We start from the raw sequence: 65,695 nt of genomic DNA on the forward strand, positions 1-65,695 counted from the left end.
GGTACAATTAAAATGATAATGTGCGGTAAGTATGTGGTCGCAGCCTTGCTGTCGCTTAGTCATTGATCATAGGTGATTGGAACTCAAGTTTAGTATAGTAGTTAATGTGAAATAAATTGGATATTTTTGTATTGAGAAAAACAGAGAGTGGGAAAGCGACATTTGGAATATAAATCAATGGGTTTTTCAATTAGATGTTACATGTGTACTTTGATTTTGATTTAGCTATCTTTGGTCTATACTCTATACGGCCCCACGCAGGACTATCTAATGTATCTATTGTCCTTGCATTTTGTCGGGGCATCTTTTTTTTTTTAAAGAAAAATATTGATATCTTTTTTAATTTGAAATTAACATTTTATTTTTAAACTTGAGTTTTCTTCGTAATTTTAAATATATGAGTCATTAATGTTTTCGCTAGTCCAGACTGAAAAGTAGAGTGGAAAAATGGCACGGCGGAGCCGGCTCCATCACGGAACTGTACGGTTACGTGCTGTGATTCGCGTGTCCTGTGCCGTGACTATCTTTAGAAAATTTGACATGACACGACATGACACGCAAAAAAATTAGTTACGGCACGACACGTCACGTAGTCACACAAGTCCGTGTAATTAGAACCATTATATCTTGACCAAATGGTGAATTTTGAATAAACTAATCTAAATTATGATTAAGTGGTCACGCGAGTCACGTTTGGTCACGGCACGTTTAGGCACGGCGTGACCATTCGCGTGCTGTGACTATCCCTTGACATTTTAGTCACGGCACGGCACGTGAAAAATTAACTTGATCACGGCACGGCATAACACGAGACTAAAGTCACGGTGTGTTAGTCACGGCACAACACGTTTTTTTCATTCTACTGAAAAGTACAGTGCGTATGAATCTCGATGTGTATCTGATGGCTCATCGGGCAGCCACTGATTTTCTGCGTATATAAAAGGAAACAAACAATTGTTACACATAAAAACAAATCCCATGCCAATCTTAGTAATTTAAACATAAAAAAATAACGTACTACATCCAATTAAAGTGCAAACATAAAGAAATATTTCAAATAAACCCCATTAAGAATATCTTTAATTTATCTCATCTTGAAGGTGAATAACAACGATAATTAAGTAGCAACTGCATCGCTAATGACTTAGCTAAGGAAAACAACAACCATATTTTAACCAATTAAAAAAACAAGTTGGAATCTAATAATAATTTTATTTTTCTAATCAATTACACGTAATTTTAAAAATAAAAATGATTAATATATTGTTGACTTTACAAATTGATTATGTATCAAATTTGAGTGTCATTGATTTTTCATCAAATGATCATTCTATATAGCCCTGTACTTTTTATTATTATTTAAATGTTAGTAGCGGCTGCCAATTTTGACAAAAAAGTAAATTGAAAAAAATGCTTGATTATATGCAAATCAAATTGAAAAAAAAAAAAATCCTAGATTTAACATCAATAATACTTTAGAAATAAAACAAAATAAATAAGGCATTTATTTATTTTTAGATATAATTTTTATCAAATTATCAATAAACAAAGAAGTCATGATCATAACAGACACAAACACAGAGCAAAACTAGCGTGTGCTGTGCTCACCATGAGGATTTGGTGAGCACAACTCCAGAAATTTATCGGATTGATTTCAAATGACAAATCCAACTACTTCACGATTGATGCATGCACATGCAAAATTTTGAAATTTCAAATTCATTTAATACAACGTCAAGCAGTCAAAATAATAAAGTTTTATAAATTATTTTATAATTTATTTTAATGCATTTATTTTGCATAAAAAAATTTTACCACTTGACATTGTACTAAATAAATTCGATAATTTTAAAAAATTGTAAGTACATACATCACTTGTGAAGTAGTTGAATTTGAACGGTTTGAATTCATAGTTAAATATCAATTCAATAAATATTTAAAATTGTGTTCACCAATTTTTTTTTAGTAAACACAATACACACCAGCTTTGCTCCAAAACATATAAACACCGGTATATATCCTCATGTATTATATTTTTCTACCCACGTAAGCTTATATGCTATTGGACAAAATCATTCACTATCGCCACCTAAAGTCGATGGAGAAAATAAAAATAAAAAAATTATTAAGTGGGTCACCAGAAGCACTATTTGATACAAGTATGTGATAGACGATGCATTTGCTATAAAATATCTGAGAAAAAGATTAAAAAAAAAAAAAAAAAAAGCTATGTTTTGACAACAACAGGTCACATGTTGAAACTAAACAAGAAATTATATGGGATCACACAATTGTGGGCTTGTGATTGAATGCAATCAAACATCTCAAATGATCTTTTAAATATATTTTTTAATCATATATTTGGGGGAAAATATCAGATATAGCCAGGTTATAAAATTACCCCTTTTCTTTTGGTACCCTTAGTTTTAACTGGAGAGGCAAATAACTTTGAAGCCTTATATTATTAAAAGAATAATAATAAAAAATCTTCAAGGCTAGAAAGAGACCTGGTATGATATTAGGAGCGGAGTTAGATTTTCCAGCTGTCAGGATCAAACATAAATAGAGATTAATCATATAAATTTTTCATGTTGCGAATAAAAGTCAATTTTACAGTGTCCATAGTATTTTACTCTAAACTATATATGAAATCGTATACAAGTACATAACATCTGAAAATAACTAAGGGCACTCTTTGAAGGTACCTTAAGATAGTTTCAAACAAAAAATTCCCACATGTTATACTTGTTTTCCATTTTAATTTACATAAAAAAAAAAAAAAACCAATTCATCATATAAAGTGTACATGTGCATTTTTTGAGGTATTGCCTTTTCTCTTAACAAAGCTAGTATCAAGTGAATTTGTTAGTTTGTTACACTTACAAAAATAAAAATAAAAATAAAATCAAGAAAAAGAAAACTAGAGCATATTAATTGTGGGCCTACCAATAAGGCCCACTATGCTCTATAATAATGGCAAGGTTACATTTATTTCTAGGGCTTGTTGACTAGTTTAGTCTCAAAGTGGATACTGAAAGGGATATGTCTTTGGCATTGCCTTAAGGGATCGAATCTCCTGTCTCCCTGGGGGTAGGAATTTCCTGCCCCCAGAGTTACTGTTAGTGGGCTCCACCCACCCTAAACCCTAAACTCGGCCCCACCCACTCTAAACCCGACCCCACTCCACAGTGACTGAAAGGGCAGGAAAATCCTGCACCCCGGGGGCAGGTGATCTGCTCCCTTGCCTTAACAAATCTCATATAAATTTTTGGTAGTAGCTAAAGCAGCTGCCATGCGCAAAGAAATATCACATTTCTGTCGCTATATCAAACTTGGCCTTATTAGGTCACATCGGCAACTTAAGTGCACCAAACCATTTTTTGCTAATTTAATACATAAATTTAGAACTATTTTGGTCAAGTGGGTGTCCATCAATTAAAAATATCTTCATTTTTTTTGTCCTTTCTACATCTAACATGAAATGGGATTTTCTAGCACCGCATCTTGTGCATTGGTTTCTTTACGGTGCATGCATCTATAGATAATTTTTTTTGGGTTAATTTTCATTAAATTTTACTTGTATCCAACGCTTCTACATTTTACTTATTAAATAACGAACAATATAATATATTCAGATGATTTTAAGTTCAACCTCGAAAACAGGAAACGGTATATTATTTTGTTTAGAGTAATTCTAATGTGCATTTAAATGTTACATCCATCCTACTTTAGAAAAGTTTTTTTTTTCATAATAATATGAAAATATTGAATATCTTAAGTTTTAAGTTTCAACTCTTTGATGCATGTGAAGAAATTTAAATGTGTTAGAAATATCCCTGTCTTTTACATTTTAGACTACATAATACATATTCTGTATATTGAGTAGAATTGAGATGTTCTTAAGCTTACTAAGAGTTTGGTGAGTTTAACTCAAAAATCCATTAAATTGACTTCAAACGGTAAATTTAATTTGTTGAAACCGATATACTACACAAGTAATTAATTTACATGTAAAATTTATAATTTTTCAAATTAAATGAATAGGAAGTCAAGTTGTCGAAATATAATGAAAATAAATACATTAAAATTAACTTATTAGCCTTTTACCGCTTGATTTTATACTAAATTAATTTGACATGTAAATGCATAACTTATGAAGTAGATCGGTTTTAACGGTTTGAATTTGCCATTAGAATTCAATCTGATAGGTTTTGGAGTTAATCTCACCAAGAGACTTGTTGAGCTCAAGGACCAGCTCTAGAAGGGAGGTGGAAGGAAACAGGCCCTTGATGGACCTGATCAAAGACATTTACTCTAGAATAAAAAAATTAGAGGGAATAGAGAGGAACAAAGGGGAGATGGGGGTAAACTGTGTATAAAAATTTAGTAATTTTATTCACTATCGATTTAAAGTGTCAAGAAGGTAACCTTGCTTCCTTTTTTTTCCTTCCATTTTCATTACACACCCAATCTGTTATTTGCTATTTGAGCCAATTCAAATGCACTTCAAAGAAAGAACTATCCTAATATTTAGTGGCAAAAAAAACCAATTTTCTGGTGAGAGGTCACAGCTCACAGGATAAAGAATACTTTACAAGTTTACAAACATTGAAATTTGGAAGGTTTAGACCTCCAAAAAGATGCATCCAATATGTTATCAAATTAGTGTATCTTGTTAAATTGGAGACTTTTACGGTGTGCAACAATTCTGCTAGGCCCAACACAAGGACTATTTTTTGTTAAAACCCAAGAATATGTATATAGAGATAGAGTCCAACCGAAAATAAGTGCGTCATAGTCTGTCCAAATAACGGGCTAAATTGGAAGCAAATAACTAAATATGCATGGGTCATGACTCATGAATGATGTTTCTTGATGGTTGGTTCTATAGGCCGGAACAAAGAAATACGAGGTGCATTGGGACTGTTCGGCAAGGCTTCCTTAAGCTTCCTTTAGCTTCTTTAGTCGCTTAATTCTGTCGAACACCGGTTCCTTAGCACGGATTAAGATTATCTCCTTTAGCTTCCTTTTGTCCGGATCTTAATCTTATGTCCGAGTCTTAAGGCACCTCTACCCCTTCCTTTAGCCTCCTTAGCTATCACTCATGGATTAAGACAACCGAACATCAGTTCTTTAATTTTCCTTAAGACTTAATCCTAACTAAGATTAAGAGGTGTTGCCGAACAGCCCATTGGGTTTTAAGCTTTCACGAAGAGGTTCTCTATTCTTTTGTGGTGTGTATCCGATGTTACCCGATATCGGATACGGATATGTACCGATACGTCAATTAGTGTATTGGCTTACTCTTCGATACAGCTTTGACTGTATTTGATATGACAGCGATACGTTTCATTATTTCTCTTGTCAAAATACTTAAACACTGTACTAAACTACTTTATACATTTTATATACTAGTAACTATTATACTTAATTTATATTTGAACTAAGCCTTTAGATTTTTTTTACAAGTTTGATTTAAATTATGATAATAATTAATCTAAATATCATAACTAAATATTAAAAAATTAATATATATACAATAGACGTGGTATTTTAGATTTTTGTAAATTGTTTTATTGACGTATTTGTATCTATATTGTATCCGATACGATATCCATACCCGTATCGTATATTGCCAACATAGTGTATATCTAAATCACATTTAGATGTTACTTAAATTTAAGAAGGATTAAATTATATAATTTATCTTACTTTATTGTTTTATATCTAATTTGACGATTCGAAGTTGCGATTTAAAGTAGTCCATCATAAGGAATAAGATATTTTTCCTATTGAGTAAAGATTGAAGTTCCAATCACTAAATTAATTAATATCTGATGAAAAATAAAATTTATTTATCAAAATTTTAAATTTACAACTTTTCACATGAAACTATTATCTGTACCATTAAATCAAAGATGGCTCTAAAAAGAATAAGATGTGACAAATGAATTTCTGTCTATTACGTTACTCATCGGACGGAGATAATTGTTTATGACATTTTATTTCTCATATTTATTCGATGTTTGACAATTTAAGTGTAAAATAAGAGCTTTATTTCACTCATTTCATTTGAAAAATAGAAACATTCTCGATATTTACTCATATGTGTTATATTAGAGATCTAAATACGTGTCGTAATGTGATTAAGTCAAAATTTTACTTGACGTATTGTATTGTGACTAAATTTAATCATATTGTGACTACACGTGATGTGTTCAAATATAATTGGTTACATTTGATCACATTTAATTTTTTTATTTTTAATAATTTAAGATTCACTATTTGATTACAATCTAATGATTATAATTACACAAGTGTGATCAAATTTTTCATGTGACGTGATGTGTTGTGTCAAATTTTCAAAAAATAAACGGAACACGTGAGCCATAATATGTGACCGGTTACACTGATGTACATGCCGTGTCATATTGTGACGAAATCGTGCCATTCGTGACGTATCCAGTCTTGTCGTGATTTTTTTAAATCTCTACGCTCTATTTTCTATAATTATAATAAGAGGAAAGTAAAAGGAGAAAAAACATTTTTTGTTGTTGTTATTCTAGATTGATAGTTTGGTTGGATCTAGTAGTTGACTTTGTAGCTCTGCGCATCATTGGATGCCTTTCAACTCATTATATCTCTTTCTTTTAAACAAGGAAATGGATGTCGTTCATTATCTGAGACTCAAAAGAAAATGCACGCCATCCGAATTCCGAGGTGTTTCACAAGAGGGCACGATGACACGCTTCTTTCCCATGTGAACATTTGTTGCTCATCTCCATTTCAATGAAAAACGGCTGTTCTTCGTGTTTTATATAAATCTTCATTAGATTCAATTACAATTTACAAACAAATTATAAGATAAAATCATCAATTTGAAATTTGAAATTTGTGTAAAATGTTTGATTTTGGGAATTTTGTGGATGATATTATAAAAATACAAGTAACAGTACTTATAACCGAAAAAGTTACAATTTAAAAATATAAAGACACTAATTATCACATTATTTTTTATAATATAATTAAGAGAAGGGATTCACTTACAAAATTCAAATGTAACACATATTGTCATTGTATCAAGATCGCACATCTGATTTTAATCAATGGCCAAATCTCATCGCGAGATGAAATAATTTTTGCGTTGAATCTCTCTCTGTTAAATCACGCCACCCAATCTCTCTCTCATGATTTCCTGCCCTCGAGCCTTTCTGTGATCCTCTTTTTGCTGATAAAACACTCTCTTCTCTTGTCAAAAAGTCATATAATCATTGACTCTCTCTTCTCCACTTCTTCTATTAACTGCTCATGTTCTATTCAGAGATGGAGCCAAAGTTTCAAACTATGAGTGTCAAACATGAATGGAGTCAACCGTATAAAATTTTTATGCTAAGAATAGAGATCAATTTGCCGTATTTATCACATTTTAATCAAAATTATATATAAAATCTTACATAAATATAAAAAATTAAAAAAAAGAGATTAATTGACCCCATTCACAAAGAATACCTCCGTTCCTGGTCCTATCTCTTCCTCACGTCCTCTCAGCTCCAATTATTAATATTTTTAGTATTAAAATTATTTGTTTCATGTTTTTTTTTTTCAATCAATTTTTTTTTTATGCAATGACAGGTGAGGAGGACATCTCCATTCTATTGTTAAATGGAGAGAAGACAATTACCCTCTTCTTATGCAAATCTCAAAGTACACTTGGCACCTCCTCCAGAGCGTTGACTTGTTAGATCATTGGAATTGGAACCGACCTGAGACCTCAACTTCTAGTAACAGCAACACTCTCTCATTTCAAAATGGACTTTTATTATTTCCCAATAAAATTATAACAAGATATTTAATTAATTAAAAAAAACACTATCCAACAACGAACTTAATGAACCAAGCAACTTCCAGCCAACCAAGAGCTGTAGAATATCTATTGACATCTAGAAACATCAACAAGAAGCAAATATATAACGAGTTAGTATATGTAGTATACTGTATTATTTAAAAAAAAAATGTTGAGACATCATTACAGCCATGGTAACAAGATTGGCGTTATTCGCGAATTATTCCAAATTAAATCGATGGTGAACACATATTATTCGGTATATCCGAATTATTTCCAAATTTTATGAATTATACTTAAATTATTCTCGAATTATACTCGAATTAGTTCCGGTACCAAAAAAATTTCTCTCTCTCTCTCTCTATATATATATATTTATTTTTTTTGCTCTCTTGTGGAACTAGGATTTTCGGTCCGGACTCAATGTATAATTCCGAATTATTTCTGAATTATATCCAAATTAATTATTCACGAATCACAAATTTTTGATCACCCAAACTTTTCCTGAATCATTAAGTTAGGCACTATGCTATTTGTAGCTAACTAGCTACTCACAACATGAAAAGGCTATAAGAAAGGGGTAACAGAGGAACCCAAGCAATTTCCATTGACCTTACCATTACTCATCACCTATATAACACAGAAATACTACTTCAACAACAAAAACAACAATTAAACTAGTTATATCTTATAACCTCAAATAAACCAACTTAGCAACTAGAACTCTGAACTCAACCGAAAATTAATGGCTTTTGTAGAATCGGCAAGTCACAATGACAACAGAAACATGAAGCTTCTGTCAAGATGTCCCCGACTCGAGATGAATCCGATGACTATTGAAGCAGTCGGACAGGCAGTTGAAGAGAGGGTCATAGTTCGGCTTGACAATGTCATCTTGGTCGACAAGCAACGCATGAACAAGATGATGGAGTTGGTCGGATCGGATACAAAAGATGGATTGGCACGTCTTCTATGGCATGCAGTGACTAGGCAACAACCGAAGAAAACGGGAATGGCAATGCGACACGGGAAACGGTGGAAGCCGGCTCTTCAGAGTATACCTGAGAAGATCTAAGAGTTTTTCTTATGCCCTCGATGCGCGCCTTTTATGCGTACGAGTGCATCTTTTTTTTTTTCCCTGTTTGTATATAGAGTATGTTTGGTGATCCTTTTTTATGGTTATATTATCATGCCAGAGAAGAAAGGAAGGCTAGCTACATATATTGAGATCTCGTACTCTTAGAAGCATCATTTCTTGCTTTAATTTGTTGTTGTTTGTGAATGTTTGAAAGATGATAGATTACTAATTAGTTGTTTTAGGTTTGGAAGGGATTATTGTTTTTAATGATAATGAGATTACTCAGATTAATGATATTGTTTATGTATTATGCCAATAAAAATATTAATTATTTAAATTTTTAATAGTTTCAAATTAATTATCTTTATTGCATCTAGAGAAACAATATTTAAAGTATATGAAATGTTATTAATGAACTATATCTATATTGTATAAGTCAATATATTTATAAATTTATTTTTAAATTTTCAAGCTTATCTGAATTAATTCCAAAATAGTTAAATTATAATTATAAAAGGACGAATTTCGAACTTGAAACTATGTAAGAAGCAAAGAATCGAATTTCGAGCGCATAATAGAAATTTAATTGTCTCAAGTTATTCAACAATTCATATTGATTTAATTTGGAGATTGTTATTGATTATCAAGTTTGTTGATTAATTTGGATAGTAATGCAAATTTATATTAATGTCCATTGAATATGTGTGTGTGTGTGTGTGTGTGTGTGTGTGTGTGAACCTTTAATGCCAATCAGACCTATCTTGAATTGATTAAAATTATTAATTGGAAATGAAATTCAATTGAAAAAAAAATAAGTATCCTCAATTATCACAGTTAAATCCATAAATTTGTTACTAATAAAAGATAAAAATATGTGTCTAGACTCTAGACGTCATTTTACTATTATATTAATTATTTATTGGTTCGTAGTTAGTACTTTAATTATTCTCAACCTCGCATTTCAACATAAGATGAGGGTCTTTTGGCTTTGGAATATAGTGTTGATAATAATATCAAATTCTACAATTTTAACATATTTTATTAAATTTAAAAAATTAAAATTCGATTTTTTTTTTTAATCTAATTGTCATGCATACGGAAATGAGATCTTATTGCATGAGCAAATAAATAGAATTATTATTTTTACTCGGTGTTATTGAATATATTAGTGGATACTAAGAGTCTAAGAGAGTATCTCCATCTCTAGGATCGATGGAGGAAGAAATAAGTATAAATGACCAATGTAGATTGTTCAGAATAAAATTTAAATTCTCCCTTCACCGAATTACCATCTTCTAAAAATAAATAAACATAATTGGCAGAATTTTGTTACTCCAAATGGTGGGACGTAAATTAAATTTGCTCTCTCTATGAAGCACCGTTCAATGATATTGAATCGTTCCAAAAATCTTATCGTTTATTATTATTTTTCTACGGACTTGTAATAAAACAAAATTTCAGTTTGAATTCCTTTAGCTGAAAATATTTTAGTTACCACCGTGAAATTTCAAAATTCTGACATTATTATTGTTTTTTAAAAAAAAAGTTGTCACAAATGCAAACTTACCAAACTTTTTTTATTGTTAAAATAAATTTAAAAATGTTAAATAAAGATATTTGAAGGACCATTCTTGTAATGTACTGGACCTAAGAATTCACAAAAGAAACTAGAAATCTAGTCGCTGAGATTGATACCTGTTTGTAAATAAAGAATTCACCAAATCAATTTATGAAATATCAACCTTTAAAGCAATTACTTAGAAGCAGAATTTATTATTCTGACCACTGTGTAACAAATTATCCTGATTTCATGCCATCTAGTTTATTTTCATAAACCTAGTCTGAGCACTATAACAATAAAATAAAAATTTAAATCAATTAAAAATAAATAAATTTTGGTGTGCGGTCTGAGCACCATCTGAAATTTGAGAAAACGGTAATAATGTCAGAATTTTGAATTTTAGAGTGGTAACTAAAGAATTTTCAGTTCCTTTGGAAATATTGCTTTTAATCTGAGTCGTCAGATATGGATCAACGGCCCAGATATATTAAAAACAAACCATGATCCGTGGACTTCGATCTGGGCCGATCATATATACCGACACGGCCCTCATCATTTTATTGTTTTGTGGCAAAGAAGCCCGTACGCAATCATTTATTGTTTTCAAATCAAATCAAAATAAAGAAAAGGTGAATCTCTGGCCAAGTGGCCAGCGATCTTATATCACCTGGATGTCGCAGGTAACAGAATATTTCTTATTAGACCTTAACCGTTCGATCAGAAAACGCGAATATTAATGGCCACGTGTATTAACTGGAAAGGCCATGATTTTGATCGAACGATCTATATATAAAATGAAATATTCTGTTACCTAAGAGAATATGGACTCGTGCCTTGTAAGGTAACGAAAAGCTGAGCCTATAGCCGTAGTCTTTGCATCTGTGGAATAAGCTTTTGTCAACACCTGGCTCACAGCCTCGTTTTAATTTGGAGGAGTTCATCATATTGAGTAGGTCAGTAGGTGCCTTATGTGCTGTACTCTTGGAGCATCCAGTATTTTTCTTCACTCCGGTCCCTATGCAGATTTGACTAAGAGAGTTTTTATTTGAATTCTTGGAACCCACTACCGAGTATTGATTAGCTGTTCTCTGTTTAGAGCTTTCATCTGTACTATTCATTCAAGTTTCACCGACTCTATTTCTGTCAATTCATTCAAAGTGTTTCAAGGCCATGTATTATTGTGGAAGGATTTAGCATTGTTGGAAAGAATATTAAACAAGGTAAATAAGAATGATACCAGTTTTATCTCAACAAGGTAAATTGATTTACTTAATCATGTATCTTTTAGCATAATTATTATGCATTTTAGTTGTTGTCCGTTCCTTTTTCCAAGCTACAAATTGTGTTGATCTCGGTAGATGGTTTCAATATCGATCATCACTGCTCAATATATATCATCCTTAATTGAGATGTGGTTGTCCTATTTCTTGTTACAAATAAATTTCTAATTCATGGCTTTGTGCAATATGTATTGTAATGCAGGAGTTATTGAAAGTTGAAATATGGAGAAGCCCAAAAGTGATGGTGGCACAGAGAATGTAGAACATGACCGTATTAGTAGCCTGCCTGATGAGGTTTTGACCCATATCCTCTCTTTTCTGAGCACAAAAGAAGCCGTAAGCACGTGTGTTTTATCAAAGAGATGGATACATACATGGGCTACCGTGCCAGTTCTCGACTTCAATCTCTATGAATTCTTAAGTGATAATCTGGATGGTCACCCTCTTGGAGAAAGAGAAAAGAGAAAATGTGTGGCTAGGTTTGAGCAATTTGTGCATGGTGTTTTGAATAATCATGAATCAGCAAACTTGGATGTAGTTCGTTACATGCGTGAAATGCAGAGGAGCGAAACTTTTATCCCCATGGAATGGCTTGACCTTGTGGCTCTTCTAATGCCACGGGTGATCAATATCTACATTAGTAGAGCTGACTTTAAGAGGGGTAATTATATAGATTTGCCTGATTCAGTTTTCTCTAGTGCAAAATTGCAACATCTTAAGATGAATATCAACATCGATAAGAGTCCCATTGTTAGACCCGCATCAATAATTTTACCTTTGTTGAAAGTTTTACAGCTAAGTGGTGTAGAGCTCCATAACGATTTTACACAAAAACTTGTCAAGGGCTGCCCCGCCCTTGAAATGCTGGATCTGTGTTGCTGTGAGTTATATTTCTCTAGCATTTCCTCTAATGCATTGAAGAAACTGACTATTCTTCAGTGTCGTCTATTTGAGAATATGCAAATTTCGTGCCCTGGGCTTGTCTCTTTGAACATTCGTTCACATTTTCAATGGGGAGGTGTTGGCATTTCATTGAAGAAGGCGATAAATCTAGTAAATGCAACAATCAGATTATTTTATTGGCATCGGTTTAATGGTGGTGGTGATGATGATGTGCCAGTTCTAGATCTTCTCAGCAGTCTCTCTAGTGCTACAGAATTAGCGCTTTATTTTGACACTGATTTGAAGGTATACTATTTACTCAGTTCTTTAAAATCAAAACTACAATTCTTTTCCCTTATTTGCAGTTGTAGGTTCACTGAAATGTTCAATGTTCTTTGTCATAATTTTTTTTTTTTGTGCATAATAAGCACATTCCTTGTTGCCTGACCTTTTGGTATCAATACATTTGTACCCATCAATTGTAAGTATGATGTTAGCATGTACATATGATATGGTTTCTGGAGTACCTTCTATCAAAGTTTGCTAAGAAAAGTTTCCAGTTGCTTGTAATTTTTTCTACGTATTTATGTACAGACCTAACCTTCTCAGTCTTTTTCGTACTAGATCTGGAATTTTTAATAATGTATCAACACCAAAATATACCCAAAAATGGTAGTAATTTCACAATGTAGTTGTGTGGATTTGTATTTGTGAAAGTTTCTTTTGTTAGTTATTAGCCAGATTAATCTACCTTTTCACGATGTTGCTTGTTTATGAATTACAATGTTGGTATTTGCCTCTAAAGTTTATATTTCATTTTTTTTAAATGAAGGAACCAGTGGAAGAGGATGTTTCTAACTGCAGACATTTCAAAAACTTGAAGAAACTGTATATTGGGATGTGGGATACGAGCTATGACTTTTACTTGATAGCTTGTTTGCTCCAGTGTTCTCCTAATTTAAATGAGCTCAATTTGTTACTCAATGTGGTACTCTCTCTATCTCTAGCTACTTGTTAAGTCTCTTATGTTTACCATTTGTAAAGTTAATGTAGCGATAGTACTATATATATAGTCTTAAAAACATATGAATAATTATTGGTTTTATTTTATATAATTAATAACGAGTAGTACTTCGGTACTTCCTGATTTCAGTACCACATTTGTAAGTATGGTTCCATTTTTTTATGTAAATTTTTTAAACTGGCAGTCTGGATCTAAACTGATTTTCTTAACTACATATATCATTTTGTGCTTATTTGGGGCTTATGAATGAATTGAGGCCTAAACAAGTTTAATTCCTTGTGGTATTTGACCACTCAGGTTCTGCACCATCCTAGACAAGTCTAGTGATAGTTCGAGTGATCGATGCTACCAAAACATGATGATAAATTTTTTAGGCAACTAGTGATTTTTCTTTGTTTTTTTTACCATCATAACAGAGACGAGATAAAATACAGGAGCTCAGACAAGAGGTTTCGGGAGATGCTTTATTCTGCCATGAGTATCTGGAGACCGTAAACATCCGCGTTAGGAACATGTTTGAATTGCCTAGTGAATGCGTCGAAAATTTGATGAAGACTTTGGGTAAATATATAAAGAAAATAGGGAAAATTATCATAACTTATGATTCATAAGTTAGTATGTTCAAAGAGGAGGGATCAAGTTACAACAAGTTACAACAAGCATTTTCTACATTTTCAAAGTTTAAATCGTCGATTCAAACCATTAGATGTGATCTCTACAATAAAATGTTTTTGAAGACCAAATTTTATATTTTTTGGAATTTTTTAACTATTTATTAAGATGAGTACAAAATTCAATGGTCTGAATTTGACTAGTTTTTTTACCCATCTTAATAAATAGTAAAAAAATTCTAAAAAATGTAAAATTTGGTCTCCAAGCACATTTTATTGTAGATATTACATCTAACAGTTTGGATCGACGATTTGGATTTTGAAAATGTAGAAAATGCTTGTTGTAACTTGATCTCTTCTCATGTTCAAAATTAGTCCCTTGACCATCTTTCTTAAAATTAGACAGGTTTGGCCTTATGCATGGTAATTTTTAGAGGCTTGATGATTATGTAGTCTTTTGTGTGTTTAATTTAGACTGGTTAACTTAAAAGTGGTCTTCTGGATGTGTTTTGTGTTATGTATCAAATGGTAAGATATCAAAATGCCATATTAAGTTTTTCAATGCAATCTTGTTTGTGTTTCCAAAATATGACAACCCAATTAAGGTTGCTGACGGTTGGAATGCCCAATCAAGTCTTGGCCAAGAGCTTTCAACCCCCATATATATTCTCAGCTGCTTTTGGTGAGAATGCCTAAACATTGTTTTACAACTGCTCTCCTGTAAATGCAGTTGCCTAAGCATTGTTTTACATCTCTTCTGTCAAATACAAAACGGACAATGCAACTTGTGGATGATAAAACTTTTAGTTCATCTTATTGTGAGTTTACCATACTTGACCGCTTCTAATTGAACATGTTTGTTAAATAAATCTAACATAGGCTCACTACCTAAAATTGCTGATTTGGTGTGTGGTGGCCAGAACTATACAATTTGGCATGACGATGCTTAGTGAACTCGCAATTGAGCCAATTGCATGGCTAGGACAAATTTCACGAATTGAGCTCAGAACAATAACAATGGCGAACAAAAAACGATAGAAAGAACACACAGAATCTTTATTCAATTCGATAATCCGAATGGTTAACAATAAAATAATCAATAATAAAAAAAACAAATGGATCTCACTAATCTGTGTGATTAATTCGCTAAAACAGACAATCTCTTACGCCTCCAGTTCCTCCGCGAATGTCTTCTCCAGTGTTGGGCATCTCAGACCCACCCGTCAGCGAGTACTACTTTCAACAGCTCTGGATCAACACAATTTGAGAATCTCAAAATTACGTATTTTCCCCTCTAAAATTCATAAACTCACAAATTTACTCAATTTATTGACTTTTTCCTATCAAAACTCATTTTATATTTATAAAATAACAAATTTACCCTTTATTAAGAAAATACAAAATATGTAACATGTTAAGAGAGATATTTAGTCTTCTAATTGATCAATTTTGAGAGCAAATGATTCATTTTCTTATTTGTGGTACACACACAAGTATATGCCTTAATGCTATTGGGTAAGACTGGCAAAAAAGCTCGTGGCTCGTGGCCCGCTTGGTATTCGCCCGTGACTCGATCAGTAACAGCTTGTTCGTTAGTGGATCAAGTTAAAATAAGCTCGCTTGCAACATACTCGAGCCAGAATTAATGAGTTTGAGTTTGGCCTAGCCTGGCACGAGCTAGCTCGGTCGTTAACGAGCTATTTAATATACATAGTTTAATAGTTTAATCGGATCCATTCACTTCAGGTTTGGAATATTATGGTCTATGGATGTTATAGCTAATGTTATGACAATTGCACTTTGGATTGTATTTAACTTGATTGGTAATTTTGTATGCGATATGTGTGAATTAATTATAAGCAATTAAGTTAATTTGTATGAATTTGTTTGATTCGGTATGCATGAATTTATTTGTGAATATGTTTGTATAAATTTAGGATTTTGATATATTGTATGTATAAATTTAGTTGTAAAGTTAATTTATAGTAGTTGATTTGCTTAATTACAATTGAATTAAGAGTATTCCTCAGTAATTAGTCATATAAATATTATTTTATTTTAGCCATAATTGATAAGATGTGTTATAAAAATTTAAGATATAGCAGCAAAAAAATATACAAATTTATAAATCTGCCAAGCTAGTAACGAGCTAGCTCGACTCGCTCGGACAAGTCACGAGTCGGTCTTGAGCAATAGTTTTAGCTCGGGACCTAAAATCCAAACTCACTCGCTCAGCTTGATACACCAACAAGCCGAATACGAGTGTGATCTAGCTCGCTCTTTAACAGCTCGTTGCCACCCCTAGGTACGAATCACAAGTAGAAGAATGAACCATTTGTCCTCGAAAACCAATCAGTTAGAAGACAAAGCATTTTTCTCCCACATACTACATTTTTTTTAAACGTAAAATGGGTACTTTATAAATTTAAAACGTATTTTCATAGAAAATTCAATAATTGAGTAAATTTGTGAGTTTTTAAAATTTAGAAGGGTAAATATGATAATATGGATTTTAGAGAAGAAAGTATGTAATTTTAAGATTTTTGAGGAGTATATATGAAATTCTCCGAAATTGTAAAAATATTCAAATATTAATTCTTCCTTATGCTTGCTCTTCGTTTAGCACTTGTAAAATTATTGTCATTTGTTTCATTGAAAGCTGATTTTAGTTATTATAATATATAAAATATTCAAATAGGTATACTGACTTCATTTCACATGTAAAATTAAATACTCTTCATCTATTATAATCTTTAATACTATAAAGTATGAACTATTATTATTAAACAATGTTATCTTGTAGATCTTTTTTTTTCTCTTATTTGCATGATTAAAAAAAATATAGACTTATATTAGTTGTCATTTAGTTATTACTCCAATTTTTCAATATTGATTAGGTTGATAATTAGTAGAAATATAGAATATAAATTTTGAAAAGAAAAAAAAAAGCACTATGTACGATAGCTTCTACTATTGCTATGCTATTTATAATAGTTTTTTTTTCCTATCTGTTATGCTGCTATAATCGTTATTTACCATGATATATAAGATACTCATAAAACAATAGTAATGAACACAAATAGTTTATCATTTAGTATGTTGCACAATTGTTAATTCTCGAGAAAAGTGAGACTCTAGAGCATTCAATTTTGAGATAAAAAATTGTTTATAGCCACCGGATATTTTTTAAAGAAAAAAAAAGAGAGAGTAAAGCTCTCACTTTTAAATATTCACCAACAACAGTTTATCAATTCAAATATCCTTCAACACATAAAATATTATTTTTAATCAAAAAACCAAAAGCTGGTTGTTTAAAACCTATTTTGCATAATAGCTTTACTTGATAACAAATTTTCCTTCCATAGATCAAAATCGATCCTTTTTGGATGAAATTCAATTCCCTTCAAAACACAAGAGTTCTATTAAATGACATGATGAATTAAATTAATTTACTTGCATGCTTGGTTCAGTTGGTTGAAAATAAATCTGTTGTAATTCTTGGGGAATTTCATGACCCTGTAATCCCGATCCCAACCATTGATATTTTTCGAGATGTGTGCATGAAACTTACTTTTTTTATAAAGTTTTCGAGATCTGTGCACTAAAAAAATTGATATTTGATATTGGAATTTCAGGACTCTGTAATTCCTCCCGGAATTACAGCAGATTTGGACTCCAGTTGGTTTGAAACTGAGGGTACTGGCCCAATTTTTTTTTAGAAATTAAGAAATTATTTTTTGAGGAAATATATTTAATTTTTTTCTTCAAAAATGATAAAAATCGAACCATTAGTTCAGTTCAGGTGCAGGTTGATCGAATCAATAATTCGGATCACTCTTTGTCACATCTTTACACGAATGACTATGAATTTATCTGTAGAGAAAAAAAAAACATGAAAACACAAAAAATCGAACTATTGTTCCGATCACCTCCGAACCAAATTTTCACCTCTTCCTTTCCTTTGGAAATAAATCTGCTGTGATTATAAAGGGATCGCAGGACCCTGTTATTTCAAATCCATCTATTTATCTGTCTGGAGATTCGTACATAAAAAATAAGTGTTGTTTAGATTTGTGCATTCCAAAAAATGAAAGACTAGATTTGGAATCAAAGGATCATGTGATCACTTTAAAATCACAGCAGATTTATTTCCCCTTTCTTTGGCCATCTTTTTTTTTTTTTTTTTTTTCTTTTCCGATATGTGGTGCGCAAATGACTAGAGGTACCACCTTATTTGGTACCGAATCAATAATTCGATTCTTGCTTTTTTTTGAAAAAAAAAAAAAAAAAAAAAGTCAATTTTTTATGACAAAACGATTTTTTATTTTTATTTTTAAAACAATTGGTAGTAGGCTAGTAGGTCTTCAGAGATTTTGTGATTAAATACGCATTTCAAACCGGTAGCCGTAGGGCAAAGGATTGATTGATCATTGAAAAGCGACCTACTATAGAATATTATTTTTAATCAATAACCTTACAACGGCCATGTGCGAGCAAATGCCTACATCATTAACTGAGAGATTATAAAAGAAGAGAGGAGGCCCGATTTCTTGTGCCGCTTTCATGTGACATCTCTGTGCCAAGTCATTGAGCTTCCTTCCCCCAAACATAGTCACAAGATTCGCGAATTATATCCGAATAATTAGTTTTTTTAGTGATACCGAACCGAATGCCGAATTATTCGGTTGACCAAACTTTGACCGAATTGAACCTGAATAATTCGCGAATTTTACGATTAATTTACGAATTTTTCCTGAATTTTTTCCATAACATTTTTTTTTGTGCTATTTTGCAGGACTGAGATATCTGATTCGAATAATTCCGAATAATTCCCGAATTATACTCGAATTATTCCCGAATCACGAATTTTTGATCTTGCTGAACCGAACCCGAATAATTCATTTGTCTGAGCCCACTTATCAGCGATTTTGTTAGGATTGTTTTCAGAGAAACCGGTACAAAGAAGTACTAAGTTTGAATTAATAAAAAAAAAAAAAGCAAGAGAAAAGAGAAAATAAATTATGGCCATTAGATTCTTGGATTTTTGGGCGCGTATGTCGGCTCTTCCATGTGCATCAGTTTGCTGAGAAAGATTCTCGCTTGATTTTAATTTTTATTCTTGCAAATTGCAACCACCAAATTTGGAAACAACGCACAATTAACAGCGACTGGTCACTAGAATATATGCATCGTACATTATTACCTTAATGTCGGTTAAAAATATGACTAATATGTTATGTTATGTTAGATTATACCTTTTTTTACTGCAGTTTTCGGCCAGATAGTTTCCACCAGCTGAACATATAATATAGAGTGTAGCCCCATATGATTCCGGAAGCGTATCCTCTGCGGAGCTTTTAATCTGGTCCGTTCGTTTTGGATTGGGCGGATCAGATCAGATGTTGTCCGAATTGAAAAAATATATATATATATATATATATTCTCAAAATTTGCAAAATCTGATATGATCCGTCCAATCCGAAACGAACGGACCAGATTAAAAGCTCCGCAGAGGATGCGACAAATCTTTAACCTTTCATCTAGCTGATATTATTATTATTATTTATTTTTTTAAAGGTAAGATGGCTAATCCCTAATAAACCTTAAATAAATTGATGCACAATACTAGGTTTATGATCGAAATTATGGAATCGATATTGCAGCAATTTTTTCTTATTAACTTTGTATTGAAAAGTTTAATTTGTGATTGTATGAATTATCAATTGAGAGAAAGATATGTTAGTTTTATTTTATTATGCATCCTATGTTATTATCGTGCATCAATTTTATTTAAATAATTAATGAAAAGGCATATGAATTTTTGATATAAAAACTAATATAGTTATTTAATAAATATACTGGTTTCAAAGATTGCCTCAGAATTATAAAAAGACATCTTCTCTTATTTGGACGCATCCCATTTTGAAAACTCCGTCCACTTATTTTTCTGAAAGAGAGAAGTAAAAGAAAAACATCTAAGGTCTCCATCATCACGTCTGAAAAAACCCATTGAAGATCAGTATTTACGCTTCCGCCTAATGATGTCGTCACTTCATAACTATAAGATTTAAATCCATTTGTTATTTTATATTGGATTTACGGATTCTGAATTGCTTGTGTTGTAATTGCAAAACACGTTATGATATTATTATATCTATCAAGATAACCAATTTTAGCCTCATAAGAGGCATTTTAACAGCAATTGGCAACAACAATATTTTTTTATGCTTATATCTATAATAATTATGATCAGATGTTTTATGGTTTAATTCAATATCTCAATTTGATATCACATATTTTGAGTTGTTGATTTTCTCCCAATTAATTTGTACAAGTGATACAAACATGTTATTAATTTCATTTGTACTAGACCAAAAACTAAAATATCAATCCACCTATATAAAATACGCATTAAGGAAATATGAAATACCATTGAATATGTTTGTTATTAATTTGTTTCCTGATATAATGCAGATATACATATGTAGTAGAATATGAGAATAATGCATGCAGATGTATATTCTGAAACTTATTAATAGTATTCTTTAAAAAATTATGGCCTAAAATAATAAAATGCAATGTGACGCTAGTAGAATGTTAGAATAAAATGTAGTCATAAGTGGTATATATGCATTGTATTTTAATACACTACAGAAATGGTAATAATATGGACCTCTGATACTTAATTTTTCAAATAGTATAATCGGAAGAAGGTGACACGCCCTCAGCTCGGAGCTGCCCGCGACGTTCACTCGCTCTATAAACAAGGAAATCAGAGAGGAGAGTTAGGAAAACAGCACTGTATCAAGTGTAACACTCGCTCGTGTTCCTTCCTTCGCTTCCCATCCCCTTTCTCTACGCGAGTGGTTTCTGAAGCACAGTCTAAAATTATATTAAATAAATTTTCATTTTTTTTATATTTTAACAAAAAAGAGTTAAAATAATCATTCTGTAATCTCTTATTTGCAATTATATACAAGGCTGGTTCACCTAATGGATCCTTGATAGCCTGTCTTAAGACTCCCTCCATAATTCCATATGATTAATTGAAGGTAGCTCTGATTCGATCATATAATTGAAGTATCAAACCGTTAGATGTTTTATATAGACTATTCTAATTTAATTAGTTACTTGTTAATTAATTCCACTTACAAGTATAAAATAGCACCAACTGTTTCATATCAAAATTAACAACTTGTAATTAATCACACTGACTTGGGAGCACGTCAGGATGCTAATTAACCAAACCAAATATGTATTTCTTGTGACTCATCATGTAACTAAGCTAGCCACTTTCTGTTTCTTTTATTAGGCTTAACGACATGTATGTATATCAGTAAAATTAAGAAGAAATTCAAAATATCTTTCAAGTACTAAATAGATATTAAATTAATTAAAATAAAAATTACAATAGATCAGTAGACTAATTACAAGCGGATACTGATTCAGGAATCATGCAAAAAACTATTGTTGAAAATTATGTATATTTGGAGGGGTCTGATAAGAATAACGGACATGTGTTGCTTGGCAATGATAAGAATAACAGACATCATGTATAATTGTCAGCCCCAGTCGACTAATTAATTAATTAGAAGCGGATATACTTGGATTCAAGTGTCATGCAAAAAATATTTGTTGCAAAATTAATGGTGAAATTAGAAAATTTAGATTGAGAGCTAAAACATCAAATCAAATGCATAATGTGGTAACTGAAATTTGAACATAAGTCTTTATAATCACAAAATAAAATTTTAATCACTGAACTACAAGTACATATTTAGTTTCATTAAAAAAAAAAAGCAGTGTTGTAAATAATAGTATGCGGTTGTCGGACTGATATGGTACCGCCAAGTGATTAATCGGGAATAATCGTCAGATTAGTTGAAAAAATTTATGACGGTTTAGTCACCGCCAACAACTAATCGGCCGATTAATCAGTCTAAAACGGACGTTTTTTTCAACACTGAAAAAGTACACATTTAGTATTTTATTAGAAGGACAAAATTATATAAAACTAAATAAATGAAATTCGATTAAATTTCAATATACATTATTAAAAAAAATTAAATCATAGGAGTAACCAAGTATATCAGATTGGACTGTAGATCCTTGTGCAAAATTAAATATATTTGGAGGGGTCTGATTGGAATAACAGAGCATGTGTTGCACAAGAACAACCGCAACAGCTGGCATTGCAGGAAAGTACGCCAACTGGAAACTTTTATTATCATTTTGATAATCTCTATACAATGTACTTGGGAATTAATTAAGGAACCGCATATTTAACTAAATTGTATTGTTCTTTTTATAATTAATTGTGAGTTTACCTGACGATTTTTTTAAGAATATTTAAGACAAAAGAAATTATGCAATAAAAAAACCATTATCCGAGACATGCATGCACGTTACTTCCAATCAAGACACAATCAAGCATGTGAGAATAAGACAAGGCAATCATATTCCTCTGGAATTACACATAAAGAAGCATCAATAGAATTTATGCTCAGGTATTAATTACACAAAATATATGCACGCATAATTTCATTTATTACTGTGGGGAGCACTGCCAAACCTAGCTTGACATTAAGAAGAAATAAACGTCTAATCACAACTGAATGAGTAAAATAAGGAGATAATTATGGAGCAATGCATGTGATAATTTGGAACTTGGTCGGCTCAAGAGACGAGCATTGTATTTATCTACTTATAATAATTGATGAAAACTATATCGGCATAATATAAAACAAGAATGTTTTTATTTTTTATACATGGTTTGACAAATCCAACTTGGCCTTTGTTTATCTTTATCACAAGTTTATACCGACATCATCCTTAGTTCCTATATATGGAAGCAAATTAACACTTCATTTCATATCCTGCTCATCCAATCAAAGACAAGGAGAGATACACTTACAAGAGCAACAAGATAAAAGAAGAAGGCCATGGCCAAGTGCTTCTTCCCTTCGATCAACAAAAAGCGTACTCCGGTCGACAAACTTCAACAACAAGGGAGACTCATCTCTCATGAGGAAGAAGATGGAGTCATGACGGTTAAGATTGTGGTAACCAAGAAAGAATTGAAGCATTTAATTGCAGCAATGAACCAACAAGAGAACAATGCGAAGCGGCGTCAGACAATGGCCCCACAGTCGTTGGAGCAGCTGTACAATGTGCTCAGGAGGAGGCGTGAAAAGAAGCAAGAAGTGATGAACAGCCGGCGAGGTGGGTGGCAGCCTGCTTTGCAGAGTATCCCTGAAGAAATTTGAATTCAAAAGCAACTGAGAAAAATTGCATTGATCTTTTTTTTCTTCTTCTTCTTCTTCTCCTTCTGATCTTTCATGACAGTTTGGTAGGCAACCTAAGGTTCATTTGTCATGGATGCCTAGATGTTGAGGTTTGTAGAAGAGGTTTTTATTTTGGAAGTGCTGCTGTTCTGCACTCCAAATGGCCCAGTGCTAGGAAGAGGTGTTGCCTTTACTGTGTTTTTTTAGCAGTCACAGTTCTCCTAATGAATTTTCAAGGGAATTATTGTTATTTAAGTTTTACCCTGGTGCTATTTAAGTATTATAAAATGTTTTACCTTGGTAGGAGTAAGTAGTTGTTGTAACTTGTAAGAGACTTCCATGGTTTTCCAAGATGGTAGAATCACTGTTGTAATGCTGTCTATATATTAACAAGGAATATTTCAGAAATTTTATTACTTTGCAGTTTTGTAATGATCATTACGAAAATCTCTGCTTTCAAGTGCTGATAAGAATATAACGGAGAATCAATTTCAGAAAAACCTTGTATATGCTTAACCAAAATAAATGCAATTTAACAACACTAGAATCCAACTGCTGCTACATTATTAAGTTCTTCTAAAACGTTATCCCTTCAATTTTCTGATTTTAACTGATGCCCCTGGGCTCTGGTGAAAAGATAGTAGCCAAACATTTTCTTAAACCAAATTAAAAGAAAAACATTCCCCTACCCTAGGTCCTCTCCCCCCATAAGGTTGTGCTCCATAGAGGGGGAGGAAAGGAAAGGAAACGGCACTGTGCCAAAGGAAACTCGACATACAAAAGCTCTGAAATCGGTCCTCCGATTCGGGGTGTAGAGGGAGTAACACGCACTCGTGTTCCTTCCTTCGCCTCCCGTCCCCTTCCTCTGCGCGTGTAATTTCTGGAGCACAGCCTAAGAGATTATACCCCGTGATGGACCCCATGGATACAATGCCAGTATCTCACAGGCTAACTAGGAAGAAAGTGTTCCGGCATTGCAGATCATCCCAAGTGTTTGCCAACCCATGGTGTTTGCAGCACAAGAACGTACCAGTACTGTCCATGCTGGTTGGTCTTCATATAATTTTGTTTTGTGATGGATTTAGTCGATATATGCTAGTTAGTGTAAAAGTCCATTGTTGTTTTTAATGTTTGTGATGTTTTGTTGTAGTAGTTAGTATTAATATTTAGGGATGTTTGTATAGACCTCTACGGTAATCTGACCTAGTTTCTCAATAATTTCTCCTTTTTGTAAAACTGATACTGATACTGGTTTCCATTACAGTAAATAATAAATACCAACAAAATATCCATGCCAATCTTTTGATTCACTAATAACAAAGCTTCTCATGACATAACCAAGTCTTACTTATTCATATAATCGATATTCACAAACAAAACTTGCTAAATTGCAATCATCAAGCGAATCCCCATATTACAGAAATATACACAAGAACTTCAAAAATAGAGTAAACAAACAAAACCTTTCAGGAAGAATTAACATTAAGTTCCTTGATCTTGAACCGATATCTGGGCTGCCTAGGAATGACCTGGCTGGGTCCAAACCCAAACTGCCCATGGCCTTCCATGATCGGGGGGCCGTCATCATAGATATACCCGACAAGGCGGCCGCAACAGTCACACAGGATACGGGTTCGCTTGCGCTGGATGCCCCAGTAATTGACTGTCTCGAAATACGGTCTGATCTTATCCTCCTTGCTGAATTTAAACTTGGATTCGTCGATCCATGAAAAGGAGATTGTGTTCTTGTTGCCCGACTCAAAGTAGGTGTCCGGCGGGTACATATGTGCCGCGTTAAGATTCAGGTCAGTCCCACATGACCCACACCTAACATTCCAAAAGAGGCAAAAGCAACATGAGTAATTTGAGAATTTTCATGGGAGGAAATGAGAAATGAGAAATGAGCTTACCTGTATCCCGAAGCCATTGGGATTGGGATGGGAGGAAAGGAACGAAGAGGGTCAGAGACAGGGATTTGGTAAGGCGATTTTTATGAGGTTTTGCGTGTCGGCGGAGACAGAAACACGGCAGCGCCGGTCGTGGGAGAATTTGACTGAAATCTCTCTAGAAGACGAGAACTGGAGAAGTATCAATTGAGAAGGGTAAAGATTTTACAGAGCCATTTTGGTTTTATGCAGCGCAATAGTCATAAAACTTTTTCGTTTTGACTCTGTTTCTCTTGCACTGCATAAAATCAAAATAGCTCTGTCAATATATGTACGCAGTACGCGTCATTACTGAAGTCATTCATCTATTATGGGCCTAAAATTTCCTACGGGCTTGAAACACGCAAAAAAAAAAAACATGGGCCTACAATTTAATATGGGCTGGATCAATTACAGATCATTTCTTCATGAGAAATACATCGTTTGTATAGAAGAAAAGGAAAGAGAAAGCAACAATGGCGTCTTCCATCTGTCGTCGTGTCTCGCACCGCTCTCTCCGTCGAACCCTGTTCCTCTCGCGTCGCCTCCACGAAGGCCCCGACACGATCGACGAGCTTCTCGACCGCCACCTCGCCAAGAAGGACCCGAAAAGAGGCGCCAACGACGACGACGAATCCCTCAGGCGCAGCTTGACGAGCACGCGGAGAGAGGCGCTAAGCCTCTACCGCGACGTCTTGCGCGCGTCGCGGTATTTCATGTGGCCTGACACGCGTGGGGTGCCATGGCGCGAGGTGCTGAGAGCGAACGCAAGGAAGGAGTTTGAGGACGCGAGATTCGAGACCGATCCAGAGGTCGTGACGAGGCTTCTCATTGGAGGGAGAGAGGCAGTGCAAGATGCCGTGGACAAGCTCGCTGTGGCTGCCCAGAAGATGGCTGACCAGGCGGCTGAGGAGAGGAACAAAGGAAGGAGATGAATTATTGGGTTGTGGTGAGGTATTTCATGTTTTGCCATTTTGTTAACTTCTGCTCAAATTTGTGTCACTACTGTGTAGTTAAGTTCAATTGAAGCTTTGATTAAGCCATCTGTTGTGAATATTGTGGTATCAAGCAGCAAACCTCATTTCATCCTATGTATCACTCAGATTTATCCTAAGTTGCCTCAGCTGCCCTCTGGGGATGTAAACAGAAAAGTGGTCAATAGAAAACCAAAAAAAAAAAAGAGAGAAAAGAAAAAAAAAAAGTATGCAAAAAGATGGGTAAAGAGTATCTATATTAGACTTGATAATGTGATTCATATTTAATCAAAATATTACTGGTACAGCAGGGGGATATTTGTACTGCTGCAAAGTGTACTCGCATTTTGGCATGGATTTCTTACATATTCATTTTGTCGAGTACTGAAGTGTAAATTTGGTTGCTTGGTTGGCAGGCAGTGCTTCCCCTCTTCTCATGCAATGCAGAACTTTCATGCCAAAAATTGTTGGTTATTGCTGTTTAAGGACTTTTCTAAAAGAAGTAATAAATTGTTAGAAGCTGAAAATGATCATGTTTGCTTTGCAACGACATGCTGAAACCCAACTACAGTTGATTGTTTTTCATGATTAGATAGTAGTTTTTGTATGTACATAACTTTGTTCATTCATACAAATACTGGTATTCAATTCTCCAGCATACTCCTATAGAACTTTTGGGTTAAAAAATGTGCAATATGATCACAGTTTCAATCTTGAACTGAACATGTTCAATGCAATTTAATGTTCCACACATTTTTTTTTCTTCTTGAGGAAACAGAGACCAGTACCAGTGTATTATCAAATCTAGAATATGGCAAAGTGCTATACATCAAAGACATCATCTTCTCAGTTCATTGAACAGAAAATCAGATATCCTCGAGAGATGTCTTTTTAGACCTTAGGATTAGAAACTAAAACGAAAAGCGCAAGATCCCTTGTGCTTCGTATCATATTTAAACTAAGACCGTAAATATAATAGAAAAACGCAAACATCATCAATGAAGAGTCACTGTTAGAAATCTGCATGATTTCAAATGTGGTTGCCAAAGTTATGGAGTATTTATCTCTGTTAATCGTGTATTGCAATTCATACAATACTTGAATGTTCTAGCATAATATTAAATTTTTAGATAATCGTGTATAAGAAACACCCATTTCTAGTCCGTTTCTTTTGTACAACATGCTTGTTCTCTTGTAAAAACATTTTTTCTCATAAATCATTTTACAAGCGCAGTAAATGCTTCTGTATACTAGGTGCTAATATTTCAAGGAAAAAAAATCAAAATAAAAGAAGATAAGGCTCAGTTTTGAACTACAAGACTATCAATGTTTTACCAGTAATCACCACAACAACATGACCCGTCAGAAAAGTTGTGGGAAATTCTCGAGTCGCCGATCACAATCTTCCGACCTGTGAACTTAGAAATCTTCTTGAGAGCATCATGACAATGATTACACACTCTCACATTTTTCTTCACTAAGACTGGGTTTCCAATTCCAGTAGAAATCAGTCCGAATACAGCTGCTAACCTCACACTATGCCTATTAGCCATAACTGGTCTCTTTGCCACAATATCAATCGGGTCAAAAACATTATTCGGTTTTATAAAATTCTCCCCTATAATTGTTGATAGTACATCAGATGCTTCATTAATCGCTGAGCTTTCAGCATAGGACATGTCACCATTTACAAAGCTACATTGTTTGGTCGGCAACACAACCACGCTAACAGCATCTGTCTGTGTCAACCCCTTTTCTCTCATGAACTCTTTCACCCGAAACAGATCGTCCCACCACCCCGCATCTGCATACATATTACAAAGTGTTACATAGCAACCTGTGTTATCATGCTCTATTTCTGAAATTTTCTTTGCAGCCAGCTCGGCAATTTCTAGGTCATTGCTATATCTACTTGCAGTTAATAAAGATCCCCAAATCGTAGCTGAAGGGGCTATCGGCATGTTATCTATAAATCTTAATGCCTCATCAAGGTCGCCTGTACGGCCAATGAGATCAACCATGCATCCATAGTGTTCAGTTCGAGGCACAATGCCATAATCTTCTTTCATGGATTTAAACAGCATCCAACCCTCTTCAATTAAACCGGACACACTACAAGCAGTCAAGACTGAGATAAACGTAATCTCATTTGGTCTGAACCCTTCAATTTTCATATGAGAAAAAAGATCAAGTGCAGTTTTTCCATGACCATGAATCCCATATGCCATCAGAATTGTGTTCCATGTGATTAAATCCCTCTCAGGAGTTCTGTCAAACACCTCTCTTGAGCTCTTTAGATCACCACTTCTTGCATACATGTAGGATATTGAGTTCGAAACCGTGGCATTGTTAGAGAATCCCGTCTTGATCACATAGCCATGTATCTGCTTGCCATCCCTCAATGAGGCAAGCTCAGTATATGCTGGCACAATTATGGACAAGGTATATACGTCAGGTTCTACAAACTTGTTTAGTAGTTCAACAAACAGTTCAATTGCCCTTCGATACATCCCTTTCTTAATGTAAGCGGAGAGCATGGTGTTCCAAGAAAACATATTCTTCTCTATAATTTGATCGAACAATGACTGCGCCAATCTCACTTTGCCACATTTCCCATACATGTCATTTAATGCAGTCTCGAGGTACATATGAGGTAGAAGACCTTTTCTAATAGAATATGCATGAATTGCTTTTCCAACTGATACACTTTCTGTCTTAGAGCAAGAGGTCAGAAGGCTGACCATGGTAATAGCATTCGGTTCTGCATTCTCACGCAACATTTCACTAAGGCAAGAGATTGCCATGTCGTGTTGCTCATTCAAAGAATATCCACCAATTAGAGAGTTCCACGTGGCCACGGTTTTAATAGGGATTCTGTTGAACACTTTTTCAGCAGAATTCATGTCGTGGCATTTACAATACATGTCAAGAAGAGAAGTCTCCACCATAGTATCTATCTTTAGGCCATTTCTGATCATGTAACAGTGAACTTCTCTCCCACTTTTGGAAGAAGCTTCTAGAGAGCAAGCGGCCAGCGCACTCATTATACCATAATTGTCATGCTTTGTATTTACAGATCCTGGCAAATCCTTAAAGCATGACAAAGCCTTTCTTCCGTCGCTATTTAACACATAACCACCAATCATGGAATTCCAGGACACATGATCCCTAACAGGCATTTCATCAAACACCTTCTCTGCATCACCAATTAACCCAAATTTTGAGTACATGGCTATAAGAGAATTTCCCACAAATAAATCAGAATCCAATCCGCACTTCAACAATCTTGCGTGGGCTTTCAACCCTTCTTTACGGTCTAGCAAACATGTGCAAGATTTGATAACAAAAGGAAAAGTAAAATAATTGCCTATCAACCCAGCACTAAGCATGCCATAGTAGCACGCAATGGCTTCTTCGTACAACTCTGCACTAGTGTAACCCCTAATCATGAGGTTCCAAAGAAATAAATCGGGCTTCTTTGCAAGGTCGAATTGTTCCTGGGCCTTCTCCATGCGACCTGACTGGACATAAGAAAGAATAATTCGGGACAAGCGTTTGTTTTCTATCATTTGCATGGATAGTTTCTTGGATTTGGGATTGACAGGTGCGGCGGTTGCTTTGAGGCGGCGGTTGTATTTAGCTGGTGGTTCCTTGGGGGTGCACGAGAGGATTGTGGGTGAAGTATTAATGGCGGGAAAGAAGGAAATTGTCATGGCTGAGAAGTGAGCGGTAGTGCGGATAAAACAGTACTCCAATTGGGGTACTTATTTTATATCGTATCCTCTGCATTAACTCAAAAACGAATCTTTTGGGTTAATGAATCTCAACCGTCTGATTTTAAACGGAGCCAATCCAGCCTCTGCTTATGATATAGGGGGATCTTTAATATTAGTGCGGATCTAGTCTACACGAATCATAAAACAGATTGAATGGTCACGATTCATTAAGTCAAAAATATTCTCTTTTGAGTTAAATGCAGAGGATACGAACTTTACTTTTGTTCGCGCCGCCTCTTATTTCGAAAAGAAAATTACTTATTCTGGTAGTTTTATACCCGATGAGGGAAGAGAAACGACAAGGGAGTATTTTATGTATATTTTTTAAAAATTATAAAATTACTAATTATCTTCTCTAATATTATTTTTATCTTTCTAAATTTCAGAAACTCATAAAATTATTCAATTAATTAAGTTTTCTATTAAAACTCATTTTAAATTTATAAAAAAAAAATTTTAATTTTTTATCAACAAAAATATGTAGGCATGTTGAAGATAAATGTTATGTCTTCTAATTGACTGATTGTGATGATAAATTACTCATTTTCTTACTTATGATGCACACTGGTTACATATTTTTATTTTAATAAAAGATAAATTGGGTACTTTGTAAATTTAAAATGAATTCTAATAGAAAATGCAATAAATTGAATAGATTTTGGAGTTTTTAAATTTTAGTAGGTTAGAAATGATATTATAAATTTTAGAGAAAGAAAATACATATTTCTGAAGTTTCTGAAAGGTATATATGAAAATTCCCCATTAATTAATAAATTGGATACTTTTTTCGTTATTACTTTTTTTGTTGTGTTCCATTTTTCTTACTAAATATATTAAAAAACAGTCGAGAAGATAATTTTAGAAATTTTTTGTTGGTGTTAGAACATCTTTCTAAAAAGTGGACATTCTGTCGGAGTCATAGAAGTAGACATTTGCTCTCGGGTAAGGTACGGGTACCTCGGGTAGGGCGGGTACGGGTAGGTCGGGTAGATTTTTTAAAAAGTGTATCCTACCAGTTTCAAACCCGTGCCCGTCTCGGGTAACGGGTACCTCGGGTAGGGTACGGGTTTTTTTTTGTGTTTTTTTTTTTTTCTGGTTTTTTGTGTTTTTCTTACTGTTTTTTGTGTTTTTTTTTGTGTTTTTTTTTGTGTTTTTTTTTACTTTTTTTTTGTGTTTTTATTTTTTCTTATTTTTTGTGTTTTTTTTTTACAAACCGGCTGGAATTTTTTTTTTTAATTTGAATTTTAAAATTAAACGGGTTAATGGGTACGGGTTAAACGGGTAAAGGGTGCGGGTAGAACGGGTAAAGTATTCGGGTTCGGGTAAATGGGTGCGGGTACGGGTTTCGGGTACGGGTAAGGCGGGTACGGGTACAACGGGTTTCGGGTAAATGGGTGCAGGTACAGGTACAACGGGTTTCGGGTACGGGTAAGGCGGGTACGGATTGGGCGGTTTTTTTCTCAAATATTGGTACCCTACCCGTCTCAAACCCGTACCTGTGTACTCGTTTATCCGCCTATACCCGGGCACGGGTACGGGTACCTCGGATAACGGATACGGGCCGGGTAAAACGGGTATTAGCAAATGTCTACATAGAAGCATCCTTTTCTGGAACATCTGATTCTAATGGTTATTGTCCCACCACAAATGAGTTCACGCAGCACATCGAGGAATTCACATCCTCTCATGTCGGACTGAGTACAATTGAATCGGATGGTCCAAAATTGTTCTTTTTAACTTGGCACGAATCTCAAAGCACAAATAATACTGCCCCCTCAGCCATTCCGAGCAAGAATCGGGTGAAATTAAATCTGGGCCGTCCTTTTTAATTGTGTTGAGTCAGGTACCTGGGAGGATACGGTATGTGCAGGTCAACCCAGTATACAGTCATGTGGTTCGAAGTACTTCTTTCACAAAAACTACAATATTGAAGATGCACCAAAGCAAGCCCATGATTTGTGCTGAAAGAACTTAAGATCGAGATTCCAGGCAAACATGGACAAGACATGAAATGGGAGAATTCAGCTACTGAAATTGCTAACTACCTCTACATGTGAAAAGCCATGACAATTCTTTTTTTTTTTTTTTTAAATAAAAAAACTGATAGAAGCTATCAGTGAAAATTCTTCCAGGCTACCAAACAAGCATGAACGGTGAGTAGCTGATGCCAATTCGGATGTGATATTTATAGTATATCATTGTTTTCAATTGCTTTTCGTTAAAAAGAATTATAACAATTTTTAACAATTTTTCGCTATTTACTTGTAATATATAAAATTGCTGAACTGTATCTTTCGCAAAGATCAAACAAAAGATGCTAATGCCAGCATTTCTGCATCTGTACGACAAGTAAAACACAAAAGATGAGATAGCATGAAAAAAATCATTTCAAAACTTCAGCACTAAGCAGCAAAGACTGCCTACAATTTTATCCCTCTTTTCATAAATCAGTAATATACTATGGATACTCCCTCCATTGGAGGATTATGGATACAAAAAGAATCTAACAAAGGGATCAAATATTACAGAAGAGATGGATACAAACTGTGCAAAGAATCGCCAAATTAAATACTACCCACAATCAGATCCCGAAAACTACATACCATTTACAACCTGTTCCAGCTAAGAAGTTTAGTTTTACTGCAAATACTGCACCAAGAAAGTTTCATCGAGCGTGTTCAATCAAAGTTCTTCATGTCTTTGCACCTCGCTGTGGCACAACAAGAAACAGTCAGCCCAAGAGTATTAGAAAATATTTTATTGGATAGGTTAATTTTATTAGCCTAAACAAAATGAAATGATCAAAACTTTCTATTAAAAAACCAAAAAAGTTCCTGCCTCAAGTGGTGGTAAAATTGGCCCGCCTTCAGCAGGACCGTACATCAAATCAGTATGTATGAAGCCCCTCTAAGGGAAATTAATCACAGGAAAGCTCTAACACGGGTAGTAGAAGGTAATTTGTTTTGGAAAGAAAAAGGGCATATTATTACATGAACAAAACCAATCTACTACGGAATAAAAGATCATGATGGCACAAAAATAATTTTAACTTGATTCAAGTGGTGGGATAGTTCTGTTCCAAATAATAGATGTCTCGCTGGAGTACAAGATCCAGTAAGGTATATAGGTTCATGGCAGAATCAACATATTTTACTAGTTTTATTTAGCTCATTTTGGTGTCTCATCAAATATTTATACTGGAATGAGACTATGGTACTATGCATAGCGCGGATTAGTCTGTAATACGGATCAATATTTTTGTTTTTAAAATCCTAACAGTCGCCGTTCAACATGGTCTCCATATGAGTACGTACTTGTAAACTAAATTTTTACATTTTTTAGAATTGTTTTACTATTATTTTAGATGGATAGAAAATCACTGTTTTTGGATGGTCCAGAACTTTCAGATCTAGTTATTTTCTACCCATCTAAAAAAAATAGTAAAAAAATTCTAAAAAATGTAAAATTTAGTTTACAAGTACATATTCATATGGAGACCATGTTGAACGGTTCGGATCGATCATTAGGACTTTCAAATCGAAGATTTGAGTCCATAGTGCGGGCCAATATGCGCTATGCATAGTACCATAGCCTCACTCATTTATATAGGCCAAACATTAACTAAAGGAAAAAAAATAATTTACCTGTTGAAGTTTCTTCAATATTGAAGCCTCGTAATCACTAAAACCTGCTCCTACTATTTTGTTGACCTTGGGTTCATCATTAGCTTCAGCAAATGGCACATTATCCGAACTTGTTTGTAAGGGAAGAACAAGCAAAGGGTTTGACACATCCCCACACATTAAACGTGTAGCTGCCACCTGTCAAAAATTTAATTACATGTTACAATTAGGTCTTAAATTGAATAAAATGAGATTAAGTTCATGGATTTTAAGAAAACTTTAAGTAACAGAAATTTCATACTTTAAACCGAACAAAAATCTTTCTGACAAAAGAAGGGGCGAGATAGGAGGAAAAATAAGTTGATCAGTGATCATGTTTCTTCATTGAGGAGAAGACAAAGATAGGGAAAGTAATTAATCCACCATATATGTCCTTCTTTATCTTTGTTTGTAAAAAATCAAGAAGCCTAAGGTCTTGTTACAGAGTTGACTGCTAGCAGGAAATAGTATTGTTGCAATATGCTTCCAACATGTTCTTAGAAACCCCAAGTATCAGCCTAACAACATCACACTGCTGCAGAGATTAAGTCTAGTATATGGATGAAAATGGGCAAAATAGTATCCGCTCCTAGTTATGAATATCACAGCTGGATATGCATAACATTTCTGCTCCTGCGTTGGTGGTGGCGGCTATATACAGAACCAACAACCTTGTGGACCACAGTTGCAACAACACTGAGGTGGAAGAGTGCATATGCACATGGCCCGAGCTTGTGGGAAAAATTCCACCAACAGTCAAGATTTTTTCAAACTTGATGCTTGAAAGCAAAATCTTGAAGCATGATGTGATGCAGTGTGAGCTGTGTTATGTGTAACAATGGCAAGTGGAATCACCACTGCATCTTCCTTTCCTTTGCTCATATGCAGTCACAACTTGGAGCAAAATAACAGCCTCTGTGCACTACCAGCTAATGACACCAGATGTGTCAGTACAACAGGTGTGGACCGGGTCATGCGAAAGGATACAAAAAAAAGGTGCGGCATCAAAACTGGATTGAACATCAAGGTTCTTGATCACTTGCTGGTTTCTATGAAAACAAAGAAATGTGATGGTGTTTGGGGGTAATTATTTGAAACGGGAAATGCTTGTTGCCATAATTGTACAAGAACATGGGCTGTGGAGGAAGTACTGCTAATACGAGGGGAATTGAAGTAGAATAGGCAATTAGGACAATACTGGTAGGTTTACCCTGTGTATGTAGAAGTGATTGGGACAGGGCTGTAGGGGACAAATAAGTTGTTTAGAGGGTATGTTAGACCAAAGTGTGTGTGTAATATTACTTTTTAATTATTAATACAATTGGCAGCCGCTGCCAAATTTTTCAAAAGAGAGAGAGAGAGAGAGAGACTGCCCAAATTGTGCAACGAGTGCCCTGTGGAATCAGTTCTGCATCTAATATTTTTCTGTCCCTATGCGGTACTTCGGTACAGCAGGTTTGGGAATCTTCATGGGAAGGTGCTAGGGCGAATGGGAGCATAACAAGAGGCGATTGGACTGCAGTGTTCAAGTGCATTTGGAAGCAATGCAACAAAGTACTCTTTGATGGGCAGTTGGTGCAACCTGAAATGCTAGAGGATAGGGTGATTCAAGAAAGGTTGTAGCTGAGATTAGGGGGATAAGTAAGACACAGAGGAATAGAACATCTGTAACTTTGTATGAGGGCTACTACAATTAGCGTTGTAATAGGGTAAGAGCATACAGGGAGGAGATGAACTAGTTGTAATCAAATGTTTCATTGATTAATACAATCCACAAAAGAGAGAGAAAGACTGCCAACCTTTCAAAGAGAGAAAGAGAGAAAGAGAGAGAGAGAGAGAGAGGGGTTTACCACAGCATCTTTGGAGGACATGACTACAAGCGCTGATTTTTTATTTTTAGAGTTCTTCGATCGAATCACCACGTCTTCTACCTTTCCAAACTTCTCAAATATTTCTCTCAGCCTGGTAGCACTGTAGTCGCCCAAAGTTCTCTCCCATGAGACCTTCAGTATTTTGTCCTTGTCTGATTTGCCCTCTGACTTGTCATGCTTCTCTTCTCTAGATGTCTGAATTTTAAAAGTTTTTTTTTGTCAGTTTTTCATTTGACTACCACAACATACTGATTTTGTTCCAAGAAAAGCTTAAAACATCTTAACAAAAATTCTGTAATTATGTGACTCAATAAGTGTGTCGGTCTAAACTAGCAACACCTTTACCAAATAAAAGTCAAGTTTACCGATTACTTACTAGAACCACAGTGCAATGAAGTGCTGAAATTCTTCTGTTAGTGGTACATAACAAAATGCATTGATATGCCTCATAATATTACTCTCTTTTTTCTGATGTTTCCTTTTTCTGAGTATTCCAGAGATTTTGGTCATTCTCATTTCTCAAAGTAGCAATTTTGGTTATATAAACTAGAACCAACTTCAGTAGTGATACTCTATTCGATCTTTTACCTTTTACAAGAAGCAAAATGCACTACAACTGTATTTGCAGCATGCCTTGCAAGATTATTTTCATAAAAACCAATCCTTGCATAATTTTTTCCACACAATTTTGGTCATCCTTATTTTTTCCCAATTAACAAGTTCCAGAATAAAACAGAAAAAAAAATCATGTAAAGAGCATTAGTACATACTGATGCAGAAGCAGCAGCAGGTTGACTTCCCCTGACATTCCTATTTAGAAACGCATCCAACTCCCTCTTTAATTCATTAGCCACATTCTTCTCTCTCTTCCTCTCCATTTCAGCAGCATCCAACGGCTCTCCTCTATCCGCCGCGCGCTCCCTTTTCTCCAGGTCCTCCGCCAGCTTCCTCCTCTTACCATCGCGCGCCGAATCCCTCACCTCCTTCTCACGCCGAGCACGGAGCTTGGCATCGAAGACGCGGCGGGACTGCTCATCTCTCAGTATATCATAGGAGGCGCGGAGAAGCTGGAAATCGGCGGTGGCGTTGGGATCGTCGGGGCGTTTATCAGGGTGGCGCTGCCGCGACTGGGTCTTGTACGCCTTTTCGATCTGGTCGGCGTTTAGGCGGGAGCCCTCTTCGCCGGAGGGAAGGCCGAGGACCTTGTAGTGGTCAATTTCGTCGGCGCCAGTTGGAGATGGCGCCATAATAGAAAGGAAGGAAGAGTTTGGGGTAGGGTTTGAGCAAGAGAGGAGAAAAAGGGAAATTGAGAAAGAAGATTTAGGGAACTTTGTTCTTTGGGAAATTTTTTTTGCAAATTGCAGTACCGACACGATACGAATACACTATACAATTTCCCGCAGCGCTGTATGAATTCGCATCCTCAGTCTCTGAGATATCTCATATTTTGCGTGACTTTTTAGAGAATTTCAACCGTTCAATGACGTTTTGCACGAATCTCAAATCTCGAATAATAAAGGAATTTTCGATTTAATGAATCTTGACCGTTCGATATGTTATAAAATTTTAAATCTGCACTAATATTAAAGAGCTCATTTATTATAAGTAGGAGCCGGATTGACTATGTTCAAAATGATTTAAGGAACCTTTTGCGGCTCTGTTTCTTCGGTTCTTCCATTTTAATTCAAGGCTTTAAGTTGGATCAGACCGGCCAAAGTCGGAACATTTGATTGAATTGCCAGATCAAATCGTTGGGACTGTGGACTATTTGTGGATTGGTACGTACTACGGATTAATATTTTTGTTTTTAAAATTTAAACAGTGAATATAAATCGTTCAACGTGATATTTATATAAAAATATATTTATTGACTCAAATTTATATTTATATTTTTTAAATAGATAACAAATCACTTGATTTATAAATTCTAGACTATCTAAAAGTAGTGATTTCTACCTATCTAAAAAATAAATAAAAATTGTAAAAAGTATAAAATTTGATCTACACACATTTTGCATATAAAAATTATGTAAACGGTTCATATTAATTATTTAAATTTTAAAAACATAATTATTAATTCATAGTACGGAGCAATCCACGCTATGCATAGTACTATAGACTCACTTATCTTAATAATAATAATAATAACAACAATAACATATATTGAATAAAGTTATGATATTATGTATAGCGCACATCAATACATATTATGAATCAATATCTTCAATTTTAAGGTTTGGATATTTAATTTAAACCGTTAAACATTATCTCATGTGAAATTTTACTTGGAGAAACTAAACTTTACATTTATTTATTTATTTATTTTAGTATTTAGATCAAGTGATTTTCTATCCATTTAAACAATTAGTAAAAAATCTAAAAAATGCTAGTTTTGGCATCCATATACATTTTTATATGGAGTTCATGTTGAACGGTTCGAATTGAGTGTTTAAACTTTGAAAAATAAAGATATAGATTCGTAGTACATAGCGTTGTGTGTTATGCGTAGTACTGTAGCCTTACTCTAATATATTTATATTTATTATTAATTAAATACAAGATTGTATGTATAAGTTACTGAAAACTTAGGTGATTCAAATCTTAGGCAGCCGCCTCCTCTCCTCCTCCGCATCTCTACTTTTAATTCAATACTCTGTCACTCTTTATAGGCTTCTTTTCCGACAAAGCACCTTCTCTCTCTCGCCTCTACTTTGAGAAGAGAGGAGAATAAGAGAGAGGGGAGGAACCAGAGCCAATCGGAGCTGAGAGCGCAATATCGTCCGAGTTTGAAGCATTGTGTCTCTACGCCATCTTGTTCGGAGCGCATGTGAGTAGATTCGGTCGTCGGAGCGCAGCGGAGGTCGAAAATGGTAGGGAAAGGTAATAGAACAATTATGAGTGTATATAAGTGAGATTGGAGTTATTTAGATAAGTTTGGAGGATTTTGTGAGAATAAAAGAGTGGATTTAAATTTAAAGTCATTTGACTCGTTAAAAGTTTTTTTTTATCAATAAAATTGTTAATTGATACTTAAAGTCACTGACTTTTAAAAAAAATTACTGAAAACTAAATAATACATGGCATTAAAAATGATCAAAATTAGAGAAGTATATTAAAGACGATATTACGTTTCTTATTTATCTTAATAAATTATTCTATAATTAAAATTCTAATTTTTGATATATAATAAAAATATTTTTTTCTGTGAGAGAACTTAACAATTTGATGACATGTTCTCAAATTATAAAACTAATCAAATATATTTAATATACGATATCTTATCTACTATTATATCTTGAAACAATTAAAAAACAGGCACAAAAATAGCATGCATTAATTTTCTAGAATCACATAACAGGAAATTCTCTAGAATCACAAGAACTTAGAGGGGTGTGTGTGGGTGGGTGGGTGGGTGGGTGGGGGTGCGGGTGTCCGGATCTCCTAAAGTAACTCAATCTTTGAGTTTTTGATCGAGACCGTCCAATTCGAATTCATCGCTTGAGATTGCTTTGTAATTCGAATTCATCTCTCGTGCACTCTACTTCGGATCGATAGATTATCATGGATTCGAATACGATTCCGATTTAAAATTCAAAGACTGAGTGACTTTACTTGATCTGAACTCGGGGGTGTGTGTGTCCCCGTCGGACCAAATTTTTTTGTCTATTTGAAATGGAACAAGCAGTTGTAATGTGCTTTGAGATTCGTGCAGAAAAATTTGAATGGTTTCGGGTTCAATTTTAATAACAATGGTTTAAAGGACTCCGTACATCACTTTATTCAAAAAAGTAGAGGATAAATTATTTGATCCGCATTGAAATTTATACAGTTCTAAATCCGTCGTCCAAAATTTCAATACAAATCATACAAATATTACCGGATTATTTTAAGACCGTCTCAAAAAAAAGTCGAACAAAACACCATTTCTAATATATGGTGACATGTATCAATCTTATACAATTTGAAAACTTATCACCAATAGAATTTGATGAGCTTTAATTCAAATATCATCCAAACTTTAAGAAACAAGTCAATTTGATATTGTCAGAATTACACTAATTCCATACATTGAATATCTCTTCAACCCAATAAGCATGATCTTAGAACTTCATATGAACTTGTAAAAAATAATAAAAGCATGTTATGTGCTTTTAGAATGAACATCACGTTGTATACATTGAAGCTTCATAATGCATGAACCATAATTTTTTCTATATATGCACATTTATAAGTTAAGAGCCAAAATGATCTTATTATTATAAGGTTTATGATTGGAGACGTTTTTAAGAACTTTTATAATTCTAGTGGCGAAGAATTCTTCTTGTAAATTTTGTATGCACACATACATAAGAATACTTAATTTTATAAATTTGGAGAGATCAAATCTAAGGATTTAATTTTATAAAATTAACAATACAACGCATACACACCCATCCAAGTACATACACACGCATAAGAGTTAGCCCAAAATACAAAATTAAAACATTTTTGAATAGTTTTTTTTTTTGATAATCAATTGATAGTGGCTATCAATTCAGAGTTACAGTTACAGAGACAAAATCAGAAAAGAAAAATTAGCAACTATTTCCAACTAGACCCCTCACTTTCAACAATATTTCAACCACATCTGACCTTCTTGAGTTATTCTTTCTGCTAGAATCCAATCCGATACCAGCTTGCCTCTGAATATCCTATCATTTCTCTGGCGCCAGATGAACCAGCAGGTACATAGAAACCTCGACAACCAGACCTGGTATGCAATCCCTCTTTGCAACACTTCCCTCTTGGACTCTTCCCAAATTTGCTCAATAGAACAATGTGGTACCGGTCCCGGTACTCTCCCTCTAAACAGCAGCTTAAATCCCAGGATCGCTTCCATTGATACCCAAACCCGTTTTGCATAGGTACAGTCAAAAAGCAAATGAAGCGCTGACTCAGCCTCGCCTCTATCGCACATGACACAGTGTCTATCACAGTGTATCCCCCTTCTCTCCAGACCATCCCTTGTTAATATTTTTTTCTTTAAAAAGAAGATATGCGAAGAGTCTGACAGATGGTGGCACTTTTGCCTTCCAAACCCCAAAATTTATGCTAAACATTTTTGAATAGTTGCATACAATGTTTGGAGGATGATCATATATAAGTGTGGACAATTATAATTTTGTATGAAACTATTTTAGAGTTTTATTGACTTCAATTGTATTTTAAAAAAAAATCATATCAAAGCTAATTCGCACTGATTACTAATTCGAATTAATGGCAAAAAATTTAAACTGACGCCTCTATTATCGATTTTTTTCTATAACATTTATAAAAGGGGGAATTAGTTTTATGCCACTCCAAAACATTGAAATTATGAAATTGCCACCTCAAAACTTGAAATTAGTTTTTTGCCACCCCAAAACTTAGAAATTTATAAAATTGCCACATCTATACAACTAATATACATATTAAATTAAAAATATTATGAAAAGTATTGTATAAAAGATGTATTTTGATATTTCCAAAAATACCCTTCATTTGAAGGGATAAAATTAGAAAATTGAAGCCTCCAGTCCAACAGCCCTCCATCCCCTTCGCCTGCCTTTCTCTTGTTCCTCTGCCAATCCACCGATCACCCTTCCTCCCTCTCCACTAACACACGCCCCGGACCCAGACCCAACCCAAAGCGGGTCCGCCGATCCACCTCCGTCGCTCTCCACCCTGCACGTCTCGAACCCAGACCCAACCCAACGCGAGGAGCTCCGTCAGTCCGCCACTACCTCGTCGCCTACTCCCCTCTTCCCATCAAGGTATTGCCACCACCTCTCCAAATCCTCTGAGGCTCTGATCTCTTTTGTCTCTGCCGTGACAGTTCTAAGGAAGAATTGCACAAGTCAGTACTAAATTCCGATACAGAGGAGCCTTCTTTTGGCCTTTTGATTATGAGTCATACAAAAGCCCTGATCTCAATAAATTGTTGTCGGCATCACCTTGTAGAAGCATGCTTCACACGGATATACCAGTTAAAACTGGTTTGGATCCAATCAGAGTGACACTACATTAGAAATGGGTTCAAAGGCATATCGGAATGTGAAAGTGTTGGGTTTAGTTTATGTTAATTTCAGTTTTTATTCTAAATTGGAGATGAATACAATGTCATTTCTAATACATGCATTTTATGTTGTAAGCTATTTACAAGCCTTATTTGTTGTTGGGTTCAGTTTTGTCATTTTTTATTTTCTTTATGGTTAACACGAATTGATGTTTTTTTATGCTTGGTATAAACTGCTCTGTGTTCTTATTACTTGTTGTTTGAGAAAAGTTCGGTATGCACCAATTAAAATTGGTACGTAAATGTTGTTTGAGAAAAGTTTGGTATGTACCAGACTGATGGCAATGTTAGATGTACCAGTTGGAATTTTGAATTTTAATTTTCTATAAAGTTAAGTCCTCGATCTTACTGTTTCTTGGTCATAATGTGTTTTGATTTTGGAACTTTTATTTGATATTTATGTTAATTTTTTTTATATTTCTAAGCATGTATGATCGAATACATTATTTATGTTATTACTTTGAAAATGAGCCGATGTAAAAATTTCTACTTTAATGGTATTTAGTATTATCAACATGATTCCAATACATCTGATTATTTTATGCAACTGTTTAATTATATAAGCGAGAATCAAATTTTGGTTTAGTGACTAGAGGCGGCCTTTTGAGTAAGAAACCCGTGCTGCAAGAACGCAAGTCAAATTTAACTACCTCAACATCTCAACCTATCATCCCAACCACGAAATACAAAAGGAAACAGTATGTAACCAGGTGCAATCTGGTTCCCTATGATCGAAGAAAGGCACAAAAGCCTTTGTCAAGAGATGACCAAATTCTCTTGCACTTTCTAATCTGTGTACCAGGTTTTAAATAGATTGCAGAGACGACTATGACCTGATACAGTACCAGTATGATAATAATAGTAGACCTCTTCAAACTTTATACATGCAATAAAACAAATAAAAAAAAGAAAGTAGAAATAGCATCAAAGAATAAAATGCAAACATAAATCAGAAATGACAATTTTTTCATTCATTCATTTCAGAAAAAGCCTAAGCTGCGCCCATGCAAACTTAGTCAAAAACACAGCTTCCTCACACTTCCAGAGTACACTATACAAATTAAGCACACAGGATAAACGACCATGTTTAAAAGGCCTGGTCATTCTTCGTTATCTAACTAATAAGTAATAACTAACACTAACACCATCTAGTATTAAATACACTTTCTTCTCTATACCCCTTTGGGTAGATAAAAGCAGAGTCAACACAGAGACCACCTTTGGTATGTGTACAGTCAATCTGGGAAGCAAATTCTACGGCCAAATCGCTTCGATGGACGGCCCAGGTGGAGTCTAAAGTAGAGGCTGTATGTGCCAACCGGGAAGCAGAATTCAACCTCTCCTACCACCTCAAACCACCATATCTATTGAAGGTATGCAACATACTGGAATCTGAAAAGGTAGCAAATAATAATAATACTTAGTAAAAGAAATAGGAGACAAGATTGATATGGCATGTTCTATTTGCAATTACATGACTTGTGAATAATATGTATATACCAGAACTTCGTACAATTAAAACCGCAGAACACGATCCAAACATATTCTGAAGTAACAAGCTAAAGGATCAATACAATTATGTAGGGAATGAACTTCTGACAACATTCCTTTATGAGAAAAGATCTTATGATTGTCTTTTTATTTGGAGTTTCTTTGAATTAGGAATATAAGCTGTGAACTAAATTTGCAAACTTGTATAATACACAGTAACTAGAATAAAGAAAGATAATAACATGACAAAACCATATAAATTTACAGCCGTAATAGCATTGCCAAACAAATGAACATATATATTAAGAAAATCAATGGAATGAAGATGCATAATAAGGTTCATGCCTACAAATACGTCTAGAATCATCATCAATGGTCATATTTTTTTACAGTAACGCTTCAATTTAGAGGATCACCTTTTATAATTAAAAAGAGAAATTAATAAGAGAAAAGTCCTGACCTTGATTCTCCAGTAGGAACATAACTCTAGTATCTACGATCATCAATTCCGGTAATCACAAGGGCTTTTGATACAATAGCCATACATACCCCTCCTCTTCTCTTCTCTTCTCTCTTCTCCAACCAAAACTCCTACAAATTATTTAAAAATCTAATAATTAGAACAAGGCACAACCCCAAAAACCATAAAAATATGCAATAAAAGAGGGCAAAAAGAAAGAACCTTGTTGCCATCATCCAAGTTTATTGGCTGACAAAGCCGAGCATAGATATCTTTCTTCCTAAACCGCATCTCTTTCCTTCCCTTCTCATCCAATACAAACCCCATCAAATAGCTACAATTATCTGGCAATTTGGTCTGCCATACAAAGTCGGTCGAAGCAGCACGACGGAGGTGTGTCTGGGTCCGGGTCATGTATGGTGGATAGTGACGGAAGTGGATCGGCGGACCTTCTCGCTTGGGGTTGGGTTTGGGTCCGGGGCGTGCGTCAGTGGAGAGGGAGGAAAGGTGATCGGTGGATTGGCGGAGGAAATGGTCCGGTGGAGGAACAAGAGAAAGGCAAGTGAAGGGGATGGAGGGCTGTTGGACTGGAGGCTTCAATTTTCTAATTTTATCCCTTCAAATGAAGGGTATTTTTGGAAATATCAAAATACAATACTTTTCATAATATTTTTAATTTAATATGTATATTAGTTGTATAGATGTGGCAATTTTATAAATTTCTAAGTTTTGGGGTGGCAAAAAACTAATTTCAAGTTTTGAGGTGGCAATTTCATAATTTCAATGTTTTGGAGTGGCATAAAACTAATTCCCCTTTTATAAAATTATACTTGTAATATCAAATTTGAAATATGCTCATTTTTTTAGTGTTCGGAGTTAATATGAGCGTGTATCGTTGGATCCATAAATTGTTGCTAATCTCGTCTAAAATGAATGCATATTTTTTTTTGGATAAAAGGCTAGAAGCCCGTTTCATATTAATGAAACAAAAGTTAATTACAACCACAACCAACTGGAGCCAGTATCTCCAGAAACAAAGTTCATAAGCACAAAACACCAAAATATCAAAACACAGTTTTGAAATCAGCAAACTGAAAGGATAAGCCACTATTGTTCACAAAAGGGTTGAGGTATTTAATTTCTAACTATCCTACGAGCAAGACAGTTTTGTTAGTCTGCTTTAATTTGCTCCTGGTGCATTCTCAATCGCCAGCATCTGGCCGTCTGTTTCCTCAGGAGGGATAGAGCATAGTGGAATCATATCTAGTGTCACAAGGAGCCAAAGCAGGGCTGATTCTTTGATCTTCTTAGGCACTGAACCTGTCCAATATTCAATCATAGAAATAATTAGAAAAATAAGATTCCTAGTTGATTTAGGTGTACTATTTCTAAAGATAATTTCATTCCTATATTTCCAAATAGTTGAACACATTACACTATATACTAAGAGAATGCCTGCTCTGTCAGTTTTGTTCAGAGATAGAGAAAATTGTACAATATCTGTACAAGTATTCCATTGACCCATATATTGTTGAGTTTTCCCTAACCAGAACAGTATTTTTTGAAGTTTAGAGCATTGCAAAAACAGATGGTCGACAGTTTCTAGAGGGTCAGAACATAAAACACATTGTGGTTCCCCTGTCCACTTCTTCCTAATGAGAGTATCTTTGGTAAGTATCCCATAAGAATGAACGAGCCACATAAAAATTCAAATTTTGGGTGGCACTTGTAAAGTCCACCACAGTAGAGGTTGTGTCACCTGGATGCCTCTAAAATTCAAAAATTTATAAAAAGATTTTAGAGTGAACCTCCTTGTGTTCTCTCATCTCCAATTCATCATGTCATGCAAATGTGCAAAGAACACTGTGTTGAGAATATATAAAATTTCAGCCCAACCTTGACTGTTAATCCTTGTTAGAGTATCCCTAAACCTAACTTGCTGCCCCTGAGAGTGAACTACCTCAGAAACAGAAATATTTGGAGTAAGACACAGTCTATATATTTGAGGGTATCTATGTGCAAATGGATGCATATTTTGATAAAAGCAATTTTTAATTCTTGCAACACACAAATAATAGAGCCAAAATAATGCTTCATATAACTTGTGTGTTGCATGAATTAAATACAATAGCTCTAAATCATGCATAACTTCCATTAATTATCAATAAAAAATGAGGAGGGATCAAGTTACAACAAATTACAACAAGCATTTTCTACATTTTCAAAGTCCAAATCATCGATGCAAACCGTTAGATGTGATCTCTACAATAAAAATGTGCTTGGAGACCAAATTTTACATTTTTTGGAATTTTTTTACTATATATTACGATGGGTACAAAATTCAATGGTTTGAATTTGACTAGTTTTTGTATCCATCTTAATAAATAGTAAAAAAATTCCAAAAAAATATAAAATTTGGTCTCCAAGCACATTTTATTGTAAAGATCACATCTAACGGTTTGGATCGACAATTTAAACTTTAAAAATGTAGAAAATGCTTGTTGTAACTTATTGTAAGTCAAAAATTGTTGTAACTTAATCCCTCCTCATAAAAAATAGCAGAGACGACAACTTGTACGTAACTAATAATTGTTTTAAGAAATGTAAGATTTATTATCTGAAATTCTAGTTAAGAACAAAATAATACATATAATATTTGTAAAATGATTAGCCCGTAGCATGCATCAAGTTCCAATTTATAAAACATTTGCAAAGAGGGATAGACAATTTTTATTCTATTCAATCCAATTTCCTACCAAATTACACTTCAATTTTTCTCTTGAGTCTCAATTTCTTCTATGTGCTACCCATTTTGACCCCAATTTTAGGTTCGCTGGTTCAATTTACCAGTAAAGATCAACCCGTTTCGGCTCTGGAAAAATGCCAACATCACAGGTTGGTACATGCGGTCTATGCACAGCATGTCTCTTTATCTTCACCGATGCTCCTGTAACAAAAATTTTAGATTCTAAGCCTCTTTTTGCCTCGTCTATTAATTCTTGAATGCTTTTTGGTTGACAAGATGAATAGATTGACAAACTACCGCAACATCGCTATTATGTCGATGCAGTTTGACATGCTAAACATCTTGCCCAATCAAAATATGCACCAAACAGAGCCAGCAAAGAGAAACTATGATCTAAAATTATGTTATCAAGGACCAGCCGGGGATATAGTGATACACTATGGCATGCCCCAACCGGGAAGTTGTCATTCTTCCAAAGCCGAGACGGCTTGGTCTTCGCTGGCCATAATAGTAGACAGTAGTGATGCTTATTCAATGCCATAATAACTGTTAGTTAAAAAAAAAACAACAACAAATTTGGACAAAAGTTTATGGAGAAAAAAAAAAAAATTATATCCCACTGTGCTTTTTTTCCCTGTAGAAAAAGAGAACTGTAGAAGTTAGTAAACATATTTGCTCAAAAGGGATGAATGAGAATCTTTGAATGATGAATCTAAAAAAAAAGAGAATCTTTGAATGATGTCTGAAAAAATAATTGATATGAGGCTGTAATTGTCAAATATTGAAAATGAGACATGCCTAACAGTACCTAAAATTAAAGGTCTTAAACACACCAAAAATTAACAATTTTCTATACAATTGGTTAGAATGATGTCTGAAAACATTTTTACTATTACCTGATTTTTATTGTTTCAACTGTTGTTTTACCAGTAACGGAGACAAGTGACTTATACAATCCATGTTACTTTTAACAGTAATCTGAGGAGGAGGTGCAGCAAACAGACGACATGACTGTCTTGAGGGGAAAAAACTTACCAACCAGATATGCGACAATCTCATTTTCCTAAGGCACGTATTTATAGACAAGTAGCTGTGCGCGTATCGTCGTATCCGGAGTATCAGACCACAGTTTAAATCTTTCACATTGTACCTTTTTTGTCAGGTTCAACTGATAGAATCACTTGCAGATTGCGTTTAAATATGTTTCCAATAAAAGTTCCTGACAGAATACATGCATCAAGAATTGACTGACGGTTTAATTCGGAGATGACGGAGATTAAATGAATTTTGATTACATGCTTTAAGAATTACGAAAAATACCGTGATCGTATTTTATTCAAATCGATTACATTCAATTATTGTCATTTTAAGTTGACTTCGCGTGTATTTATATGGGAATATACACAACTTTTGCATTGCCAGATAACAGACATCTCTCATGGAATATACATTGAATTACAGCTCTTAAAAAACTACGAAAAATGATATGACGCATTTATTAAAACCAATAAATGCAATTTTCGATTTAACAAATTCATTATGTTTAAATTAAATCGTATAGCTTTTGCTTTTTTTTTCTAAATTTAAGAACAAGTTTTGTTACGAGTAAATCATAGAACTGCAACTTAAACCTGAATCAAAGATGAGGCCATGTTTCCTAGTGTCTTCACAGTACTAAAAACCTCTGAGAATTGGTTAACTTTTTTCTCATAATTTTTATTGGACCTATGTTATTTTAGGTATTTCTACAATTATTAGTGCTTTGTGTTCTATAAAAAATTATAGAAGGGGATGGGGTTGGGATGACATAAAAAATTGCATCAAGAACTACCGAGCTCATATATTTTTTTTTTCATATCTGATGATTAATTTATACAGTCTTAGGGCTTAAATTGTTGTTTTTTCTTGATTTTATACTACAAAGAGCTGTACATGGTGTAAAGTTTTCTCCTTCCCTTTGTACCGATCTCATTTAAGGGCATATTCACAAATTATGTTGTTTTGTAATATATGTCTTTTGTTTGGACCTCTTTGTAATTTGTGTAGAACAAATAAACTTTTTTACTAGAAATAATTATTTTACTCAAAAATATTTTTTATGTAATTTACTTTTTAAGTGAAATAGAAAAATGATTTTGACCTCCAAATTGTATCTTTCTCTTTTTGTATTGGGTGTGCGCTTGCTAAATCATAATAACTCAAACAATGCGTTAACGCAGAGTATGCGGATTCCGCAAAGAATGTATATTGTACAATTTTATTTCTAAGATTTTTTGTGGTACACAAATTCTATTTGCGTACGTGTAAGCTTATGTGATCATAGTAACAATATACGCGAATAATTTGTATTTTTTTTTATTGTTTTTGAATTGAACTCCAAATAAAATGCAACAAAACGTATAAAAAGTTTTATTCATGAATAAAACGCGAGGCACAAATTATTCACGAGAAAATAGTATGAAAAATTAAAAAAAAAAATTGGGGGTTTTTTTGTGGTTATTTTTTGCTTCTTTATTGTACCGAATCATTATTGAATTATATCCGAATCACGAATTTTTGACTCCGCCAAACCGAATTCAAACTTTTTGTATGTAACTATAAACTGACACGCAATGACACAAATAACATGCCTTTTCAAATATTTGAATACGAACTTTCTAATTATTAAATAAAAGACAGGGTTGAAATTTTATCGAATTTTTTATTAAAAAGAATAAAAATATATGTAAAAAGAATAAAATCGTTATTTCAAAATCTCGTTCCGTGGACAAAACACCGTAAATTATGATGTCTGATCCGAATGCCGATGTTTATAAAGTCCATCTGTTAAAAAATAAAATAAAAATAAATGTAGAAAGAATAGGATCGTTATTTGAAAATCTCGTCTCGTGGACAAAACACCATAAATTAATGATCAACCCTTTTCGGCTCTGGAAAAATTAATGATTTGTTAAAAATTATAAGGTCTGACAATAAAAAAAACAACAAAATTAATAAGAGACGACAATCTAAATTTTTCAGAAAGGAATGACATAACAATTTTTCAAGTTTGAGAGCTACAACTTAGGAAAAGAATTAATTTTCAGAAATCAAATTGAGGTCACTCAAAACGCTGTAAAACCTTTGGAGTATTGTACAAATAAATATAATAATATTATTAGGATGTATTGTACAACTGCAGCAGACGAAGAAAAATGACCAAATGATATTATTACAACAGTTATTTCCAACAGTTAGACTAGTACCAGTAGTAAACCTAATAATATTATTTCCAACAGTTATATTAAGAAAAAGTGCTGCTGCTGTATTAAGTAATCTCATTTAGTCATTTACTGTACTGTTATATTAAGAAAAAATGACTAAATGAGATTACTTATTTCCAATAATATAGCTGTATTAAGAAAAATGACTAAACTAGTACCAGTAGTTATTTCCAACAGTTAGACAAATGAATTTAGACGAGTGGTATGTTGATCATGTCCTTCCATGGATGAGGTACCGCAAAAATATAACAAAGAGCAAGTATATAATTTTTTTTCTATTGTATTCAAGTATACCTGACCTCTGAGTCAGTTCATTCAAATTTCATTTCTTAATATATCACAAAAGGAAAACAGTACAGTAAATTAAAATTAGATTGAGCTCTAGAAAAATACAGTTTATTTATTTCTTGAGCCAGCTTGAATAGATAAAAGCTGAAGCAACAAAATGGGGACATGCCTTGCTTCCGCAAGGTGAAAATTTTAACTCCCAAAACAATAGAATTATCAAAAATAGCAAGCCTACTGGTCGGCGTTGATCAAGTTCCTAATAACATAAGGCAGAATGCCGCCATGATTGTAATAGGCCAACTCAACCTACAATAAATGGAGCAAAAAATTATGGTCAAAATAAATAAATGAAATCCAAACCTTAGCAATTTAATTGTAGCCAAATGCAAATTTATATATACATACAGCTAGCCATAGTGTATTAGGATGCTGGATATGACAAACTATGTGCATATTTTACTGTTCTCTTTCACTTTCAAAGGGAAGGCTACTCAGATAGACTTCCTTTTCTGGCTTACAAAGAAATATGCTTGTGGGGTTTCCTTACCAGTTCCTTTTAGAGATTTGCTAAGCTATGACAGTGCACATGATATCATAATGGTACAATTATTGTAGAAAGAAATGACTGGGATGAGATAGAGATGACGAAAATTTAATACTGTTCCGTCAAATGAGGCATACATAATTACAATATAGTATTATGATGCTTGATTAAAAATTATAAACTACTAAGAAATACCTCAGTATCAAAGCGGACAGTGCACTCGAACGACTTGCCATTGTCTGTTGTCACAGTAACGCTCTGACCGGGTTTGATATCGCTGACATTGCTCGGAAGGTTGATGGTGAATCGCTCATGGCCGGTCAAGCCAAGGGTCTCTGCATCCTCCCCAGCCTTGAAGCAGAGAGGGACTATTCCCATTCCTGCGAGATTGCTTCGGTGGATTCTTTCAAAGCTCTTTGCAATAACGGCCTTCACACCCTGCAAATTGACAATTTGCATGTAAGATGGTTGATCACAAAACTGAACCCAACTGTATTAATAAACATGAAGCAGAAGAAATTAAGTTCTTGTAGTAAAGATATTACCAGGAGCATCGGACCCTTGGCTGCCCAATCTCTCGAACTCCCACTTCCATACTCAGCACCAGCTAGAATGACTGTATCATGGCTATCACTCTTGTACCTCTGTTCACATACAAAAATATAACAAAAAAGATGTATGATGAAATGTGTAAAAGAAACTATAGTAGCTTTAACAGTATAGTAGATCATTTTTTCGTATTCAACTACAATCTTTGTTACAATTAAGGCTGCAAATGAAAGATCTTTGCAACAAGTCAGGAGTTACCGTGGCAGCATCAAACACGGAAACCTCCTCTCCAGACGGAATGTGGACGGTCTTGGGCCCCACCTCGCCTTTCAGAAGCTTGTTTACAAGACGGATATTAGCAAAGGTGCCCCTTGCCATGATTTCATCATTGCCTCTTCGGCTACCATAAGAGTTGAAATCATTTCTCTCAACACCCCTCTCTAGTAAGTACCTAGCAGCCGGGCTGGCCTTATGAATGTTTCCTGCAGGTGAAATGTGATCAGTTGTGATGCTGTCACCAAAGTTTAGGAGACAGTATGCATCCTTGACTGGTTTAGGGCCAGGAGGAGACATTGTCATGTCCTTGAAGTAAGGAGGCTCATGGATGTAGGTTGATTGCGGGTCCCATGAGTACAGGGTGCTTGATGAATCAGGGAGCTGGTTCCACCTGGGATTCCCTTTGGTGATCGCTTGATATGTGCTTCTAAACATGTCAGGAAGCACGCTTGACTTCACAACCTACAAGAGTTCAGAAGAAGAATGTACTAATTAAATACAATCAATGTTATTTATGGGAAATAATTTGCAGGTTACAACTAATTAGTAAAGGTATAAAACTACAGAAAGTCCAATACCGTACATCTGCAACTTCTTGAGATGAAGGCCAGATATCTCTGAAATAAACTTCCTTCCCATCCTTTGAGATTCCAATTGGTTCTTTCTCAAAATCAATGTTAACCTGCAATTAAATAACTCATAATTAGTAAGAGATTGCTCAAAATCATCATCATAGCAGAATATATCTCAGGATAATACAGTCTGAAATGACAAAAATATCTGTAGGCACATGTATATTGAAACTCAAAGAAAAATAAGAATGCTGCCCTTTTTTGTCTTTCCATAAAGCAGCATTCAAGATACCAGCAAAGTTAGAATAATTTTATAAACATTGATGTATCTAAGGAATGCATATAGCGCCTGCTCCAAACAGCTACTATTATATATAAGCCAAAACATGCTTAATAAAAGTTATAATACCGTGCCAGCAAGTGCATAGGCAACAACCAAGGGAGGAGAGGCAAGATAGTTTGCCCTTGTGTGTGGGTTTACACGCCCCTCAAAATTCCGATTTCCTGACAACACTGCTGCGGCTACAATATCTGAGAACACAACAGGAAAAAAAAATTACAAAATTAGAACCAGAGTATATTATATAAGTTCCAGAGAAAATAAAACTGAGGTAAGAATTAATATGTCACCATTATCAGTGATTGCAGCTGTCAGGTCCTTATCAAGGTCACCTGAGTTCCCAATGCAAGTCGTACAACCATAGCCAACAATGTTAAAGCCAAGTTGGTTCAAGTATTTTTGTAAACCACTGCAAAGACAAAGCATGAAGTCCAAGGTCAAAAGCAAGGACGGAAATAACAGATTTTTCTATCAAACCAACTGGATCCAGAGTATCATAATGCAGTGATAGTAACAGGTTAAACTCCTTTGACCAACTGCTTCCTCTATTTTCGTGTTATTTTGGTTTTTTCTGGGATTTTTTCTTAATTAATTGAAACATCAGGCAAATTGATAGTAAGCCAACTTAAATTAAAAGCAAAATCCATTAACTTCACAGACTTTCAAGTTCATGTTTTAAGAAGCTGCACTTTTGAGATTATTGATGATTTTAATGGACATCCTACGCAATCGTAGTTTCAGTCATAAAGAAATAAGACAGCGATAATGAAAGGTATTACTAACCTCTTTTCCAAGTACAACTTCGCAACTCCAGAACCAGGAGCAAGACTTGTCTTTATCCATGGTTTTACCTGATGTGACAAACAAAGTGATTTGTCCATGCACTAGAAAAATAATAAAAGAATGCTTAAACTTTGCAATTTCGCATGAACTATACTGACCTCAAGGCCCAACTCGCACGCCTTTTTGGCAACCAATGCAGCTCCAAGCATCACACTTGGATTTGATGTGTTAGTGCAACTGGTTATCGCAGCTATGACAACATCACCATGCTTGATCTGAGCAGGTGTCCCTTGGAATGAGAAATCAGCAACCTTGTTCTGGGTTTCTTTCGGCACAGCAAATCCCTATTTCAGCCAATAAAAGCGATGATAGTTAATAGCAGATCAAGCAGAATATAGCAAGTAATATTAATAGTTTTAAACAAGAATTTCAATCAGCAGGTTAAAGCAATATTTTGTACAGAACATACTAGTTTACTCAAGAAGAAGCATTAACAGTGTGTGATACCAGCTACCCCAAATTTGATATAGGGCCCATTAGATCCAACATTTTAAATCATTTTTTTTTCCTCAGATATCCCTAAAAATTTGCAACACCAATTACAATGAAACCAAGCAAAAAAAAAGAAGAAACAAAAAAAGGGACAAAAAATATGCAGCAAAGGTCATTAATGGCAGGAACCCAATTTATACGGCCCTCACTAAAAAATCCAGAACCGTAGTCCTTGGTTCTACAACAATAAAATTATTAGAATTCAAGTGTCAAACACAAGCTCACCTTAAATCCAACTTTGTTATCCAAGCAAGAGAGCCAATCAGATTTCATTTCCTTGAGGGGTACCCGATCATGTGGTCTGAAAAATAAAAGTAGTTGCTATCCACTAAGAATAAACTATACATTACATGGGAACTTCATGAAACATGAGATAAGTTATTTACCTTTTGGGCCCTGAAAGGCAAGGTACCACTTCATCAAGGTTCAATTCCAAGTAAGATGAGTAAGCTCTTTCTGCTTGGGGCTGCATTTAGGAAAAGTCTCTCTCAGAAAGAGCAATCGATAAGATTTTTCAAAAATAAAACTAAATAGTACATATATTAAAAGGGGGCGAAAAATTCAGATACCTCATTATAGTCCACAAACATTTTATTAGCCCGCAAGTATGACTCTATCATAGCCACCTAAAGGATAACAAAAAGATCAATAGCCCATAGTAGAATATACTGCAACTTCTGGTCCATACTGGTAGGCACAGGACTGACTGGTATCAATGGCCATTTTTGTTTAAGCATAATATGATCTTTCCAGTGCTTTAATCAACCAGTATGCAACTGTATCAACTGATATTCTGGCCAATAATACTACACAAGAAGAAAATAAACCACAACATAGTAAAATAGGGTATCAAACCACAAAAGATGTATCATAGATTGCTAATGACATACTGTATCATCACTTCTGCCAGTAAGTTTCAAATAATCTAGAGTAGAAGAGTCAACAGGAAAGAATCCCATGGTGGCACCATATTCCAGTGACATATTTGCAATAGTTGCACGATCTGCTAGTGAAAGTTCCTGCAAGCCATCCCCTGATACGTATAAAGCAGTGGAGTTCCATGTCAGTGATACCAACACTACTCAGATTACAGTTAATAGGAAAAACCAAAAGAAAGAAAAAGGAAAGAATAAGGCTTCTGTTATGAACAAGTCTAAATTTATAAAAAATAATAATAATAATAATAAAAAAACTCAGAGAAATAAGATGAAAATTCCAATAATATGACATCGCAGAGTCTGGTGGGGACTTGTACCAATTGGTGTACCAAAAAGTAGCCAAACAAACAATAACAGCTGATAATGTGCACAGCAGGAAAAAAAAATTACCATAGAATTCCACGAACTTCCCCACAACACCATGTTTCCTAAGAATCTGAGTGACTGTTAGGACTAAATCAGTGGCTGTCACACCATTCGGCAGCTTTCCTGACAATTTGAATCCAACAACTCCTGGCAGAACCATGCTCATTGGCTGCAAGTTGTCATTTCAGTTAAAGAGTACAAAAGGCTGTCATTACAAAGCGACACATAAAATAGCTAAAAGACATCTACAATGTCAGGGTAACTCTAAGGAAGAGGTTACAGCTGATAATATAAATAAGTGAGAATCTCTTCTTCAACAAGTGAAATACCATTCTTCTTGCTTCTAATTCCTCTCAACAGTGAGCAAAATGTACAGACAAAAAAAGCCTAGCCACTTTGGTACCATATACTATTTTCAGCATTAGCTACACCCAATTCACTATCACCTTTTTAAGCACATAAATACATATCAATATTTTACTCTCAAGTATAGTAGTATAAAAGAATCTGACATCAAAAGTGGGAGTGAATATAATGATTAAGAAACAGACCTGCCCAAGCATAGCAGCCTCAGCCTCAATCCCACCAACACCCCAACCGGCAACTCCCAAACCATCAATCATAGTTGTGTGGGAATCAGTTCCAACAACACTATCAGGGTAGAGCAACCCACCATTATTAAACACAACCCTAGCAAGATACTCCAGGTTCACCTAAATTGTGCATTTAAAAAGCAATTACTGCAGCAATTTCAATACGACTTGACAAAATAAGCTGTCAATTAGAGAAAAAAGTAAATCAGCCCTTGAACCACATGGAAAGGAGGATTTTCTATTTCAGTGCAGGCTACTTTCTCAAAGCAGCTACATGATCACGGAAGAACTGTGAACCTTTTTATCCGGTTCAAATTTTCACCTTCTTTTAAATTTGGCAAATTATTGTGAAATGACATTGTGTTTAACGTAGCATGCCGAAAGTCTACATCATGGGGAATTGATCTTGTGGTGGTATCTACCTTCCCATAAATATGACATTCAAGGGAAAAAAAATGTACCTGGTGCACAATACCAGATCCTGGAGGGACAACAAGCATGTTCTGAAATGCATTCGATCCCCACTTCAAGAAACCGAACCTTTCCTTGTTGCGTTGGAACTCAAGGTCCTCATTCATTTGAACAGCATTCTCTGACCTTGCAACATCAACTTGCACCGAGTGATCAATGACAAGATCAACAGGCACCTGCAAAATGCAATATAGCCAGTTACATCTTCCATTTGTACAATTTATCTATATGTAAGATAATATTAAGTATCTAAAGACCCTAATTCAGGTATCAATATCTAATTTCACATCTAATTGTATACTTTAATACTGCAGGTTGACTTTTCCATCCTTGTCAGCTATTAAAGGGTAGTGAATTGCATCATATCCAGTTGGGATTTATTTGATTAAAATAGCATTGAACAAACAAATGAAAAGGCATTTATTTTAGAATTTTAGATTTCAGACAGAGAGTAAACTTTGGTTCAAAGTTCAAATTCTTTTAACTTGACTCCTGTCAGCAAGAGAAGAAAAAAGATAACATGAGCAATTAAAAGCATTTGGACAAATTGCAGTATTCAAATACTAGGAAAGTTGGTATCAACATGAATGAACACCATGATATTATGTATGGCACTTTTTGTGGTCTGGGATATAGAAACAAGCTTTCCAGAAAGAAGAAGATCTTACCTTTTCAGAATAGCAAAACAAACTAATTTCACAACATGTGGTCAAATGGGACAACAACAACAAAAAGACGATGGCCACTGTCAAGACTTTTAAAAAAAAAATAGACAATGACATATACAAAAAATAATTTACATGCTTATGGCCAGAATTAAGAAAACAACTTACAAGTGGATTAATTTTATTAGGGTCACTCTTCAATCTGTTCATGGCATCGCGCATACAGGCCAGGTCAACAACAGCTGGCACTCCTGTGAAATCCTGAAAAATTGAAAAATAAGTATATTTATCCTATAATTAATTTAAAGGGATAAGTCAAACTCCTCTTGCTAAGTAATTAGAACTTCTCTTTATTGAATACATTCAAAGATCTTCAAAGTTTGACATAAAATGGGAATGAAGTAATTGACAGTATTTTTCCAAAGAAATGGTTACTTTCCAGCAGTGACCTACAAAAACTTAAAGCTTGCTTTATATGAGAATTGTTCATGTTCATACAAATTTATGATATAAAAACCAGAAGTAAAACCGACCAGATCCTTTTATGGCTTATGGTGATAACAGCACCTGTCAGCTATACTAAAGGCTATTTCCTTCTGTTTCTCTTCAAGTGAAATACTTTCAAATCCAAAGCTGGAACAATAATACCAACTATAAGTTTGGCCTTAATTTGCTTAATACCCAATCATTAAAAAATAAAATCAAAATTATATTAACAATTTTGAACAGAAATGCCGTCACTGTCAAACAACACAAACTTCCACAAGCAAATGGAAAAGACAAATTGAAATTCAGAATAAGAGCAAACAATATTTTTTAAGTCAAGTCAATGTAGACATAGGGAAGGGGTGAATGAGAGAGAGACCTGAAGAAGAACACGAGCAGGCTTAAATGGAATCTCTACTTGCTTGGTAGCAGTTTTTTCCCAGTCTAGAATCTTCTCGACATCCTTTCCAGTGACCTGAAATTCGTCACAGTTTCTGATCGCCGATTCAAGAAGAATCCTTATAGAGTAAGGCAGTCGATCTGATCCATCATAGAAAACCCGATAAGTCCTAAATCCATCTCTATAATAAAATTTTGACGCATTTTAGTATAATTCTCTTACCAATTCTCTGATCGTTAAGAGCGGGCAAGCTGTAGTACTTTCCAATCTCTCCGCCTCCAGGCTTGGAAAGAGTTGTCAAAATACTATCGTAGACGTTGCGCGCAGCTGCAATCGAAAAACGAAAATAATTAACCAGATCCAGTCATTATTTCGAAAAGGAGAAAATAATGGTCAGAGATTAGTGCAGTACCCATGGAGGAAGCGAAACGCCGAAATAAGGAAGTGGAAGAGTAACAAGGTGACGACGATGACGAAGAAAGGGTGCTAGAGTTAGAGGTAGGCGTAGAGCAAGGTCTGGCAACGGTGGAAGAAGCGAAAACAGAGGAGAGACGAGACGAATGGCGAGAGAATGCGCTCTTAACAATTGTCATGATGGCAGCACTGTCGTATACTATAATATTGGATTGGATGTGTCAGGGAGTCGGTGAGATTTGAAATGAAAACAATGAAATAAAAAAATGGAGAAGAGCAGATGAGGGGAGGAAGGAACGAGGAACGAAGAACGAAGCGAATGAAAAAAAGAAGCTGCGGGAGGAGGTATATAAAGAGAGTTTATTATTTATACAAGAAAGTTGGAAATTGGAAGACAAATAGGGATCGGCTTTTGCTTGGTCAGAGACTCAGAGGGCCCACCAGGCCGCCTGTCGCGTGGATGTGACGCGCACTAAAGATATTTAGACCCGGTTTGCTTTATATTTTTAGTTTGAGAATTTTATATATATACGAGGGCTGCACAAAAAAAAAAAAAACGGAATTCAATTCGATTCGAGTTTGATTCGAAAAAGTTCGTAAAAAATTTAATTCGAAATAGTTCAAAATTAATTCAAATCAAATTTAAACTGGATCTAGTTCGTTCGATTCGTTGATGACTTAAAAGTTAAAACATAAGGCCGCCATGCCACAAGTCATAACTCTCGCTCTCAGTTCTAAAAACCTAGACGACTTTCACCTCTCGTTTTGGGTGACTACAATCACTCTTCCTTGTCGTAAAAAAGCTCGTAAAAGATTCGAAATTTAGATCATAAAAAATTAGATTCAAAATTAATTCAACCCAAACTTAGTTCGAAATTAATTCAAATCAAAATCAAACTGGGGTAAGTTTGATTCGTTTGCAACCCTAATTGCGGATACGGATATTTTTTACATATGCTGAAATAATGGCGGATACGAATACGAATAGTTTTATGAAGGTGTAAACAGAGCTGATATTCGGATGTATCCGGATCCGAAATTGCTCCTAACCGGCTCTGACTTTACTGCTCTGGATAGAAGTTGTTATATAATTATGGTGTATTAATTTCAGTTTTGGTTGTGGGATAGATGATAATCCGATCTGATTTCCAATTTAATCATTTTTTCGCTGGTGATGGTGCTACAATAGCGCTATTTTTCTTTTCTTTTTACCTTCATTTCTTCACTCTTCATTCTTTTATATTCAAGACTTTAGCCCATGATTGTGTCACACCCCGCGGCCACGGGTCGTAACAGTCCCCCGCCGTAAGCATACAACGCCGTGTATGCTTACAAGGCTACTCACATTTCAAACCAAACAACAAGCAATTCAAACAAGTTTCTAATATATATATCAGAGTACACAGTCTGGTCAGCATATAATACAACAAAAGTATCTCATCCGGATACCAACCACGAGGCCTACCCTAAATCTATACAACAAAAGATATCTAGGGTCATATACTGGTAAGCTACTAAGGCCTACTACTCTCGTGCCTCTCCGAAATCAGTCGCACCAATACCTGTAAAATAACGGGGAAGGTGGGGGTGAGAATAAATTCTCAGTGCGAATTTGCCACATTTGAATTATTGGACTTGCAATCAAACTCTATATTCAATAATGAAACCCAAACAACAACAATGCAAACAGTTATATAAGAAAACATAAATAACAGAATGCCACTACTCGACAACAGTTAATCAACCTGAAACACAGTTTACGGAATTTCCAAGATGAATCTCAAACACAACATATATTTTGGCTTAACTCGATTCCTAACTCAGATCAGTAGGGCTTGTAGCAATTACAGATGTTCTTTCGAGCTGAACCTTTATCAAACCCACATCTGTAGGGTTACTGACACCTACAGATGGCCAACCGCTGGACCCTTTATCTGACACCCATCTGCAACCGCTTGGCTTAACAGTTTATTAAGGTCTGGTTCAAATCATGTAAAGAAAATCCACTTTGGAATCATTCCAATAGTCGTAATATTCAATTGACCTTTCAAATGCATTAACACGTAGGAAAATGCCACCGAGCCATAGACGTTACACAAGTCAACCACGATTTCCAATCACACATCTCATAACATAATCACCCTCCCTCGTCCCAACCGGTACTGGGAATATCGAGGGCCGTTCACCTAAGGCCATTTAGGATCCTGGGAATCCAAGTCAGCATACAGCCCGACTTGGCAAATTCATTGGATCCAAGTGCTTAACTTCGTAAATCCATTCACATACATTCACATATTCAATCCAATCGTGGTGACTTTCAATCAAGATCAGATCACAATAGATCAACATAACCTATAACCATACCAGCATGCAAATCATTCAATTCAGATCAATTCCAGTTAAATTTGATTGGGCTATGCAAATGCTCTACACAATTCAGTGATGCAATCAATGATATTCAACATGACAACCGAATACACAGTTTAATTCCTGAAAATAAAGTATCAAACAAGTCCAAGAATCCCGCACCTGTTTAAGACGAGCGTACCGCTTAGTTATGGATCAGGCGTCTCGAATTGCCTCGTTAAGTCTTGCTCGACCGAGCCTACACCTATATTATACGTATACTTGGTTTAATTCGGGTTCAGTGGTCTATACATTCACTTTTAGTTTACCAATGGTTCATACAATCCTAATTCAATTCTTATGCTTTGGTATCGGTTCTTTTCGGTTCCTTCTTTCTTACTCAAAAACCTTTAAAACTCACACAACTTACTTCTGGGTCCCTCAAACCCTACACAATTCCACTTAGGTTACCATTCATTCACCGTTTCACTACTTTGGTTCTCGGTTCAATTCAATTTACCTTTGGGTTAACCCTAATTTGGTCAAAACCTCAATTTAACCGTTAAACGTTCTAAAAATTCACGATCAAGAGGCAACCCTACCGATTACAAGTCTAATTGGTCGGGTTAAACAAATCAAATCACGATTATGCCAACTTTCATTTTTGGCACGAAACCCTAGAAATCAGATTTCACAAATCAGAGGAAATCGGGAAAAAGATTGACAACTAAACAACCAAGGAGTGTAGAGGAACTAGTCCTCGAGCAATTCGAACACAAATCTCGAGTTTAAAACGAAAACCAGAGAAATCGAGAAATCGTAGATTTTAGAGAGAAACAAAAAGAGAAAAGAATACCGAATAGGAGAGTTAGAAGAGATCCACGGGCGTTTACTCGGTTCCGGTTTCGATTTCTCGCAACAATCGGGGGTTTGAGAGGAACGGGAAACTCTCTCGCTCTTTTTCTTCTCTCTTGGCAGAAATTTCACTTAAAATGGTAAAGGAATGAAGTGGGAGAGAGAGAGAGAGCAGGAATTATGCAAATAAGCCCTTGGAATCACCCAGTGCGGATCACTCACCCGCACTGGATCTGAGTGCGGACGCACTCGGCAGTTTGTAGGTCCTTCCAGCACTTTCCAGTGCAAAAATCGGTGTCGGTGCGGGTCCTCCACCCGCAGTGCGGGTCACTTCACCCGCACTCAGCACTTAGTCAGTTTTCAGCATGAATTTTAACACAGAAATCACCCGCAGTGCGGGTGGCTTCACCCGCAGTAAGAACTTAGTAGATTTTTGGAATGAATTTTAACACAGAAATCACCCGCAGTGCGGGTGGCTTCACCCGCAGTGAGAACTTAGTAGATTTTTGGAATGAATTTTAACACAGAAATCACCCGCAGTGCGGGTGGCTTCACCCGCAGTGCGGGTCACTTCACCCGCACTCAGAACTTAGTAGATTTTTGGCAGAATTTCAGAAAAAGTCCGAGCGTAATGCGGACGCACTGACCCGCAGTGCGGGTGGCCTCACCCGCACTCAGTACTTAGCCAATTTCAGTTCAACACAGAAAATCATGAGTGCGGCCGCACCCACCCGCAGTGCGGGTGGCCTCACCCGCACTCACAGAAATTTCAAAGGCAATTTAAGGGAAACAGAAGTCAGTGCGGGTCAGTCACCCGCAGTCACCTACCAGTGCGGACGCAGTGAGCCTGTAAAGTCTCAAATTCTCGAAATTTCGACGCGGTTTCGATTCACACTTAACTTACTTAATTAGAGGAACCTAAATTAAGGTTTTAACTTCCATTTTGTTAGCTCAATTAACTTGATTCTTGCTTTTAATTCATTTGAATTTAATTGTAAAAATTTCGTAACGTAACAGATTGTATTCTGCTTTTAGCCTCTGTTAAGTTAAATTGATTTTAACCCTTGTTTCAAGTCAACAACAAGGCACTCTTTTGTCTTTTATATTATTTTTTATTAGTTAATTATAACTTTTTTATTTCTCACTTTTTTATTTGTATCTTAAAGTGTATAACTCAATTATCCAACAATTATTCGTTTCGTATTCTTATTCGAATACGTATTCGGAAATTATTGCTCTGTATCCTTATCCGTTTAAGGCGGATTTTGTTTTAAATTTTGATATCTGTTTGCTATCTGTATTCATATTTGTTCATTACAAAGCGGATACGGATATGATATTAGCATTATCCGCTACAAATCCACTCCGTTTTCACCCCTAATATATACCCATCGTAACCCAAATGTTTTATTTATATAAAAAAAAAAATTACATCTTATTTGATAAGATTTCGAAAAATACTCAAATTACAATTTTTTTACGGTTTTGGACATATTTTCCGCAAATTAAATTTATGATTTTAGCCTCTCTAAACCTGTAAATTAAATTAAATTCACGATTTTATCCTTCTTTCATTTATAATATTTTAATAAAACATGTATAATATTTTAATATAAAGCAACTGTTAGAATTGATGTTGCAGGTTGAATTTCAAATGTTTTTATATAAATTGATTGAATATTTTAATATTTGTAACATATTTTATATGGAATGTGTATAATATTTTAATATTTTAATATTTCTAACATATTTTACATGGAATGTGTATAATATTTTAATAGAAGAAAACAAAAAGGTCAAATGCAGTTTGAGTCAAATTGTAGAATTCTCCATTCATTTATAAAATTTTAATAAAACTGTAAATTTCTGACCTAAAACCATAAAAAAAAAAAATCCGATTTTTTAAAACTATAAATTTGTTCTGCAGTTTTGGAGAGGCTAAAATCGTGAATTTTATTTGCAAAAAGTTGGCTCAAAACCGTGAATTTTATTTGTGGTTTAGACATTTTTCTAAATCTTGTTAAATAGGATGTAAATTTTGAATTTTTTTTAATATCAATAATAAATTTGGCATCGTAACTTATGTTTTAGATATTTTTCAATTAGAGTTTCAAGTTATTTTCTCCTAGACGTATTTATTTTATTGATATTTCTATTTAATCACTTAAAAATACAGTTTAATATTTGCAAAAAAAAATATTATCCTTACTTTAAAATACCGTTTGCTAACTTTAAAAAAAAAAAAAACTGACAGTAACAAAAAATTTTGACTATTCTTTCATCTTACCGACAATCACAAAAAAAAAAATTCTTTCATCTTTTGTGATGTTCAGACTGTTATCTTATGTGTATATTTAATTTTTGTTTATGTTGATCATTCTGCATTAATTATTTACACCAGATAAATTGCATTGGGTGAATACAAAAATTAAGTAGATAATTTAGAATATCGATTTAATTAGAATTGGGATCAGAAATTCAAACAGATTTTTAAACGAACATACCGGATTATTAAATTTTAACTTAGTTTTTAGAACTAAGAAAAATAACATATGTATCATCAACAACAATTATTGATGAAAACGTATATTTATTCTTATATTAAGTACATAGATGTCTTGATTCGCTAACAACTATAATTAAAAGACGAAATTTTGGATTGAATATCAGCCTTTCAATCAAATAATTTTTCTTCTTTTGAACCTATGTATTTTTTTTTTATATTTTTTTACATGTAGAGGTCTAAATTTATTTAGATACATACTCGTCGCAAGTTTATTTGTTTGTCTTCTTTTGGCCTTGATTTCTTTTCATTTTTTAAATATCATTTAAGAAATTTTTGAATTGATTAATAATTGATTGTTCGTGTCTTTATTTCTTTCTAATTTGTTTATATCATATAAAGAATGTTATTTGTCATTTAATGATCTCATTTAAGTAAACATTATTATATTCTCTAATTTAGGTACACAAACCGAAGGTGTCATAACAAGAATGAACTTTACATTTGTATGAAATATGTTTGGTCTATTTTTTTATTATTAAATAATTATTCTTTTTATTAATATATTTTTTATGAAAATATGTTATTTTGAATGAAATTTTTTTTTCTGTTATAATATGTCCCTGTTGCAAGGACACAATACTAGTTAATTATATATCTTTCATATGTGAAGTTATCATAATTAAAGAAAGGCTGATGAAAACGATAAATTTTTTCATATTAATGGACATTTCAAATATTACAAGAATCAATTATGAATATATATATATTTTTTTAGTAAAGGATAAAGATCAAATCACTCAATTTTTTTTTTAATATTCACAAGGAATTTTCTCATTATGATTTTTCATACAGAAAATATTATTTTGCCACTAGATCAGAAATTAGTTCTCGCTAATATAAACTTTAAAGATATCAACATCACATCACAAGATATTTTGTCATGCACAAATTGTGCATAATTATTTTCGTTATGACCAAACAAAATAAATACATTATACTAACCAGTGGAGGCAACACTTATATTAATTTTCAAAATTTACATTGTTCCCTCATGCATCAATTGATGAAAAAAGATTTCATATAAAATTCATAAATCAAAATTGCAAAACATTTGTGTATATACGCACTATAAATGTATTTAAAAAAAAAACTATTTTACCTGCCAAGGAACAAGGAGATGAATAAAAAAAGACCTTCCCCTAACTTTAGACCGATTTTTTTATTTATATAAAAAAAAAAACCAAACTGGTGGTGTATTTCAAAAATTATGTAAACCGGAATTTTTTTTTTCTGGTTTTAGCATCAATTACCGGAAATTTTTTTTCCGGAAATTCATGCCTAAAACTGGAAAAAAAATTCCGGTATCTAATTCCGAAAAAAAAAATTTCGGTTTTGGAAATCGAAATTTTTTTTTTCCGGAATTGGAATTTCCCGTTTTTTTTATAAACTCATTTACATATATACATATATTATATATATACATACATACATATATTGGAATTCTGCCGGCGGTGCTGCCACTGTTTTTTTTATTTTTTGATGTTCAAACGACAAATCTAAACCGTTAGATGTTTAATCTATATTATAATCTACCTGGAGACCAAATTTTACATTTTTTGACTATTTATTAAGTCTCTTCTTTTTCAAAGAAATTCATTTATTAAAAGATTCTAGAAAATGTTAATTTGAAGTTTCAACATCCTATTACAGTGAATTGTCAACATTAATGCTAAATTTCTTCGGCCTTTTTGCTTCTGAAAAAAGTAATATAGCCGAGCGGCTCATACATTTAATGTGTACCATGTCTAGAGGCTTAGGAGTCCCAGCTGAGGTGGAGCTTGTCGTGGGACAAGCGCGCGGGGCCCAATAAAAAACTATCTGAAGTTCTGAGCACAACCCAAATTGAAATAGGCGTCTCCCTATGTA

At 34.3% G+C, this 65,695-nt stretch overlaps 6 protein-coding genes and 1 pseudogene across 12 annotated transcripts; 2 read left to right on the top strand and 5 right to left on the bottom strand.

Annotated features, from left to right (window-relative positions):
- Positions 1-11,511: 11,511 nt before the first annotated feature.
- Positions 11,512-14,294, top strand: LOC144551961 (F-box/FBD/LRR-repeat protein At1g16930-like). The gene is made up of 4 exons (XM_078300073.1): positions 11,512-11,702; positions 11,965-12,950; positions 13,477-13,632; positions 14,085-14,294. The coding sequence occupies exons 2-4, from the start codon at positions 11,985-11,987 to the stop codon at positions 14,277-14,279; spliced, it is 1,317 nt and encodes a 438-aa protein (XP_078156199.1). The 5' UTR covers positions 11,512-11,702; positions 11,965-11,984; the 3' UTR covers positions 14,280-14,294.
- An 8,650-nt stretch (positions 14,295-22,944) lies between these two features.
- On the bottom strand, positions 22,945-25,643 carry LOC144551512 (methionine-S-oxide reductase). Of its 4 annotated transcripts, XR_013510828.1 has the most exons (4): positions 25,474-25,643; positions 25,027-25,390; positions 23,860-23,942; positions 22,945-23,531 (listed from the first exon to the last, which is right to left on the bottom strand). XR_013510828.1 is itself a non-coding variant. In XM_078299489.1 (3 exons), the coding sequence occupies exons 1-2, from the start codon at positions 25,488-25,490 to the stop codon at positions 25,030-25,032; spliced, it is 378 nt and encodes a 125-aa protein (XP_078155615.1). In that variant the 5' UTR covers positions 25,491-25,643; the 3' UTR covers positions 22,953-23,531; positions 25,027-25,029. The 4 variants fall into 4 exon arrangements, 3 of the variants coding, with proteins under 3 accessions (XP_078155615.1, XP_078155614.1, XP_078155613.1); XM_078299489.1 differs by lacking the exon at positions 23,860-23,942 and having other exon boundaries at positions 22,953-23,531; XM_078299488.1 differs by lacking the exons at positions 22,945-23,531; positions 23,860-23,942 and adding an exon at positions 23,766-23,784.
- Positions 25,644-25,888: 245 nt separating this feature from the next.
- EMB1793 (LYR family of Fe/S cluster biogenesis protein) lies at positions 25,889-27,209 on the top strand. Of its 3 annotated transcripts, none has more exons than XM_078299485.1 (2): positions 25,889-26,437; positions 26,879-27,209. In XM_078299485.1, the coding sequence occupies exon 1, from the start codon at positions 25,965-25,967 to the stop codon at positions 26,421-26,423; it is 459 nt and encodes a 152-aa protein (XP_078155611.1). In that variant the 5' UTR covers positions 25,889-25,964; the 3' UTR covers positions 26,424-26,437; positions 26,879-27,209. The 3 variants fall into 3 exon arrangements, with proteins under 3 accessions (XP_078155611.1, XP_078155610.1, XP_078155612.1); XM_078299484.1 differs by having other exon boundaries at positions 26,910-27,209; XM_078299486.1 differs by lacking the exon at positions 26,879-27,209 and adding an exon at positions 26,592-26,753.
- A 437-nt stretch (positions 27,210-27,646) lies between these two features.
- Positions 27,647-30,226, bottom strand: LOC144551510 (Tetratricopeptide repeat (TPR)-like superfamily protein). Its single transcript, XM_078299483.1, has one exon. The coding sequence runs from the start codon at positions 30,173-30,175 to the stop codon at positions 27,794-27,796; it is 2,382 nt and encodes a 793-aa protein (XP_078155609.1). The 5' UTR covers positions 30,176-30,226; the 3' UTR covers positions 27,647-27,793.
- A 2,381-nt stretch (positions 30,227-32,607) lies between these two features.
- On the bottom strand, positions 32,608-37,107 carry LOC144551514 (DNAJ heat shock N-terminal domain-containing protein). Its single transcript, XM_078299490.1, has 4 exons — positions 36,542-37,107; positions 35,751-35,966; positions 33,883-34,059; positions 32,608-32,948 (listed from the first exon to the last, which is right to left on the bottom strand). Exons 1-4 carry the CDS (start codon positions 37,016-37,018, stop codon positions 32,931-32,933), a joined length of 888 nt encoding a protein of 295 aa, XP_078155616.1. The 5' UTR covers positions 37,019-37,107; the 3' UTR covers positions 32,608-32,930.
- A 5,705-nt stretch (positions 37,108-42,812) lies between these two features.
- On the bottom strand, positions 42,813-44,384 carry LOC144551963 (F-box protein PP2-A13-like; annotated as a pseudogene). Its single transcript, XR_013510895.1, has 3 exons — positions 44,039-44,384; positions 43,817-43,947; positions 42,813-43,257 (listed from the first exon to the last, which is right to left on the bottom strand). The product of XR_013510895.1 is annotated as an F-box protein PP2-A13-like (transcript).
- Positions 44,385-50,087: 5,703 nt separating this feature from the next.
- LOC144551515 (aconitate hydratase, cytoplasmic-like) lies at positions 50,088-58,444 on the bottom strand. The gene is made up of 20 exons (XM_078299492.1): positions 58,061-58,444; positions 57,871-57,975; positions 57,628-57,788; positions 56,931-57,023; positions 56,088-56,273; positions 55,585-55,746; positions 55,058-55,202; positions 54,620-54,762; positions 54,299-54,355; positions 54,116-54,195; positions 53,955-54,030; positions 53,336-53,521; positions 53,178-53,245; positions 52,685-52,803; positions 52,464-52,585; positions 52,066-52,164; positions 51,465-51,944; positions 51,203-51,301; positions 50,853-51,095; positions 50,088-50,419 (listed from the first exon to the last, which is right to left on the bottom strand). The coding sequence occupies exons 1-20, from the start codon at positions 58,239-58,241 to the stop codon at positions 50,345-50,347; spliced, it is 2,880 nt and encodes a 959-aa protein (XP_078155618.1). The 5' UTR covers positions 58,242-58,444; the 3' UTR covers positions 50,088-50,344.
- Positions 58,445-65,695: the final 7,251 nt, after the last annotated feature.

Source organism: Carex rostrata, chromosome 3 (assembly GCF_964058835.1).
Source record: "Carex rostrata chromosome 3, lpCarRost1.2, whole genome shotgun sequence".
NCBI classification, from domain to species: Eukaryota; Viridiplantae; Streptophyta; class Magnoliopsida; order Poales; family Cyperaceae; genus Carex; species Carex rostrata.

Excerpts from the sequence above, each read along its gene's own strand:
- EMB1793 (XM_078299485.1), top strand. The coding sequence starts at position 25,965 with ATGGCGTCTTCCATCTGTCGTCGTGTCTCGCACCGCTCTCTCCGTCGA.
- LOC144551510 (XM_078299483.1), bottom strand. The coding sequence starts at position 30,175 with ATGACAATTTCCTTCTTTCCCGCCATTAATACTTCACCCACAATCCTC.
- LOC144551514 (XM_078299490.1), bottom strand. The coding sequence starts at position 37,018 with ATGGCGCCATCTCCAACTGGCGCCGACGAAATTGACCACTACAAGGTC. Across the intron at positions 35,967-36,541 it reads CTGCTGCTGCTTCTGCATCA|ACATCTAGAGAAGAGAAGCA; the intron begins GTATGTACTAAT and ends TTTAAAATTCAG. Across the intron at positions 34,060-35,750 it reads TGTCCTCCAAAGATGCTGTG|GTGGCAGCTACACGTTTAAT; the intron begins GTAAACCCCTCT and ends AATTTTTGACAG.
- LOC144551515 (XM_078299492.1), bottom strand. The coding sequence starts at position 58,241 with ATGACAATTGTTAAGAGCGCATTCTCTCGCCATTCGTCTCGTCTCTCC. Across the intron at positions 55,203-55,584 it reads AGGCTGCTATGCTTGGGCAG|CCAATGAGCATGGTTCTGCC; the intron begins GTCTGTTTCTTA and ends GACAACTTGCAG. Across the intron at positions 52,804-53,177 it reads AAGTTGTACTTGGAAAAGAG|TGGTTTACAAAAATACTTGA; the intron begins GTTAGTAATACC and ends TTGTCTTTGCAG.
- LOC144551961 (XM_078300073.1), top strand. The coding sequence starts at position 11,985 with ATGGAGAAGCCCAAAAGTGATGGTGGCACAGAGAATGTAGAACATGAC. Across the intron at positions 12,951-13,476 it reads ATTTTGACACTGATTTGAAG|GAACCAGTGGAAGAGGATGT; the intron begins GTATACTATTTA and ends TTTTAAATGAAG. Across the intron at positions 13,633-14,084 it reads TCAATTTGTTACTCAATGTG|AGACGAGATAAAATACAGGA; the intron begins GTACTCTCTCTA and ends CCATCATAACAG.